This window comes from Stegodyphus dumicola, chromosome 7 (assembly GCF_044657685.1).
Source record: "Stegodyphus dumicola isolate Sdum_Otavi_A_Nest chromosome 7, ASM4465768v1".
NCBI classification, from domain to species: domain Eukaryota; kingdom Metazoa; phylum Arthropoda; class Arachnida; order Araneae; family Eresidae; genus Stegodyphus; species Stegodyphus dumicola.
The window spans coordinates 5,274,247-5,346,335 of NC_140774.1; positions in this window are offsets into that span (position 1 = coordinate 5,274,247).

The window sequence follows — 72,089 nt, forward strand, 5'->3', positions numbered from 1 at the left end:
AAATATAATAATTATATTATTTAAAGAAAATAATTATAAATAAAGAAAATAATTATAAATTATTAGGAAAGAACAAATTTCGGATATAATAAAAGTAAATTAAAATTTTTTTTCATAGAACTTCAGATAATAATGTAACTCCTCCATGAGATTAGCGCTTAAATTTTAAAAGCTTTTTTGAAAAAGAAGCATATAAATTTATGTGAGTGAATAGAAATCGAAATATTCTTGGAGCATAGATTTCATTTTAACGTCCGAAATAATTTCAAGCTAAAAAATTACGATAAGTTTGTTAGTTTAAGAATTACAGCGCTGAAACTAAACGCAGAGAACAAAGAATCTCACAAATAGTAAGGTGAGCTATTCAAGTTGCTAAATCAAGGGGGGAAAAAAAGAAAAAATCATCGAAGATTTTATAGTACGCCAAAGATGGGCGTTTCTGTTTCATTTACAGACATATACATGTTTCGAGAGCATAACGTCACATTGAGCTAAAAATATTTAAAAACAACATATCATTAGAACTTACAATAGACAGACTCCCTGCGCTGGAGATAAAAGTGTTTTATTCCCTGCAGCTTTGCCACGGCTCGCTTTTTAATAAAAATTCGTTAAAGTTTTCAAAAATATGAAATAGACAATAAAACAAATTCCAAATACACAATAACACAAATTAAATTCGGGCTTCCAGATGCCCATGTTCGGATGGAGGACTGTGTTATTCAGAATTTGATGATTCTAAGTATTGTTTTTTCACAGTGCGAGAAACATACATACATTCTTGTAGCTTCCTCATTACTTAGTTTTTTTACATATAATACAGGGTGATTATATTGGGTGGCAACAATTTGAAAAGTGATTCTAACATTTAAAGTGATTCGGCGCAAAATGCTGTTTCGAGATTGAAAGCTGTTCTTGGCTAAAGCCCATTTGGGCTAAAAATAAACTGTGATGCTAGTTTACTGCAAATGAATGTTATTATTATTTTATTTGTAGTAGTATTTATTATTATTTATTTTAACTATTATTTTATCTTAATTATTGTTTTAATAGTAGTAATGGAGGAAGACGATTGAAATAATCTGTTTAACTATGTTGACCACCAGGTGCCCTTATATTCCCTCACCTGCCACCTGTAAGTGAACATCCATGGAAGACATATGTACCTACGTATTAATAAAATGAAGTACTGTAAATATACTCATCTAATAAAATAGGTATTGCAGAGTCATTAGGCTATTTTAAAGTAGGAGATGTGAAAATTGAGCAATGCTCTCTCCGGGACTCGAACCACGGACCTCTTGAATACGCGACGAGCGTGCTGACCATTACACCACAAAGGTAAGAGAAATACCTTATAGCAAAAGTATATTAACAAAGAAAAGACGTAATTATTCAAAATGCATATTTTACGCCATCGTCTGCGCACGAAGCTTGCAATAAATATTTCTCTCAAATAGCAGTATTTTATATTTTGGCAGAACGCCAATTCCGGAAACTGCAAACTATAAGCACCTCAAACAGATTTATTTCCGTGCAGGTGTTTAATAAGTATGTACCCATCAGGAAAGGACGTGAAGAAAGTGATATTCTAATTGATCGTAATGAGGCTAGCTTTTTATTGTGTGTGTGTGGTAGCGGAATAAGCAGCGAAATTATGAGAAATAAATGTCAAATACACTCTTTTGCAAAAAAATCGAAGCACCAAGAAGGACTTTTGCGATCTTGACGAAATTTGGTATGCAAAAAACATCTGGATCGAACATTCAAATGATCAAAATTTCAAGGCAAATGAACAGGAACTGCGACCATAGCGCGCATTTCTAGTGCGCAATTCGAAAAGAATAAAACCAGTAATAGAGGCTGAAAATTTATCTCCGTAAAGAAGCAACTAAAGATATCATTACCACGATATCGAAGACCTTACAGACAACTAAACGACTTCGAAAGTGGTCGCATTGTAGGGCTGCGTGTAGCTGGATGGTCATACCGAACAATAGGCCGCCACCTGCAGCGTACAGCACTTCTGTGACAAATGCGAGGCAAAATAGGACGATTGTTCGCCAGGCCAGAACCGCCCCAGCGGTATCATTGTCGACTATTTAACGCACTATAGCCACGTCTATACCTCCCGTGGTACCTTCCACCATCTCACGGCGCTTGTCTGAGGTGATGTTACTCTCACAGAGGCCTTTAAGACGTTTGCCTTTGACCCCACAACATCGGTTGAGTCGTCTAGAGTGGTGTCGCAGCCGATCATCATGGCTATCATCTGACTGGCATCGTATACAGTTCAGCCAAGAATCCCGCTTAACTCTTAAAGCAGATGACCACTGTGTTCATGTCTAGAGAGGATGGGACCAGCGGTCCCAATCAGCCTTTGTTTTTACAAAGGCATACAGCTATAACCTCTGGTGTGATGGTTTGGGGCGCTGTTTCTTATGACAGTAAGTCATCTTTAGTTATCCTCCTCACATCTTTAACACTTAACGATATGTTGATACCATCCTGCGGCTGGTTGCATTTCCCTTCGTGGCACGTCATTCTGGGGCCATTTTCCAACAAGATAATGCCAGGCCACATACCGCTCGCATATCTCTGGACTGTCTCCGATCGGTTGATACTCTTCCTTAGCCAGCAAGGTCACCAGACCTTTCACCAGTCGAACATGTCTGGGACATGGTAGGTCGCCAGATTCTGGCACCACAAAATATCACAGATCTGGAGCGACAACTGATGAATGCCTGGCAGAATGTGTCGCAGGATGACATCAGGAACCTCTACCACTCCTTGCCTCAACGAATTCAAGCATGCATTGCCGCCAGGGTCGGTTCGACCAACTACTAATTTGAACACTCAATGGGAGATTGTGAGCCGTGAACAGGTACTATGACCTTGATTTTTGAATCATTTTATTATCTGTGTATGAGCTATACGCATATTCAATTTCATCAAAAACAACCACATTCTTCATGGTGCTTCAATTTTTTGGCAAAAGAATGGATTAAGTGGGCGGTAGTGTACCAGAAACGAAGCAATAAATGTGAAATAAATAATGTATAACTATATAAAAGTTGTACATAATATGTTTATTGAATGGTACATTTATAAAACAATCAGTTTCTGGAGGCTTACTCAGCAGTGGTATTCTAGCTCAAGATTGCTATCATTTAAGTGGATAGTATTTTAACTTACTGTGCTGTAAGTTTACAAATATTCTTCATCACATTGTCCCTTTAAAAAAAATGTTCATTCGGCATTAAAACTGTTCGCTTTCATTGACAAATAATCGAGGATGACTTTAAGTGACTTCGAGAAATGACTTTTCTTGAGATTAAGTGAAACCAGTAAAACACATGATAATTCGAAATTCAGTAATCTAGAGTATGAAATAAGATTATTTGAAAAGATACTTTTGTGCAAATACTAACAAAAAGGGGCGTAGAATCACTTTAACATAAAGTTAATCTTGCAATTTTATAATATTGTTGCGAATTGGCCAGCTACGGTAAGAAAGCTTTCCTGCAAAGCAGGGTTAGGGCTACTAGAAAGTGGTAAGGAAAGGCAGAGTTGCCAGACTTGGAGCGAAATGGTCAATTTGGCGATATGCCGTAGAAAGAACGATTCTAGACCGCATTCATAGCGGTTTTCTTAAGAAGGTTCTCGAAGGTAGGTCAAAGCTATATATATCCTGCCTATACGCGTAGTGAGAATATGTTGAGCTCAATAAGTGGCGTTTTGAGTTCAGAGATGAGCTTGAAAAACGACCAAACCGAGTCGGGAGCTGTACTTTAGTGGTTTGCCGTTAAGCTGTCTTCACCGTTGTAGCCTGAAGGCTGTGTTGCTGATTGTTTCAGCGTGTTTATTGTAGTATTTCGACGACTGTAAACGTGCCTTTAGAACTCTTCTGTTCAACACTACCGAATAAATTGTGTTTTGATTCTTCATCAAATTGTAGAGACATTTGATATTTTTTGAAAGCAGGAGAAATGGAAAATGAGCAAAACCCTCGTTGGGAATCGAACCACGGACCTCTCGATACGCGCCGAATATGCTGACCATTTACACCACGAAGGCATCTAAGAAGGCTGGAGAAATACCTTATAAAGTATTATTGCCAATTATTTCAAATCCCCCGAACTCGTAGAACGGAACAGTACAAATAAGTTCTATGGGGTTTAATAAACCATAACAGGAAAAAATTCAAAATTCGTAGACTTATTCTACATTCCAAGAAAAATCTTATATTCATGAAAGCTTAGAAACAGAAGTTCCACACTTATATGTTATTTCATTTGCATCGTAATTTGGAAATTAAAATCACATGAAAATATACACGAAAACAAAGTATGTAGAATATTCAGCGTAGTTTCGTTATGAACAAAAAATATGAACGCTGTGTAAATAGAAAACTCATGTATTCATTTAAAAAATAGAATCTAGGGATTAACTGAAAAGGAATGTTTGTTAACTTTTAAATTTAACGAAAATCAGAACACAAAAAGAAAAAAGGCATTTTACAAAATTCGAGTATCTAATAAATTTAGCATCTCGATAATATTTTCTGTGAATAAAAGAAAGCCTTAACTGAATCGTAATATTTTGGTTCAAGTTCCACTTCATATCTTTAATAATTCAAAAATTTATTCGAGCAACTTAACATAAAATAAAAATGCGAAACATGGAAAATTTGAATAGCTTCATCCTTCATGTCTTAAGAATTAAAATTTATTTTATTTTTTTAAATTTTAAATATTAGCTTATTCTTGATAATCTTCTTTTAATTCCTAAAATTGAACGTACATATTCAGTTTGAGAAATCAAAGCTGATATTCAAGGAACATTGTTTACATTTAGATGTCATTTATATTGAAGTCAAATAGTACATGCGATATTGGTTTTAAATTTCTATTCCTTTCACACAGAAAAATTAAGATTGCGAAACTAAGAGAAGGACTTTGAAATTCATTATTCATACTTTTAATTAAAAATTTGCTAATAATAAGTTTAATAAATATAATTGCTTATTAAATAATTCAGGTCAGATTCGTCATAAAATATGGCAGAGTTTGATTTCTAAATTTAAATTAAAAGTATTCAGACTCTATTCTGTTTAGCAAAACATCACGTTCTTCTGCAAAAATAGCATAGTTTAACAAGCATTGTTTTCAATCATTTTTCAATGCCAACATAAAATTTATGTCTTTAAAATATGAACTGTTAGGAACATTTTGAAATTAACACTGCGAAAGTTTGGAATCAAAACTATAATTTTATTTACATTTTCTGTCAAATTCTACCACTTTTGTTTCAAATGAAATATTGTGATATACCTATAATTTAAACTGGGAAACTTTTAATGGAGACTTGCGCAATTTTTATAAACAAAACTTGCCGGGCAGACGGTATAGTGGTTAGGGAAGCCAACTACAATACCAAAGGGTCGGGTTCGAATCCCGGAGAAGGCATGGTTGTAACTGTTCGTCCCTTCAAAGTGATAAGTGACGGAGGGCGTGGGCATTGTCCCTTAACCTTAATGGTTAATCAATACAGCACCACGTCCGCCATTATCCAGAGCTGCCGATGGGTTTCGCTGCCATCCAACTTCTCGGGTCAACGGTCCCTTTAAAGGAGGCAAACGTGGCCCACATATTCGGCGTCTCTATAATAAAGTGACCGCCACTTCTGGCTTTAGTAGTGGAAAAGCTGAAGTCGGCTGAGGGCCCGCCGCTGGGAAAAAAATGAGACTTATAAAGTTTTAAGTTTACTATTGCAACTTGTATCAACATTTTCGTAGAAGTTAAGAGACTTACTGCTAAGCTTAAAAGTAAGAATCACCAGAATCACAGAAATGCTCTAATTATCTATATTTCTTCCGCCTAATGAGAACTGGGAAGACGTCAAACGACACCGTTTTTGATCGTTTCCAGTTTGGTAGTAAATTATAATAGAACATTTTTAGTTCAAGTGCCAGTTGTATAAAACTGTTTGTATCTTACAGAAACTGACCGTGATCATGCCAGGGACCAGCGAGTTATCGAATGAAAGTGCTGACCATTATATGATAAGAAAACGGTAAGAGGAAGGTCTGCATTTATTACTATTTCAAATTGTGAAATTAATGCGAGAACGCATAAGAGTATGCAAGAATACCAGAATGACAACACTGTATGTGAGCATTTCATAATTACTGGTCATGCATACTTGTTAGATTATAATTCCCTTGCCTGTATTCCAAGTGGCATCAGTCTAAGTAGAGCGACTTGTCATCAGTACTGACTGGAACAATTCTATATAATTGTATAACATATTGAAAATATGAATGAAACAATTTTTTCTTGAAGAAAACTGCAGCCGAGACCATTGTTGAATACTGCAGGGGAAGGAGACAATTCTATATTTCCCGTTCTACTGGGCCGATTGACGAAATTCAGTTTGCGGTTTTCATGTCTCGAAAGCGCGACGTAGGATATGTATTAGACTTATATATGTCATTGTTCTAATGTAGGAATTTCGACACAAAAATCGAACTTTTTCTGAAATGACATGCCAATTTGTTTCCATATTTCGATTCTCTGACTCAAATTATGCCCAAACTGGCAAGTTTTGTAAAGATCGCCTGAGTAGTTTTTAAAAAATTTAGCTCTCAAAATTTTAGCTACTCAATGTTCATTAAATTTGATACACATTTATTAATTTCTATTTTTTTATTAAACTTGATTCTTCCTTTCCTATTTCGAAGTGAAGTTTAGGTTCATTCTAAATAAATATCCCCATTTTTATGACTTATTTTTAAACAATTTTTATAAATTTGTTGAAAAATTTATTCAAAATTCCCCAAGACATACGTGAATTTACATTTTGGCGCGATTTGAAATTTGGCGTATTTATTATAAGTGATAATAACGAAAATGTGTTTTATGCACTTTATTAAATTTATTTGAAAGTACGAACGTTAATTTTTTTACCGCTCGTGAACAATGAAAAAAAGGACAGGAAAATAGGTTGCTGTAAATTAAGAAGTTTGCCAAATGAATCATTCTTGGCGCAAATTGGAAAAAAATGAGCCAAGATAAATTTTCAACTTTCGCCGTTAATTTCTCACCAAAAATTTCAAAATTTAATATCTTCGCATAAGTTGACTTAGAATCGAAATAGGAAAAAATATTGGTATGTTATTTCAGAAAAAGTCCAATTTTGTGTCAAAATAGCCATGTTAGAGCAATGCTATATAATGCTATGATATATAATGTTAGAACTATGCTTGTATAAATGTAATATATATCCTAAGCCGCGCTTTGGAGACATGGAAAACGCAGTTTGAATTCCGTCAATCGGCCCAGTAGAACGGGGGATATAGAACTAACACCCCTTTTTTTTTTGCACACTGTACTTCGACAAATATTGAAACATGATAATACACTGCTCGACATTGAAAATGCAACACCAAGAAGGGGTGGTCAGAAATTTATGCAAATTTTAGAGTAGACGCATGTCACTGAGTTACGCGAATGATGAATGAATGAAATGCGCAGCTCTCCGACGCACATGAAGTAAGATATAAGGGAAGGATCTCGCAGAATGGGCAATATTAGTGTCGTTATTCCTGCCAGACGAATTATCGAAGAAAGTTGGTTTTTGTCCCGGAGGATACGTGTAATAGGAGAGAATATCAGGCCGCCGTCAACGAAGGCACTTCCAGGAGCTAGACGATTTTACGAGGGGATGATAATCGGACTGAGAAGGGCGAGCTAGTCCTTACGTCAAATCGCAGCTGATACCCACATGAATGCGAGCACGGTGCATCGGCTATGGCGAACATGGTTGAAACAAGGAAATGTGGGAAGAAGGAGGGGTGCAGGTGCAGCCAGAGTGACGTCACCACGCGTGGATCGACACATCCACCGACAAGCTGTGGCGGTCCCGCAAGTCACTTGTACCGCGATTTGCAGCATGTGCAAGATACCCTGGATATTCCCGTATCGACCAGAACCATTTCCTGTCGATGGGTTGAAAATGGCTTGTACTCACGGCGTCCGTTAAGAAGACTGCCATTGACCCCCCAGCATGGACGCCAACGTTTAGAATGGTGCCGGACTAGAGCGATGTGGATGACAGAGTGGCGAAACGTCGTGTTCTCAGATGAGTCACGCTTCTGTTTATGCAGTTTCCGTGTACGTGTGTTGCGTCGACGTGGAGACAAATCTAATCCGGTAGTAACTGTGGAACGCCCCACCGCGTGACTACGTGACATAATGATTTGGGGCGCTATTGCCTACGATTCCAGACAAGTTCTCTAGTTCGTATTCAGGGCACTATGACGGTCCAACGATACTTGGATAATGTACTGTGGCCAGTGGCAATCCCCTACCTTCAGGGGCTGCCTAATGCAATTTTTCAGTAGAATAACGCCCGACCACACAGTGCTCGCATCTGTCAACATGCTCTGCAAGGTATACAGATGCTTCCCTGACCACCGTACTTTCCTGACCTGTCACCAATCGAACATGTGTGGTATGTGATTGGACGCCGTTTGCAGACTCTCGTTCAGAAGACGAACTGCGGCAAATGGTTGAAAGGGAATGGATAGCCATCCTTCAGGACACCATCCGCACTCTTGTTGATTCTATGCCTAGACGTGTTTCTTCGTGCATCGCTGTCCGCGGTGGTCCTACATCCTAATCTGAATGCTTTCAGATTTTATCTATTTTTATTCACAGATTTAAGGATTTCTGTTCGTTTTGTGTCATGAACTTGTGAACATAGCACTGTTGTAAAGTTTAAATAAGCAATGATCTGTAGTTCAAAAACGGTTAATCGGATTTATATGAATTCCAATGAAGGAAAAAAAATTCGGTTTACGAAAATTTTGTATGAGAAAGGGCTTTTAAGATCTAAATTTAATCGTAAGCCGTGATTTCATTGCATATAGGAGGAAGGAACTTTTGATGCGTTATAACGCATTCAACCTTCGATGTACTTCAAGAAGGCATTTTAAATCTTCTGTGGTTTACTGTAATTAAACAACCAAATCATTTATTTATCAACGTGTGATAATATTCTGGTTGACAGATTTATTCTGGTTAATATTCTGTTGATATTCTAATTGTTGTTCTGTTGATATAATATTCTGTTGATAATCTAATTCTGTTGAATATTCTGTAATAATATTCTGTTAATATTTTGTTCATATTCTTGGTAATATTCTGTTAATAAATTATTTATTTCTAAACGTGTGATAATATCCCAACACAATTTATTAATTTCTATATTAAAAAGTCAGGCATTAACTTTTCTTTTTAATTTTTTAACTCTTTATGGTATGATAATATTACCTTAAGCCTTAACTGGAGGGTAATGGAGGATTTTGAAGAGCTAAAGGATTACTTGTAAATATTAGTTTATTAATTGTAAAAATATATATTTTATCAATACTGGATTCTTTCCTTTTACTAATGAAGGGCCAACTCTTTTCAAAAGTCTCAATTATAGCCCGAATTGAGTGAAGATTTTTATCTAATTTTCCTTACCTTTGGCCAGTATTTAGTTCAAGTTTTGAATAAACATGTAAAACTTCAATTTTAAATAATGCAGTCTGGTAGAAAAATATTTCTTACAATAATTCTCTATTATTTCAATTTGTGTTTTTAAAATTTTTTAAAAAAATTTAGTAGTTTGAAACATCTATTTTCACAAACAGTAGCAGTTCACAATTTTTACTTTTTTTACACAATGCCTCAAAGGTAGCAACATTTTTGGACACAAAACAAGCATTTCAAATTATTAACATTTACAGCGTAGGTTTTACAATAGCTCTCACAAGTAGCAGCTTTATAAGGTATTTCTCCCCCTTTCCTAGCGTGCCTTTGTGGTGTAGTGGTTCTGCACGCGCGGCCGGTATTCCAGAGGTCTGTGGTTCGATTCCCGGCGAAGGCGGTTGCTAATTTTTCATCTCTCCGGCTTTTCAAAAATTACCTAATGTCTCTACAGCTTAACACTCAACTTTACATTGTATTAGCGCCCTCTATTTATACAGTTAGCAGTAACAAACTACTCAGCTTCACCTAGTTTAGCAAATGCTAGTCCACAGTCAGGAATTCAGATATGTAGTTTTAAGTAAGTTAAATTAAAACTTGCTATTTACTTATTATTACTATTATTATTATGTTTTGATAGATTGTATATTGTTTATTTTAGGTTTACATGCATAATTCGTATAGGGAAAGTTTTCAATAGGCAAGAGTTTCTAAATTACTTTGGTTTTCTACTATTAATTGACATTTAATTAATATTTTATTTCCTAGTCATTTTACTTGCTAAATTTCTCAAAATTTCTACTAGTTTAAATTTCTTCTTTAGTAACTCATAACATTTGGATTTACTTTTAGTTTTGAATTTTACTTTTACCCTTGCCTATATGGATGACGAAAGACGAACTGAGTAATTGGAAGAGTTAGGTTTGGAGGCAACTTCCCCTTGATAAGTCTGTCTTCTGCCTGCTCAACAATTATTCACTTATGCAATTTAATTTGACCTTAAAAATTCCTTAAACAATTTTTGAGATTAATTTTATGGAATATTATATATTTTTCATGGTTTTAGATACATAAATATTTACATATGCTCTCAGAATTTAAATGATATTATAAATTAGTTAGTAATTAATTTTATTTTTATTTTTTTATTTTTGCCATTAAAATTTAATTAAATTTTAAATTTATATTAGCTTTGTACGAATAGAGAATATTTGTTAAAAACTGGTTTTTAATATACACAGCTATTACGAACATACCATAATGTCTCATACTTTTTGTCTCTACTTTAAATGTAACATACTATACAAAATATCCAGCTATCTGAAAATCATCAAATAAGCTTTAAGGCAATTCAAGTTGGTACACTTTTCTCCAAAGTAATTATTTTATGTTATTTCTTTTTTAATCGATACAAGAAACAAACATTACTTCCATGACAACCCAAGAATTAACAAGAATTCCTTAGGAAAGAAACCAGTCTCGTAGAAAGCAAATTTCCCACGGTTTATCGACTTTCAATCAGAAGTACTTTTGTTTAGTACTCAATCGATATATCCATTTCGATACCGGGACATATGTTACCCTGCCTTTCTTATAGTATTGGATTGAGTCACAAATCCCAAGTCCATAAATTCTACCACCTTTTAAGAGTGCAACGAGAGCCTTGATCCTATCGAATTTCGCTTCGTCTAAGCTACTTTTTATTGAAGCCTGCGAACCGTAGTCGAAGATCAGAAACCAAGTGTTTTTATATAAAATTGCTGTTTGTTTTATGTTTGAAAAATATCAAGATATTGAGAAGTTAGCCATTAAATCTGTTTTAAAAGGATTTTCTCAAAGTTTTCATCCTTTGGAATTTCCTTAAATATTTTAGAATCTTTGCAGTACCGCTGCACTTGAATTTGCAGTTCAACCACAATATTACAATCAGTAAACTCTAAATAAATCAGCTCAGTAAATATCAGTAATTTAGTTTAACCTTTTGACTACGAAATAAAACAGTATTTTTTTTACCTCGTTTTCTATTTAAGTGAACAAAATATGTCATAAATAAGGTAAATTTAGTGTCTGGGAGTTTTTTTTTTTTTTGACGAACGGATTTCAAGCCGAATGCTGGGATACATATGTCCAAGCCGTAGTTATATATCCCACACGTAGCGATCGACTTCCTATTATTCTGGAAAACTTTACTATATGAAATAGATTTACATCGTATGATACAGGGTAAAGCATTCTTTTCATAACCCAACATTAACACACTGGGCAACTCATATTTATTCTTTCCTCTATGTTCATTTGTGTACAACGAGCACAGCGGCATTTTGATTTTTCAGCTATTGGAAGATTATCCCCAACATTCAGGAGACTCTAAGTACTTTTCAAGCCAGCAGTAATTTTATAACTTTTAATGGGACTCTATGTGTCGTTAGTAGTCAAAGGGTTAACGTTAACTTCCCTGATCGATATATTGGTTAGTGCTCCTTACAATCGTCTTGTTGGCCTCAGGCTGAAATTCCAGAGAAGACTTGGTTGTTTGTAAATGCATGCTGTCTTTGTGGCATGGAGGCATGCAAAATATACGGTGAGCCGAAAGACCTCTCGAGTGATTTGTTGGTAGGACAGAGAGTGGGAGATCTTCGGATACGCCCTCCTCACCCGAAATTCTCCTTCAGAATTGGGATAGAACTGGGCAAAGTTACCTATAAGGTGTCCATGAGCCATACCAACGACATACGCAATTAAATGCTCTTTGCCAAGATAAAATTGTCGACTTGTCCTGATGTTATTGTCAGGCAAATCACAACAACATTAGTTTAAAGATAATCCTCTAACACCTGTTTATGTACAATAGATAAGCATTTATCAAAAATGAACTCATGTATATTAAAACCACTGCACATTAATAGAAAACAGTTAACATCCTCATACGTGTTTTGCAAATATATTATAATCTAAGAATGAAATAATTAAAATTTCAGACACTTTTGAGAAAAATAAATAAATATTTTTACACTTTTATTTAAGAAACTCTAATTGAATGCATTCATTTTCAGAGTTTGAATTAAAAATGGAAATCAAGAATCTCATTTTAAAGAAGAGTGATGGCCCTATCTTTTTTATCCCTTATTGTCAATTCTTCTCGATTCACCACAGATCACTTACTATCTTCGTAACAATTAGCAAGATTCCTAGGCGAATTGACGAGAAAGCTTATTTAAATTTAAGGCGGCGAGAAAGCTTGGTAAGTTTTGGTCCTTTTTTTTTTTTTTCATGTTTCTTTTAGAATACGTAACTTACGAAAAAGGAGATCACTAATTAATATTATTGTGTTATTGTTACCAATCTCACTAATCAGATAATGGTTAGCACGAGCTCAATACATTCACAGAGGCAATGAGTCAAATGTGTCTGTCATTGGCAAGAACACTGAGTTCCGTTTGGGACAGCCAGACTTCAGCTCATTTCCTTCCCCAATTTTGAGAGAGAGCACCGTATTGGGGGACGGTGTCGAGGATCTCCCCCCATCTTCCCTTACCAACAAACTCCCCAGAGGACTTTTGGCTCAGCGCATATTTAGAGTGCCCCCCCATACAGCACAGACACTGCACATTTACAAACAACCATGCCTTCTGCGGGATTTGAACCCGGGGCTTTCGGTACGACAGTCAGCGTAGCAAATCACTATCCCAGTTGGGAGCCAGTCCATATTTCTTATCTTTTTCAAAATGCTATTGTCAATTTCTGAGATAAAGCTAATTTCTTTTATTAAATTAATTAATGATTTGTTTACAAAATTAACTAACGAATGTTTACCAGTGAAGAATAACAATTTTAACTATTGAGATATTTAAAGAAACATGTTAAAAATCTATCAGAAATTCGGTTTCTTTATTGGTTATTTAAATAAAATTTAGTGAAATAAATTCTAAGATTATTTAGATGAAATTAGAATTAAAATAATTAAGCTTTAAAATAGCAGTTTAATATTATATTAATTATTTTAATTCAGTTTTAAAATAAAACCAATGAATTTAATTAAAAAAATAGTAAAGCTTTAAATTTAGTATTGTGTTGTTAGTAAAATATTTTGTGAATAATCTTAATTTTGAAAGAGCATATTTCCGTTTAAGAAGTTTTTTTATTTATGTGTAATGGAAAGTTTCTAAAGAAGATTCTATTGCAGCTTTCATTTTTGCTTTTTTCAGAACGAATAAACTAATACAGGGAATCCTGAATATAGGATTTTATTTCGTTCCTGAAGGATGTTTGCAGTGCAAAATGTTCGTACTAAAGCTTTTGTTTCACAGGAAATTCGTGCAAAATATATTAATCCGCTTCTATACCAAAAGTGATTGCTGATTTAAATTTTAAGAATGGTACTTTATGCACATTCTTATAGCACAAAACTAATTGAGATCGCCAAACAGAAAATGGAAATGATAAATGTAATAATATACAGATAAAATAAGCAAAAATTTAATTAAAATTATTTTCCATATATGAAGAAGAGTTGACGATATGCGTGGAAGGTGATGGGGAATGATATTATTGTTTGGATGAGCAAATCAACAGGTAACTGTCTTTTTGTAACATTTTCGTTAGTTCTTAGAGCCATTAAACTCTGAGATACACCTAACCTCTCTGGCTAAAAAATATATTCTCAGTGTGATTTCCTTTGTCTGTGATCTGATGCGTCCATATTGGAATTTAGGCATTGTCATTTAAAAGGCTTTTGCTGTGGCTTGTTATTCTTTATCAGAGTAAAACTACAAAACTTTGTATCTTACTACATTTGTCACAAATTTCATGGATGAAACACCAATGATAATTTTCCTTCCGTTCCGTTCCTAAAGGCATACCTCTGTCGTCGCCTTTTGTTTCTGCTACTGACGTCATCTAAGTGCTTCTATGATGAGATTATTTTTATGGTTCTGTAGTAAGTCCCCCATGTCTTCGTTATTAGCTTCCAGGCCCATGGTTTTGTTTAGATGAAAAAAAAAATAGATATCAGAAATATCCGTCAGGATCAAAGTCCTGAAAGTCTCTGGTTGCAATACATTACGGTTATAATTTTAAGCAGAATTCATGGTCCTATTAGTTACTTGCTGAGAGACTTTGTCAATGAAAACTACGAGTAAGCAACGGGCAACATGACGTGTCCGGAAATCTCTGAATAATAATTCTGCGTCGCAAGCTACATATCAAAATACCTTTGAAAGCCGTTTTACATGTTCATTACGCAAGAAATCCGAGACGTTTCTGTACAAGACAAACAAGGTTAATGCTCTTCCCAATGCTCGAGTTCGGTGACGTCACTTGACTTATAAAAGTGGTAAATACGAAAACACAAATAGAATTGGGATTAGTTGCTTATGAGTCAGTGATGTCAAACGCTCAAAGATTTCTGGACGGGAAGAGTAAACCTTTATTTTTTCTTAAATGGTATTTTTTTTTAAAATGCTTTGTTCGTGTTGTGTCGCTTTTGTAACCCAAGGTTCACTGTAGGTGGTAATTACGAAATCAAGAAGTAATTCATATGTTTTCTGCTTATAAGGATAAAAAATGGATGCCTAACCAGTTTGACTTTTGTATAGTAGTTAGATTATTGAGTTTACTAAAGCCTGAAAGGACACTAAGTGTCTTTTTCGCAGCGTGAAGCGCTTTCACAAAAACTTTATACTCTTTGAAATAGCGTTGAAAAGTTAACGGAAAACTTCCGCACTTTTCTGTGTTTATCGGATATTCCGTTTTATTTATTTCTGGTTCTTATAGTACACCATAAAAATTTTCTTTTCGGAAAAATAAAAGGAAAGTAAAAAACTTCTCTTAAGATTTTTTAGTAAAAGTAGGCATCTATAGTAGGAAGTCGAAGCTTGTAAACCATCCTTTTAAGTTGAAGTGATTGGAATTCTTCGGGACCAAAAAAGTATTAGATTGCTTTCAGGAAGTTCTGTCAGAACGAAGAAAAGGGGGGAGAAAAATTTCTGCTTTCTGAAATGATATAGCGTCCTGAACTTGGAAATATTTTTGGCGTATAAAGCTTTTGAATGACATCTCTTTTGTTGAAGGATAAAATCTGTTTTTATAGCTTGAATTAAACACATATTTCGGAACTGCAAACAGAAAATATCAGTATAATATCATTTCCCAATATATTTTCATCTGAACGTCGATTGAGAAATATTTATTAATTCTCCTATAAAAATTAAACAAGATTTTGTCATACTTCTTGTAGCAGACAAATTCTATTCTCAGTTTCAAGATTTGCAATGACATGCAATAAGCGTTTTAGTTTAACTTGAACCTAATTATCGTATTTGCTTTCGATTGCGAGCATGTAATAAAGTATCTAGTTAGCACGTTAAACCAGCAGCTGAAAAAGCCCTCGTTCAAAATTTTGCGAAAGCACAGTTAATATGCCACATTTTTTGACTTCGAATAAACCTAGTAGCTGGTACAAAACGTGGCGCCATTAATTCAAAAATCATCTAGATTTGCTTGTGGGGGGGAACAGAGTAAGAAATTATCACCCTCCCTGCGGACATGATGAAAATGATTATCAGGTCTAGCAATCTAGATTTCAGATATTGGATCTGAGATTCAAACCGAGCAGAGTTGATATTTCAAGTTTTCTTGCTCTAAAGAAAACCTAATATTCAATATAATTGCCGCCAAACTAAAATTACGGTCGATGATAGTTGGTTATTACCTGCATCTAACAGACTGCTTTCCAGACCTTTAAAGTTGAGAAAAATGTATTATTATTTCGTGGGTACTCTTGTGCCATTATAAGTGGTTAACTTTCCCATTTAAAAGTTAAAAGATCTGAGGTCTGAACCTCGGCGGGGGCATTGTTGATTTTTCATTCTTTCCCGGGCTTTCAAAAAACCTAATGATCTTGTATGATCTATCTGTACTTGCCCACATACACTAACGTACTCGTAGATCCTACAGTGAACCTGGCGAATTCTCGCACAGGCGTGAATTAAATATCAGCACAGAAGAAGGGTGCAAAATAACCCTTTATTAACTCAAACTAAAATAACAGACAGCACGGACTTCGGACATTACGAAAACACCGTTCACTTGCGGCAGTAACTAAACGTAGACTATAATAGAAATCAAATCTGAAAAATAAAACGAGTGCAAGAACGCATTTCAAAATTACTCCTAAGAGATGGACTCACAGAAATCTAACCGGCGTGATACTAAACTGATAAAGCCAAGAGGCTTACTAGAGTGACCGGGAAATAGCAACGAAACGTGCGGTAGGCTAGCGAAACACTCTTTGAATAAACTGAGATAATCACACGTTTAAATAGCACTTCACTTAACTTTAAATTTACATCCTGGCGAGAGAATGTGAGGGGAAGTTTGAGAAGTTGAAAATAGAAAAACTTAAAATAAATTTGTTATGCTAATTAAGAAAAACCCTATAATCTGTACAAAATAGCTAGCTATGTTTTAATTTCTTTTCTAGTTTTCTTTTTAATTCTTTTTCAATTCCCCAATCTACTAGAGTTTAATTTAGCTGGTATTTAAGAACTAACGTCAGGAGTGTAAACAACTGGGGTTAGGATGTATCAGCGTAACAGAAAATAATGGAAACTGCTTATTCAGTGAGTTCCTGTCAATACTTTATTTATTAATTTGTAATATTAAGTTTTCGTGAACTCAAATAACGCCGACTAAAATCGGATCGATTAAAATAGCCACAGTGCTAAATTTTAAAAGAGGCCAAAAAAAGAAAAAACAGTTTTAATTTATCTTAGGTTTTGGAATAAACTTATGGATTTAAAAACCGATCAAACAAAGGTCACTCTTCTTCAGGAGTAAAATAATAATAATAGTATTGTCGAGGCTAATAACCTGTGTAATAAGGGGGGATGAACCACTTCTTTTTTTATTTTTTATCGCTATACCTGGGAAATGTAGCCTGTCTTTACGAAATGGAAAAAAAAAAAAAAAAAAAAAAATGTCATTTAAAAATATACCTTCTGTTCGCGCATTGCACTTAAAGTTTAGAAAAATAACGAAATTTTGCTGTTTTTCGTCCTTATTTTATAATTAATAAACTTTCTACTATTGAAATGCAATTATTCCGAATGTAAATTTTGGAGCATGAGAAATACGAAAACTTAAAACCTGTAATTTCAAATTATTTAGTGGTTACACAAAAAGCTGAAAAAAACACAATTCCCCCCCCCCGCTAAAAATGGCAATATTTCGTAATTTCTAGTAATTTTACGTTTTCATTTTTAGTAAGCAAACGAGGAATATATTTGTTATTTTTAATTTTGTTATTCTAAAAAGTGCACCTTTTTTAAGTTAGTTTTTTAGCATAACACATCTTGATAGGAGGGTCGCCCAAATCAAGCCTTCTCTTGCCTCAGCATCACACGCCTTTTTACATATTCCGTTACAAGTCTGACACACCGTTCTGGAGCCTGTGGTTTGGGTTGGTTTATGTGATTATGGCAAAGTCTTGAGAGCTATAGGGATGCTTTTGTAGAGGGCTTTCTAAGGCAAAATTGCCTCGTATATATGTTACACACGGGGAAAACCACGGAAACCCCCATGCAGCTAGCCCGTTCGCGGGATTAGAACCTCGGACCGAACTACCAGTGTTCAGAGACTTTTACCGCTCGGCCGCTGGTGTTCCGCAGCCTAAGTGTGAAAGGGAAGCTTTGAAAATTCGGTTGTAGTGGTGTGCCAGTTTTTAATAGATTCTTTATCCGTAATGTTGGAATAATGGAGGAGGGAATAGATTGCAACTATTCCACCATATCATATTTACTTAATATATTGCTTAAAAATTGAGTTTCGGCATGGTGAAGATTCGAATAATCTTTCCCTTGTAAAGTGGTTAAGAGTTCAATAATCATCGCTGCTCTAGCTCTCTGGTATGTCTTTTTTCATCCACAATCATTGCAAGGAACAGATTTTTGTAATGAGCAAAGAAAGCATTCTCTTGAGTTACTGGGCTGATGACTTCCAGTAAAAATTTAAGTTAGATATTGGGATGTTCTAATGGCTTCAAAAGCTCAGGAACAAAGGACAAGCCTTTACGGAAATTTATGACTTAGAAAGAATTCAAAATTAAATTTAAGTACCAAAAGATTAATTTATCTGCAGGCTATTAGGCCAATTTTACTATACGCTACCACAAATTATCCATGGTTCGTTGGAACACAGTAATTAAAAAAAAAAAAAAAAAAAAAAAAAAAAACATCAAAATCAAACTCACAGACCGTGAAATTCTCAAACTATTTTATCAACGGTATGATAATCATTCATCTAACACAGTTAAAAACATTGGAAGCTATGACTTGCTAGTAGTTTAGCAGCATAAACGATCCAAAATGATTCACCATAATATAAATTGGTAATCGAGTATCATGTAAATAGTGTATATAGTTTATTACTTTATTATTTACTTCTAGCAAAGCAGGATTTAATGGACTTTCCACCCCTCAAAGCGGGTATAGATTTTGAGGTTTTGTTAAATTGTGTAAATGCGTAGTAACTTCTGATTGGTCAGTCGGAAGCCACCCCAGTTTCAGTGTTAGACATTGCAAAATATTGCACTAATATTTTGCTACGGTATCCAGAATTCATCCGTTAACCTACAAAAAGGTTTTAAAATGCCGTTGCTATATATTGTATGCGAGTGTTATCGAACCCTTACGAATGTGATAGAAAATGCCATATAATTGCTTACAAGTTATTTCACAATAAATCCAAAGTTATCGTTGAGCCACAGCACAGAAGTGCAGACGTCTCTCCATTTTTAGATTTCAAGATTATTTTTATATTAGTATTTCCTTACCCTTAGGGTAAAGGATAAAAATATACTGGTAAAGGCTTCAGTGGTCGCAGACCACTTATAAAGTGATGACCTAGGACCAAGGCCGAGAGGAGACTGGACAAACAGAAATGGCCATGTAAGAACGTGGTGAAAGACTCGAAATGGCTGGTTGGGAGTAATATCTCCAAATACCCCTTTTCTGCTAGACAACAACGGCAGTGGAATTCTCTTCTGAGAGATCCAAGATGGGTACTGAACCCTTTTGAAACGCCTATTTAACTAAGCGGAGAAAGCGATATGGACGGTCTAGTTAAGGGAAGTGGCAAACTGAGTGGACGTGGACACCATATGCCCCTCCTGGTTTAGCATCGAGCATCCAAGACTGCGTAGGAGTATTAGGTGCAATTTGCTTCTTCTCGCGACTTGGGTTAACAACACTGATGGACGAGGTGACTGTCATTGGTATAGAAAATGATGAAAACGAATACAGGAAAAAATCAGCTCGGACATCCATATCCCGGGAATAGGATCAGCATACTCTTTTATCAATGTCATTCATGCTGTTATCTTTTTACCTCGAACATTTTGGGCTATCAATTTTTTGGGGGATGAGCTCATTGCAGGTATGCCACTTTATATGCTTTGTTTTTATGCTTACTCATTGCTTTAAAATGATTTTGCTTAGTTGTTAAGTCAATTCGTATATCTTAAAAATAATATCTACCTTTTTATATTGGTTAAATGAGAAAAATAAATGAATGTTAAACCAATCAAATATGGTATTTAATTCGAAGTTCTACTAATGAGTTATTCGGATAATTTCAGATTAAATACACTTGTATTCATTCTGGTACAGTTGTGCTAACCACTATATGGAATTGTAATTAATCATTATTTAATTTAACTGAATTCAGTATTTTTTTAATTTAAAAGCTACAAAAGTTTAATAACAGTACTATAGCATTTTATTAATATTGGTGTTTCATTCCTGTTTACACCTCACTTTAATTTCGGTCCTTAATCTTATGCAGTCAAACTCTGATATAAGAAACTTTAAGGAGCCGAAAATTTGGTTTGTTAAATATTCGGCATATCTGATCTGGTAAGGATCATATGACGGTGATGAATTTTAAAATGACACATTAATGACAGATTTATTATAAGCATGTTGCTGGTTTTGAGACAGAGAAGGCAAATAACGAATTTAAATAGGAGATTTAAAGGGCTAGCACAAATTAATAACATTTCCTAATTTTATTCTTACATTTATATTCTTTACTCACAGGAAACTGCAGCTACAACTGCATCTATAGTGCCAACTAAAAATAGAAACTAACCTGGTAGGTATCATTATGTTAACGCTTTCTTAATCTTAGTCAAATTATATGAAAAACTCGTTCTTGAAAAACATCTAATATTTTACGAAAACTACAAACTCTTAAGCATTAAATTATTATAAATAATCATTCCAATATATTGACATTTTAATGTTAATGTTTAAAAATTTTCTCTTTTGAATAGTATGAAAAATTAACAAATGAGATTTGAATACTTAGTACAAGTTATTATCAATTTCATTTAAAATACATTTACATATTTGCTCTTTTAGGAGTTTGAGAAACGAAGTAGAGGATTTTCCATAAACTCAGTAAACGAAAAGTCATATTGGAATATATTTTCCGACTTATTCTTAAGGAGCTATCCACTTTCCTGTTTCTTTGATTTGAAGAAGTATGAAATGTTAGCTATCGCGCTTCAACGGAAGAAAAATACTTACGAAGGCCAAATATAGGTTTCTATTTCTATTTTCTTTGTTTGCCAACCCTTACTTGGAATGAAGGAGAAAAACAAAATTCCCCAGAAGAATTGGAATATAACTCCCTAGAAATTTGCCATTTGTCTGTAAAAATATCTACAGTTTGACATTAAAATCCATGAATAAAATAGTAATATATATATATACCATTTAAAAAAAAAAGAATACACTAGACTTGCTCTATCTAGAATTTTTTTTATTGCTTGGAAATGTATTTAAGTAACCATTTTTGAAAGAAAAATTTGAGATAGCAAATAAATATATTTCGGCTTATCTGCATTAGATAAGATCGATTTGTAATACAGTTAAAAGTTGTTTTCAATGATATTATGAAGAAAAACAAGCCTAAGTCCATTACACAAAGTTCGTGAAATTTTTCATGTATTTCCATAAATCAGAAAATATTGAAAGACAAAGAAAATTCTAAGAAACGATTTTTTGTACATTCCCATGTTTTAATCTTTTTACATTTATATGTTTCCAGTCAAGTCACGAGCATTAACATGCCTCTTGTGCTATCAAATATTAAAAAACCTGATGTGTACACCACGACTTCCTTGTACAGAATATTAAATTATACGCATTTTTTCTTGCATTTCATTTAAACTTATTGAATTAAATCTACTTCGCCGACAGCGCATAAACCACAATAGAATAAATGCATTCTTTAAAATTCACTCTATTTGTTTACCATAGCGACACTCTGGCGCTAGGTTCACTTAACAGTATTATATTTCGTTCATATTATAACTCAGAATGCACAAAATTTATATCATTTAAAGAATTATCTAATCGTTGCTACATGTTCTATTCAAATACTATAGTAAAGCTAGAACGATAAAAGAAATTAAGCAAACAAAACAAAAAAGAAACAGTTTTTTCACAGCACAGACGATTGAATATTTCTCATTCAATTAATTCAGTTCTCACTTCGCGACAAAGCAAAAATACATAAAACCTCAAAATATCTGTATTAAAAATTACTAAGTAAATATTAAACACTTACTTCCTCGAAAAAATTCCAGAAAATATTAAGCATAATTTAATTCGCAATAAGAAATTAAGGCGTTGTCTTTGTTGTTGCGAAGCTAAGTTTCTCTAGTTTGGCGACAAATCCACTGTTCTGCTGTTTCAAATGTAAACAAGCAATGACTGCCATGAAAAAAAGTATTAGGCTTAGCGGCACTTAAACAACTTTAAAATTGTTGATAATTCTAAAATATTGGATACAAATTTACTAAAGGCACACAAACCTTAACCGGAAGATAAGAACAACATAATTCAATCATTTTTAAAGAAAAAAAATTACAAACATATAAGAGTAAAGAAACTGAGATCACTGAGCCGGATAACAGAGTGGATACATATATAAATATATTTATATACGTTTCGTGCGGCCGATTGCAACCAAAATACGAGGCTCACATCTACATGTTATAGCACTCCTATATACAAAATTTCAACGTTCTGAGGCTACTAGTTTTTGAATTATGCGAGATACGTACGTACGTACATACATTCGTACAGATGCCACGAAAAATTCTCTTCAGAATTCATTTTAAAGTAGTGTCAAAATGGATATTTTCGTTGAAATATGCTGACTGAAACTTTTCGCGATTACTATACTTCTTGTTTTACTTCGTACAAGGAATTAAAAGTATATAATTAAAAATTTTATATAAAAACTTGTAGAACAGCTAATATTTTTGCTGAGCAAACAATGCGAAACATTAATCGTTCTCTCACCGATATTTGAAGGATATTTAAAAAAAAAATGTATGGAAAAAATCTGTAATCAAAATTCAGATAGGGATTATTATGTTACTCTGCAACAGAATTAAAAAAAAAATATGTTGAAATACCCGATTCAACTAAGCAAATATTTGCATTATACATGCCCTGAATTAAAGCTTTAACTGCGTTATTAAGATACGCATTATTGTCAGAACTTTAAAAAAGAAATTGGTAAAAGTTACTCTCTGGCGATTTTGGTGACTCTTTTTAGAAAGTTTGCTAAACGATCGATATACGAGTATATAGCAAGTCGACAAACGTTATCGAAAGAACATATATTTTAGCAATTTAAAATATCCATTTTAATTGTTAAATAAACTTCCTCTGTGCACAGGTTTTCTTCCCAAGTGCACAAGGATCTGTTTTCACTTGAAAATAAATCATAGAATTGAATAAAGTCGGAATCCCGCCCATCTCCTGCATTGCACATTTACATGTTTCAAGAGATCGTATATTTTTTCGCTGTTGTCCTTCGCATGTTAAGAGCAATTTTTTTTTCATTAAAAAAAATCAAAGAATTGCTCAAACTCGGCATCGTGCACATTTAGGGATTGCGCACCTGCTGGAATCACAATCGCCTAATAACAACTGAAATTTTAAGGTACACTTCAATGAAAGCCTTCCCCCAAAAAGGTAAGGAAAATAAAAGAGGGATTCTGCTTTCATCGTTTAGAAAAAAGCCGATTCAAAAACATGGAAACATGGCTTCAAATAGCAATAAAAAAACTGAGAACACTTGGTCTAGAAAGAAATATCCTACTATCCTAATGATTCGAGTTAGGGAAAAAGTAAAGGTGCTGGAGTTGCTCATTATCTAACAGCGAAAGTAAGATTACCAGAATAAAACCATTATTTAACAGCGAAACTAAGTTTACCACACTAAAATTATTATTTTATTGAAATTGCCAAGTTTAGTGTGCATTTGATACTTCGCTTTAGCTAAGAAATTGCAGTGTTTTATTTGAAAATTTATTTATTTATTTTTGCTAATGTAACAGCAATATTTTGTTTATGAAATACCCTCATGCACACTGTACCTATTGTTCAGTGCTACGTGCATGTGCGTCATAACCAGCAAATAGTTAAATATCGTACATTTTATTGTTATGCAATTCCTTAATTTCTGATACAGTTTCAAGACATTGAGAGAGATTTACTCTTTCAGGTGAAGCAAATTACTGAAATAATCAAGATTTTAATATTCGAATTCCAAGCTTGATAAATACGAAGACACGGCACTAATAATTGAATTACATTAATCTATGGTAGCAAGACATAATTAAGATGCATATGAATATTTCATAAACGAATTGGCAGAATGGCTATGAAATTTGTTCTCCTGTGAATTCAACACAAGGTCATGGCTTGCAATATTTGGTAATACATAAAAATAAAAAAGCAAATTACATTATATAACAAATATAACAGCAGAAAGTTAACAGAGCATCTAGTACATTGCGTTAGGTATCCAATTAAAAAGCAGCAAAACTTGATTTACGGTTTGAGTATATACAAGTGGACTAAAAAAATCTGAAAGGTTTCAGATTTTAAAAACTGCCGCCCAAAAGGGTGAGTTAAAGTTTTTTACACTCTCGCTGAGCTTGTAGTCTACCAGCCTGTTCTTGCACTGACTCCGGCGGTATATTTTTTTTTTTTTTTTTTTTTTTTTTTGTCTTTTTAGCTTTATTATTTCGCATCGTTTTCTTCGCACTTACGCCACACAGAATTCAACAACAAAATCACAAAATTTTTAAAAGCTGCTTAGCAGCGTATGTTTAGAATTCCCGATGCAGTGTTAAGTCTTGGTATAAATTTTTTTCATTCTTTTCTCAGTTCATTATGCCAGTGTTCAGTTTTCTTAATAAGATGGCTTACAAAATGTTTCGCTTTTTATTATTAAAAATGTTTTATTCCGTACAATGTTACCAATGCTCGCTTTCAGATCGTTGAGTTTGTTAATCAAAAATTCATTAAAGTTTTGCAAAACATGAACTAAATAATAAAACAAATTCCAAATTCGAGCTTCCAGTTTCAGATGTTCGGGCGGAGGACTACGTTATTCAAAATTTGATGGCTCCAAGTACGTCACTTTTTCACAATACGAGGAACATACATACCTGCAGATTTTTCATTATTTAATTTCTTTAAAAATAACGCAGGCTGTAGCCCTTTTGAGCTGAAAAAAAACCTGAAGCATTATTAATAAATTATTTATTTATTTACAAATGTCCAATTTATTTATTTATTACAATAATTTATTCATTTATTTATAAAATTTATTCATTTATTGACAAAATTTATTCATACATTTACAAAACAATGTATTCATTTATTTATATATTTATTTACAAATGCATTCATTTATTTACAAATATTTATAATTTATTTATATATTTACAAATTCCATAATCCAATAATATTATTATTAATAATGCATTCATTTATTTGTAATGTTTACAAACTTATTGGTTTTTAAGCCATCAACCGCGTTGCTTTCCAATACTTCAGGGTAGCAGACTTAAAACAATTTAGTGCAGTCTACATTTTTAAATGTTCATTATCCATAGTTTAGCCACTGGAGAATTCCTAAAGCTAATTCAAAAGAAATGAGCACTGTGGCAATCGTATCCATTCTGCTGTAGCTTTAGGAGAATCTGGACTATTATATTATTTTTTCAGGAGACATGGTCAAGGTTTCTTCTAGCATTTATGCACAGAACTGAATTATGAATCCTGCGAAATTCCATATTTATTTGTTTTTTAGCAGAATGAAAATTCACATTATTTCTGGGTTGTGGGAGGACAGCCATACACTTCTTTTCCAGGAAATATTCACTGTCATTTCTCTGTATTTCTTTTCCAGGAAATATTCACTGTCATTTCTCTGTATTTCTTTTCCAGGAAATATTCACTGTCATTTCTCTGTATTTCTTTTCCAGGAAATATTCACTGTCATTTCTCTGTATTTCTTTTCCAGGAAATATTCACTGTCATTTCTCTGTATTTCTTTTCCAGGAAATATTCACTGTCATTTCTCTGTATTTCTTTTCCAGGAAATATTCACTGTCATTTCTCTGTATTTCTTTTCCAGGAAATATTCACTGTCATTTCTCTGTATTTCTTTTCCAGGAAATATTCACTGTCATTTCTCTGTATTTCTTTTCCAGGAAATATTCACTGTCATTTCTCTGTATTTCTTTTCCAGGAAATATTCACTGTCATTTCTCTGTATTTCTTTTCCAGGAAATATTCACTGTCATTTCTCTGTATTTCTTTTCCAGGAAATATTCACTGTCATTTCTCTGTATTTCTTTTCCAGGAAATATTCACTGTCATTTCTCTGTATTTCTTTTCCAGGAAATATTCACTGTCATTTCTCTGTATTTCTTTTCCAGGAAATATTCACTGTCATTTCTCTGTATTTCTTTTCCAGGAAATATTCACTGTCATTTCTCTGTATTTCTTTTCCAGGAAATATTCACTGTCATTTCTCTGTATTTCTTTTCCAGGAAATATTCACTGTCATTTCTCTGTATTTCTTTTCCAGGAAATATTCACTGTCATTTCTCTGTATTTCTTTTCCAGGAAATATTCACTGTCATTTCTCTGTATTTCTTTTCCAGGAAATATTCACTGTCATTTCTCTGTATTTCTTTTCCAGGAAATATTCACTGTCATTTCTCTGTATTTCTTTTCCAGGAAATATTCACTGTCATTTCTCTGTATTTCTTTTCCAGGAAATATTCACTGTCATTTCTCTGTATTTCTTTTCCAGGAAATATTCACTGTCATTTCTCTGTATTTCTTTTCCAGGAAATATTCACTGTCATTTCTCTGTATTTCTTTTCCAGGAAATATTCACTGTCATTTCTCTGTATTTCTTTTCCAGGAAATATTCACTGTCATTTCTCTGTATTTCTTTTCCAGGAAATATTCACTGTCATTTCTCTGTATTTCTTTTCCAGGAAATATTCACTGTCATTTCTCTGTATTTCTTTTCCAGGAAATATTCACTGTCATTTCTCTGTATTCAAGAACATGCTAGCATCTACTGTAATGCAACTGAGTCGGTTCAAAAGAGTGTTCAAAAGATGACTGAATTCATAAATGAATTCTGAGCAACAATTTCTGCTACTGCAAGAATATCTGTTGCAGCAATTTTTTTTCAGTGATCTCTGCTGTAAGAATATGAAAGCTAGGTATAAATTACGAAACGATTATTGACAAAGCGATCTCACAACAGGAAAGATGACGTTAAGCATTATAAACTCCTTTCTATTAACCATAAAAACATTATTAATAATAGAAATAGCAGAATACTAAATTATTTAAGGAAAATCATAGTAATCTTTAGAATGGAGCTTTAGGGAGTTTTTTTTTTAATTAAAGAAACACAATAAGTTCCCCGTATGTACTACATAGTATCACATGGGGCTTACAGAAGTAAGTATGAAACACAATACAAAATAAACAGAAGAAAAAACTGAAATAAAATTAAGGATGATTACAAAGTTTCACAATAAATTGACAAAACGTGTTAAAAGCACTTCTCTCGGAAATAAATTGGTAAAATTCTGGAGGCCAGTCAATATTAAAGTTTTTCAGTTCCAGTTTCAAAACTTTTCTTTCGTTCTTATATTTAGAACATAAAAGAAGTACATGTTCAACATTCTTCTCTCCACCGAGGCTACAATCACGGACAGACTCGGAGCTTAACTTAAATCTATTCAAATAACTTTTGAAATTTCCATGGCCAGTAAGAAATGGGGTTAATTTATAGTCTGTGAAGAAGTGATGACATGACAATCTCATCTTGATAGAAGGGAAAAATCTCTTTGTTAAGCTCCCTTTATTTTAATTAATGAATTCGTGGTTCCACGACTCCACAGTACTTTCATGCATGACCTTCTTATAAAAGGAATTAGGGATATTGACAAAAGTATCAATTTACCGCTTAGTCGCAAGGAAATAGGCTCGTTCGTTCTCAACAACACCTGTATGTTCACGAACAAATAAAAATGCAACCGAAATATTTTTATCTTTTAAGATTAAATCTTTTTATTATCTTTATCTATATAAATCTTTTTATTATCTTTATCTTTTTTTTAGGTCTTTCAGTTATTTTTGAATCTCGATAATGATATTATTAGAAGTTGAAATGATGAATTTCTTCTTTTTGATGAATAATGTGCTGGCTGTTTCGGATTCATGTTCTTCGACAGCGCTGCCCATTCCTTGAGCTAGTTTTTGACCTTGAAGAAAATAATATACTTGCTGATCTGTCATGATAACACGAATTATCTTTCAAAAGACAAACCTTAGATCTACCACATTACTAAAACCTCAGGGCCGCTCCTAGTGGACAGCAAGATGGTGCACAGAACGCGGGAGGCCAAATTTAAAGGCGGCGAAATGATTATAAAACATATTGAACTTCTGTAAAAAAGGGCGGCCAGTTTTAATTTGCACGTGGATGGTTGATGGTCTAGGATCAGTACTGAGAAAATTTAACTAGAAGTTTCAAGTTTTCGTCTCTGTAAATCTGTAGAAGATGAAATTTTGTGCACTCATTCAATATGATGCTAAACTACAATGCAGATATCATCAGGAAAATGGACTGGTGTTTGGTTATAACTATATTCCACTGACATCAAACGCAGTTTTCTTCTTGATATTATTGAGTTCTGAGTCCTTTCTCCAGAGAAAATAATTCGACGATACTTATAATAATGCTATAATATAAAACATAATAATAATATAAATATAATATAAAACATGATAATAATATAAAAACAGCTACATAAAATTTTCAGAATAATAACTTGTGGCGTTTGCATATTGAATATGGATTTTTTAGCGATTTGTCAGTTTTGAATAAATATAGTGACCCACTGATGCAGATTTAGGTTTAGTGTTTCTGACTCATATGAATTTTCTCTTTATACTTTATACGAATAAACGGGACACAAACTGTTGAAAGTCTGGCGTAAGAACTAGTTGTCCTGAACGTGCGGCAAATATTATGTCTCGAAACTATTGCCTCTGAAAAGTTTGTATGTAGTACAGAAATTAATTTGTACTTCAGAATGTGAATTGATTGAACTAATCTATATTCCACAATGTAATCCACTGAAATGACAGTCATAGTCAAATGACAATACAAAGGTGTTTTTCTATGACTGTCATTCAGTTAATATAATATACCAGTTCTATGGAAGGTTTAAGACTCTAGGAAGACCCTGCACTGGTTAGCAATTAAACTTTTTTGTGTCTTTTAACCTTCTTTATCAAAAAAGTTGCCAACTAAACAACAATATTAGCACATTTCGCTTTGCCATGATGATATTTGCTCGTGATAAAAATTTAATCTATGAAAGAAGTGTATGTCTGCATTTAAAGAATTCTGTAATACAGAAAGAATGAGGATATATAAAAATGGAGTAAATAATGCGAGTATTTATCGGAAAATAACAAAGTACTCATATGCATTAGGAAAATATCGATCTATTTATATCAAACGCAAAAATTATGCAAAAAGTTTCCATTAATTACAAAAACAACTAAATAGTTGAACTTTTATACTGGAAAAGAAAACCCATTTATTCAACAAGACTTCACTATTATGTACAAGCCAAAAGGCAATTTCATGCATTTTAATTAACCTATATAAGATTACGTTGCGTACTGAAACTTTAGCATCAAGAAAAAGATTTTTGGTTCAAAGTCTTTTGAAATTTAAAGGGAGATTAAAAATATGAGCAAAAAAAGAGAAAAGATTAATCTTGCCATAAGGTATACTGAACTTGGGTTGGAGCGATTTTTAACAACGAAGGATTAGATAATAATATTAAAACAGCTACATATTATTTTTAGAATAATAACTTGTGGCGTTCCTTTTAACTATAAATAGGGGTTTCTTTAGCAATTAATGTTGAATAATCGTAAGAACTTTGTAGAAAAGAAAAAAAATAATAAAAAATGTGAAAGGTTTCAGATTTTGAATTACGTCCAAAGGGGCGTTTTTTTAACATTTTGTGTGTTACCTTTATTTGTTAAATATAATGTTCTTCGCACTTAAACCATAAAATTCAGTTCCAGAGCAATATCGTAAAATAACTTTAAAATGAGCATGTCTTGGAAATTTCCGATACACAATCTCGCGCCGCTGGGCATAAAAATGTTTTTTCTGTACAACGCTGCCATGCCTCGCTTTGAAATCCTTGAGTTTGTTAATCAAAAATTCGTTAAAGTTTTATAAAATGTGAAATAGAGAATAAAATAAATTCAAAATTCAAAATTAGGGCCACCAGATACCCATATTCGGTGAAAGAACCTTGCCATTTTTTGAATGAGTCGCTCACGCCAGTCTTCGTTTTTCCTAAATTCTAAGCCAGTTGGTAGAGATGGATTCGACGATTCATTTGAAGCCACACGTAAATGGTTAGTCGACAAAGTCCTAAGATATGAAATATTAGAACTTGTTATTGAGATTCCTCAGCCCACAGAACGTAGTGATAATGGAAAATATGATCCAGTTCTAAATGTGTATTTAATGAAAGAATGTCAGATGATTGGGTAATCATTTCGTCCAACATGCCCCTAATGTCGTCTATGTTCATTTGAGCCACGCAGTATCTAATATCTAATGATAAAACGTAAGTGAAAAAAATACTTCTGCCTTTGTATAGTTACTCATAAGCTTGACTTCATTTGCTATGCTTTATCAACTCATTCTAATTAACCATTTGAACAAACTTCCGAGTCACTATATACGTCTAGAAACCTTATAACATTTAATTTGATTGCTGTAGCTTTTATGTGGGTTTAATATAACACTGAAAATGCATCTCAAACAACTAACTTTCAATTATTTTTTAATTACTTTTGTAACAAATACATATCCGCATTATAAATTAGGGAACATAAAGTAAGAAATCTTCGTAAAGAAGAAAGAAAGACTTTTGTCACAGAATTTATAAATTACAACATGCAGCTGAGAATAAGTTATTTTACATCTATCAGTTCAACTATTTGCAAGAGAAGGTCAGAAAACATTCAATGTGATCTTCCTCAGGAGGACAGCTTTAGAACACCATTTGGAAAGTCGAGCTCGTAAAAATTCTATTCAATCACGAATTCAGTAGTAATGATCTAATATGGATTTCTAATTAAGAAAACCAATTTAGGGTGACATATCACCTTCTTCAGCAGCAATACTTGAAGATGACGAGGGCCATAGTGTTGAATCGCTGAAAGAGCTTCTGTTAAAATAACATGTACACTGCGGGCGAGGGGAGGGGAGACAGTTCTATATCTCCCGTTCTACTGGGTCAATTGACGAAATTCAACTTGCGTTTTTCATGCCTCGAAAGCGCGACTTAGGATATGCATTAGATTTATATATAGCATTGCTCAGATACGGGTATTTTGACACAAAATCAGACTTTTCCTGAAATGACATGCAAATGTTTTTCCATATTTCGATTTTACGACTCAAATTATGCCTAACTGCCAAGTTTTGTAAAAATCGCACTAACAGTTTTTAAAAAATTATCTCTTAACATTTTAGCTCCTCAATGTTAATTGAAATTGGTATATATTTATTAATATATCTTTTTTTCTAAAACTTACTTGATTCCTTTTTCCAGAATTCGAAATTTAGGCTTAATGCAAATATAATTCGCCCTTTTTTATGATTTATTTTTAAAATTTGTATTTTTAAGTATTTTTGATAAATTTTTCGAAAAACATTTTGTGTTATAACCTATAAAAGTTTTAACATCCTCTTAAAGCAAATGTATTTCTAGGCACACTTGCAAAAAAAAAAAAAAAAAAAAAAAAAAAAAAAAAAAAAAATAGAGTTTTTTTATTCAATTTTTTATTCAAATTTTTTAAGATACACCTGACATTACATATTGGCGCGTTTTGAAATTTGGCATCTTTTTTTGAGCTATAATAAAATCAAATGTGGTTTACGCACTTTGTTAAAATTATTTGAAAGTATGAACGATGACTATTTTCCGCTCGTCTGCAATTCTAAAAAGAAAAGGAAAATTAGGTTGCTATAAATTAAGAAGTTCGGCCAGGTAAATTATTCATGGTGAAAACTGAGAAAAATATATGCCAAGATAAATTTTTGAATTTCTTCGTAAATTTCCCACCAGATTTTACAAAATTTAATATTTAGGCATAATTTCAGTCGTAGAATTGAAATATGGAAAAAAATTGGCATGCCATTTCAGAAAAAGTGCGATTTTGTGACAAAATACCTATATTAGAACAATGCTATATATAAATCTAATACATATCCTAAGTCACACCTTCGAGACATGAAAATCGCAATTTGAATTTTGTCCATCGGCCCAGTAGAACGGGAGATATAGAACTGTCCCCCCTTTTTTTGGGGGGGCAGTGTACACCAGTTTGAGTTGGCTTTCTCACAGTCACCTTTATTTGGTCTGTCAGTTCAACCATGGATTCTTCTGAGAGGCAAAATAATAATTATATTATAATAAAATGCATTGTCCTGTAAGGGGCCAAAGGACCTGAGGTAGAGTTCCTCATGTTCTCAGAGGATCAACCGTTTCCTTATTTCTGTAAAAATATCTATACTCATTTCACCAAATTTATTAAAGCTGCTTGCTACGCTGATCATACTGCAATTCAAAACGCAAGTAACCACAAACGAGAATATAAACACGTTTTAAATGAGTCACTGAAACTTTAATGAACACTTTACTCACTTTAATGAGTCTTAGACTAGTTTGAAGCACTGTAACTAAAATTTGTACAAAACTATTATAATAGTCTTCTTCGTAGACAAAAATCATAGGAAAACATTTAACCCCAACTTTTATTATAGTGAAGTACCTTAAATGAAGCTAGGAAACTCATTAAATGCCTATGTATCATACTGAAAAATGAACTAAGTATCATACTGAAATCCTACCCAGATTTCGAGGCTAAAGCAGAGAAATAGACCCCAAAACACTAACGACCAAATGTGCGGCCCTCCTCAGAAGTATTGTCATGCGCAACGTAAATACGAACCAGTTTACCTTAAAATGTTTTCCACGAACAGATCCCATTCCTTAGGCAAATAGACCTCGCATGCTTTGTCCTATATCCGAATCCACAGTTTTATTATGGAATACGTAACGCCTGTCTGGGTACATGCACGTAAATCTACACTGGAAAGCTCAGCAGAGTCCACGTGTAAGCAGCTGAAATCTTCTGTTGCAAGAATCTTTCTCCTCTGAAAAAAAGAAAGTAATTAAAACGTGGAATTCATTCATTTGAAAGATTTGAAAGTCAAAAAGGAAAGTACTATATAATATAAATCGTCCATGAGATGAAAATTATAAGTCAGACTATATGGCGAACAGAATTATAAAAGTAAGAACATCTTTTTACTTCCATGTACGAAGTAAAAAGGAAGTATTGCAATCGCGAAAAGTTTCAGGCAGCATATTTCAACGAAAATATCCATTTTGACCGCTATCGAATGCAATTTAACGATGTTTTTGCGTGACATCTGTACGTAAGGACAGAATAAAAGACTCGTTTCCTCCAAAAATATATATATATATATATATATATAACTACTTTAAAATTAATTCTGAAGAGAATTTTTCGCGACGTCTGTATGAACGCATGTACGTACGTACGTACGTATCTCGCATAACTCGAAAACGAGTAGCCTCAGAACGTTGAAGTTTTCTATATAGGACTGCTATAACATGTAGATGTGCACCTCGTATTTTGGTTGCAATCGGCCGCACCAAACGTATATAAATATATTTATATATATATCCACTCTGTTACCCGGATCAGTGATCTCAGTTTCTTTACTTTTATATGCTTGTAAATTGTAAATTTTTTGCTTTAAAAATGATTGAATTATGTTCTTCTTACCTTCCGGTTAAGGTTTTTATACCTTTAGTAAATCTGTATCCAATATTTTTAGAATTTTGAACAATTTTAAAGTTGTTTAAATGCCGCTAAGTCTAATATTTTTTTTTATGGCGGCCATTGATTGTTTACATTTGAAACAGCAGACTAGTGGATTTGTTGCCAATCTAGAGAAACTTAGCTTCGCAACAACAAAGATAACGCCTTCATTTATTATTGCCAATTAAATCATGCTTCATCCTTTCTGGAATTTTTTCGAGGAAATAAGTGTTTAAGATTTACTTCGTAATTTTTAATATAGATATTTTTAGTTTTTATGTATTTTTGCCTTCTCGCGAAGTGAGAACTGAATTAATTGAATGAGAAATACTCAGTCGTCTGTGAAAAACTGTTTTTTGTTTTGTTTGCTTAATTTCATTTATACATCGTTCTAACTTTAGTATAGTATTTGAATAGAACATGTGGCAACGATTAAATAATTCTATTCTTCAAATGATATAAATTTTGTGCATTATGAGTTATAATATGAACGAAATATAATACTGTTAAGTGAATCTAGCGCCAGAGTGTCGCTATGGTAAACAAATACTAGAGTGAATTTTAAGGAATGCATTTATTCTACTGTGGTTTATGCGCTGTCGGCGAAGCAGATTTAATTCAATTCAATAAGTTTAAATGAAATGCAAGAAAAAATGCGTATAATTTAATATTCCGTACAAGGAAGCCATGTGGTGTACACATGAGATTTTTTAATATCATTATACTGAAAAGATATAATCGAAAATATGGTTAAGAAATCAAGCAACAAACCGCTCTCAAAAGCTGTGATATCACTACGTCTTCTCCAAACAATTTGACGAATATTCATCTAGTAAATATAGCCTCGAAGAAGTAAACAGCTATCGCGATTAAAACAATAGGGTTTAGGACAATCAAGTCTATTCCAAAAAGTATTTTAACTGCTGTAGATACTTTGTCAGTTGAAATCAGCCTTAAGAATGGAGCTAGCATACTAAACTATCAAATTAAGAAAGATTACAACGAAAAATTAGTGAGGACACATTTCTTTAAGCTGGGGATGTAAAAGTATTGTTACGTGCATAGGGGTTAGTAAAGAAGTGAATTGACAGAGAACTGATGATAGCTTGATAAAATTTATTTTCACAAAAGAAACACTTTGCAGTTCTGAAACTTTCCACAAAAGTACTCATACAGCTCCTCTCAATAGGGCAAAGCACAATCAGTAGATACCACTTCAAACATTAAACACAAAGCAATGTCAATCGCATCCAAAGAGCTAAGCTCTCACTGAGATCTCTCAATACCCTGAAGATAGCTCTGAACTAAAAACTGAGAACGAAGTACGAATAAAGTACTTTATTGCTGATCTGTTTAACGAAGCGCAATTTTACCAGCTCTATTGCAAGTTCGGAATTTTGGCTCTTGACGTTCAATGTTTCTTAAAAATACATTCCGTAGAAACGGAAGCTCGAATAGGTAAAAGAAGAGCTTGAAACTTTGTCACGGTGTATGTGGACCTGTAAGTGAGGAAAGGCCGGCTAAACTGAGAAAGGATACTTTTATAATTTTCCCGTGACCGACGAGAAATCTCTAGTACCTTCCATTCCTTGAAATTACTGGAAGACATATACGGTTAAAGTCAGATATTAGGGCCGGATACCGTTACATTTACGTATAAGGATCAATTACACTACCAATTGCAGTTAAACAGGGACCGGACTAAAATGTCGCCAACTGCTCGCCACGTCTGACGACTTTTGGCTATTTCTCGCCAAAGCCACAAAAATTAGTCGCCAAAACCATCGCCGACTGTGTGATATCTTGCCAGTTTAACGAGGTAGCCATTTATAGACTTGGCTCTGTAAATCTTATTTTTACGGCACAACTTCCTCTCTTTAGACTTTTCATGTTAGATTATGCTAAGGATACTGCATTTTGGCATATAATTTCACTAAAATTATTTAAATACGTACAAAATTTGTGTAACGTTATTTTTAGTACAATTTCATACAGAGCATAATGGTAGTACTGGTTTTATGAAAAGTGCAAAGTGTGTCGTAAAAAGGTAAAATTTCACCAAATTATCCTGTTATGAAATATCTGAAAGGAATGCCAGTTTTAAAATTTTACTCTGCTAGCATATTTCGTTCTCTTTGTATATTTTCAATAACCCTTGACATTATCAGTAGAGACAATTTAACTTCTATATTTAATTTTTATTTCCTATGATGTGACTGTTTAGGTTTCTCATTTAATATCTTAGGAAGTCATCATCAGGATTATTTAACAGCAGTTTCAGAAACAGTTACCATTCACTTACTGTAAACCTCACACAATTTTATGGTTCTCACGTACCATAAAACCATAAAGGAATATTTAAAATTTCTATTATCCAGGTACAATAATATTTTCCCTAGAAAAATTTGATATTTGTTAGAAATTTAGTAACTAAACCATTTTGCAAGAATTGAATTTATCCTTGCCTCATTTTCTGTTTCCTTTGTTGATTAAATTAATCTTGTTATCACAAAGTTTTCATGCGTATCTTCTACATATTGTGTGTGGTATTCCTATTGATGGCATCAAGCATTTGGTTGCTGCAATGAAAGTTATGTAATTAATGGGCGAATGAGTAGAGTGTAAAATGATTGAAAGGAACTGAAAATCCAATAATTGTAATCTAGCAGCAGACTCGTATATAAAATTCAAACAACAATTCATTAAGTTTCTCACGAATCTTTAATGGATTTTTGGAAAAGTTTCAGTGGTTAGAGAAATGTATTTAATTTCATTCATTTTCACGGAAGAATACTTATATTAGATAATGCTTTACACATGCAGTATTTTAAGAGCGAAACAAATATTTTAAAGTATCGTTTTTAAAACCTACTCTAATATGGATTGGATACTCAGTGAGATGAGGTGTATGGAGTTCGAAATAAAATTTTCAATATTTATTTAAAGTCGCTTGCGTTGCTTTGCTTAGTTCGATCTTTTGTTTTAAATATCGTACAGATCCATTTATATAAATGAGATGAAACCTGATGGTAATCAGAAATTTATAAATATACCAGAACTGAGATATAAAGATACAGTGCTCTTCATGTTTGTCATAAAATGAGTACATATAATAAAAAATAATGCGTTTTCCGAATGTATTGCGAAACAAAAGCTTTAAAAGGCATCATATTTAGAGCACAGTATGAAAAGACATTAGCCATTTTTGGAAGCAGGTAAGATGAATAATTAGCAACCGCCTTCCCCGAGAATCGAACCACGGACCTCTGGAAGACCAGCACAGCGTCCAAAACCACTATACCACAAAAGCACGCTAAGAAGGTGAGAGAAATATCTTATATACTCCCCTTTTAGGATGACTGGGGTATTTAGGGGACCCAATCGCCATATCCTGGGTGTGGAGAATCCTCATCCAACACCCTTTTAGTTCAGGCGCCAGTGTAGAGATATTAGGTATATTTTTTCGAAGACAGAGAGATGAAAATCAGCAACCGCCTTTTCTGGGAATCGAATCCTGAACCTCTGGAATACCGGCCCAGCGTACAGAACCACTACACCACGAAATCACGCTAAGAAGGTTGGAGAAATACCTTATAAGTACACAAATAATAAGAGTAAAACGAATAGTTCTCTTTCATGTGTACCTGAGTCATATAGTTACGACTATCATCTTTCTAAAATGCCATCTTCCATCTCAGAAATATTGTCTTGTACATCTTCAATACGGACGTCTGGTTCATGAAAAAAGGAGAGTGTTACAGCTTCTATTCGTCAAGAGCCATGGAACACCAAAAGGTAGGCTGACTCAGCTCCGACTTCGCCTACCAGTTTTAGCTGCGCTAAGAAAATTGGCCTTCACGCCTAGGGTGGCCCTACCAGAAGAAACTCCCGACGTACTTCACCCATTCCACCCATTGTCACCCCTCGCTACGTTGAGACAACTAGACCTACCTTCGTATTGGAAATACTGACGTCTCATGAATCTGGTCTAGCCTAATGGATAACCAGTTAGGATCAGGAATAACAAGAACAATCTTAAATATGTCATTACCATGATGTAATTACTATCCATGTTTTCTTAAAAAATTGACCATAAAAGAATATCTTTCAATATAACAATGGTACTATTTGGGATTTCATTGTTTGATTTAACATATATTGCGTTAGTGCAAATGAAATGCCTGATAGGCATAGGTCAATTTCAAACGTCCACACACTTGTGTCAGCCCTCTGCCATCAAACGGATCTGTCTGACGTCAGCAAATTATTTACCGCTAAAAAGCAGACAATATAGTAGGGTAGGTGATAGTTAGAGGAAAATGAATCATGTAAATAAGATGAGATTTCACTAAACGATTACACAGTGTTTTGAGCGATATGTGGGGCATCATCATGTAATCTAATGAAATCATATAGCATCATGTAACGTCTGTTGATAGCTTTCGGATGTTGGTGAACAACGTGGTGTTGTATTTCGTGAAATGTAGTGTTATGTCGATTCGTTGTAATAGATTATTCACGACGGAGGAAAACGCTATGATTCTCTTAAACACATAAAAGAAGTCATAACTTATGTGGGCTATTTGGAACGACTCTTTTGTTTGGTCTTTGTTCATGAACCACCTATTTGTTGATCGTTTATGATTGTTACAATATATCATATGTGACAATTAAATGTAAAATTTCTTCCTACTTATTCTTTAAAGAAAGGAATCGGTCCAGTTTTACATCTTCGGCCACAAGTAAGAGGTTCTACAGTAATGTATATACTTGAATATAATTTTATACTTCAGCGATTGTTTCATGTATGCAACATATGCAAATGACACAAATAAATACCCAGTTCAGGAATATGTTAGTTAAATTTGGCTGGGTGTGGGTACCGTTGTTTTTTTCATAATGCGAGGAACATACATGCATACATAAAGAAGATTCTTCAGTGCTTCTTTAAAAATAGTAAATTTCTTTAAAATCACAGAGATAATATTTGGTGACAACAATTTAAAAAGTGATACGTCATTTATAGTAAACCAACGCAAAAATTCCATTTCGAGGACTAATAACCCCGTTTGGCGAATGGCGAATGGTAAAAACGTAAAAAAATTAAACAAATCTCAAGTTTGGATTTTAACCGTCTCGCTGAAAATCTCTCTTAAAGTTTAAACTAGTTGATGAATATTATATTATCCATTGAGAGAACAGATAAATGTACATTTAGACTAATAGGGAAACGTTATATATATAACGTTATATATGTTTTAAGTTAAAAATATACAATTTCAAAATATTTAATAACATAAAAATTAATAAATAACATTTAATAACATAAATTAAAAATATTTAATGTTTTTAATAAATCATGAATTAAATGCATTTTCATTTAAATCAATTAGAATAAACAAAAAAAAAATACTATTCTCAAAAACTTAATCTATTGCTTTTAAATAACAGTAGTTTGTTAATCAAAAGGTCGATTTAATTTGAAAAGATAAATATTTTATATTTTTCCTAATGGCAACAACAGACTCGAATGAAAAGCGAAACAACTCAAAATCGTGTTTCGAGACTAATAACCCTTTAAGGCTGATAAGTAAAATAAATTGAACAAAAACGCAAAAAATATCATGCATCATCATAAAATGAAAATAACGAGAAAATATTTTATGCATTTTAAATGCTGGGATTTACTAAAAACTTAACATCGAACTTTTTTTAGTAGTATCCATATTACACAGGTTTATCTGTTTTAAATATATGGATATATATTTTAGATTAAAATATATGGATTTATTTAAATATATGGATATATGGCATTTTTTTCTCATGAAATGAAGTTCGATTTATTTTATTACTAATATTATTTTGTGAAAATCAGTATAAATTATATTTATGTAGAATATAAGCTTACATAACTTTTCGAGTCTTTACTTCAATGCCTTAAAACTGGATAATATGAAAGTAACCTTGAAGAAGTTTAATTAATTTAAATCAAACGAAACTGACAGACACAGGCAATCTTCCGGAAGCAAAAAAATATTTTTCATGCTGTCAGCACATGGTTTTTTCTTCCTACTCTGCTTAATGAAAAGGTCAGAGGTTAGGGGATTTAATTTTCTTTGATATAAATGAAATGGAAATGACAAGATGCAAAACAAAAGTATGAGTTCATGTTAATATTTTCCTTGCAGCCAATTCTAATACAGAGGAAATAATTTAGATTTTGTTTTATAAATTTTAAGTAGCTGCAATAGGATTGAATTTGAAATTGAAAATATTTAATGAACGCTGTGTTTACATTTTACAGTTCTAAGTAATATTTTAATCCCACAAAAAGGTATTTTTATGATGAAATAAAAGGATTTCAATCTAAATAATTCAAATTTAAAATAAAATATAGATTTAAGTTCGAATTGTTAAATTTTACTATACAACAGTCATGGAACATTCTACACAAAAACACAGACACACAAAAAAAGGAGGGACAATTCTACATCTCCCGTTCTATTGGGCCGAAAGCGCGAATTAGGATATATAATAAATAGATTTATATATAGCATTGTTCTAGCATGAATATTTTGAAACAAAATCGAACTTTTCTGAATATATTTGTGGTATAGCGACCCTACAACTCAGATTAAACTCCTTTTTCTGAGCTTGCGCCAAGAATAGTTCACTTGGCGAGATTTTTAATTTAAGGTTTCCTATTTTTCTTTCTTTTTCATAGTGCACAATCTGGAAAAAAAGTGGATCATTCATTTGTTTTTTAAATAATTTTAACAAAGTGCATAAATTGCGTTTGGCATTATTATGGCTTATAATATGTATACCAAATTTCAAAACTCGCCAGTTAAATTCACGTATATGTTGAGGAAATTTGAACAAAAACTCAACTTTTTTGCAGGTATTCCTAAAAATACATCTACTTTAATTTGATGGCAAAAATTGTAGATGTTATAGTTTTAAAATGTTTTAAAATAACTTAAAAGTGACAAATTTTGAAAATAAACCTGAAAGTGTCCGTAAATTCTATTTGGACTGATCATAAATTTCCAAATGTGAAAGAAGGAAGCAAGTAAGTTTAATAAAAAATGAGATATTAAAAAATATATACCAAATTCAATTAACATGGAGAAGCTAAAAGTTTGAGAGTTAATCTTTTAAACACTTCTCATGCGGGTTTTACAAGACATAAAAATTCGAATAATGGCATAATTTGAATCTTAGAATAAGAAATGTGTGTGTTGCCTTTATTTATTAAATATCATGTTCCTCGCACTTAAGCCATAAAATTCAATTTAACAGCAATATCGCAAAATAATTTTAAAATGAACATATCTTTAGAATTTCCGAAACACAGTTTCGCTCGCTAGAGATAATTTTTTTTCCCGTACAGTGTTGCTTTTTTTGAAATCGTTGAGTTTGTTAACCAAAAATTCGTTAAAGTGTTACAGAATATGAAATCCATAATAAAACAAATTCCAAATGCCCATATTCAGTGGATGATTACGTTATTCAAAATTGGAGGGCTCTAGGTAACGTTGTTTTATCACAATGCGAGAGACTTACATACGTTGATGCAGATTCTTCGTTATTTAGTTTTTTTAAATATGATATAGGGCGATAATATTTGATAGCAACTATTTGAAAAGTGAAACGAACTTTTAAGGTTTTCGACGCAAAATGCGAAAACGAAATTTATAGCCTTTCTGGGTAACGCCTTTCAGGCTAAAAATAATTTTAAAAAATCTGAATGGTTTCAGATTTTATATTACGCCCAAAGGGGCGTTTTTTTAAATGTTTTGTGCGTTATTTTTATTTATTAAATATGATGTCCTTCGTCCTTAAACTATAAAATTCAATCCAACAGTAATATGGCAAAATATTTAAAAGAGCATATTTTTAGAATTTCCAATACACAGTCTCTCATGCTGGAGATAATTTTTTTTCCGTACAGTGCCGCCATTGCTCGCTTTGAAAACGTCGAGTTTCTTAAGGGAAAACTCAGAAATACTTTACAAAATCGGATATAGGTAATAGAAGAAATTCCAAATTTGGGCTTCCTGATGGCCATATTCGGGTAAAGACGTACGTTATTCAAAATTTGATGGCTCTAGGTACCGTTGCTCATGCATTTATCATTATTTCTTTAAATATAATACAGGGCTTTAATATTTAGTGGCAACGGGTTGGAAAGTGTACCGACATTTATAGTGAACCAAGGCAAAATGCCAAACCGAAATTAATAATCCTTCTGGGCAAACTGCTCCTTTGGACGAAAAAAAAAAAAAAGGTGCGTCATTTTAGAAAAAGGGTCCAATTTTATGTCAAAATACTTATGTTAGGACAATGTTATATATAAATCTAATATATATCCAGAGCCGCGTTTTCGAGACACGAAAGATGCAAATTAAATTTCGTGAAGTGAGCCAGCGTAACAAACCTTTTTTCTTATGCAGAGTGCACATGTGCATTATCATACTTAAAGTTCAACGTGCTGTAAGATCTCAAATAGTGGTTGCAATAGCGAACAAAAAAGGTTCTTATAGAGGATATAGTCCTCTATTATGGTGTGGAAAGATGGCACTGCGATGACATTAACCACCTGCAACAAAGACCTAAATGGGCAATTTTCTAAAGATAATATTTCTCCTGGCGTTCTCGCATTGTCGAAGGAAGATAATTTACTTCCCCACAAGCGACCTCTCTGTCGAATAGGAGACGGCAAAAGCCGATCAGTATGGTAAAATTCGTGCATTGATCGTACCTTTAAAAGGTGCTTTTAAAATTGGTACCTTTAAAGGATGTATTTCAAAAATGTGTTTGACTACCCAATGATACACTGTTGTTTCATTTACTCTTTAGTTTATTATAACTACTTATTAACTCTAAGAATATAATTGCATATGTTTGTTATACTGTTTAGAAACTGTTGACAAACATATGCAATAATGCAAATAATTGCATTATCAATGAAAAAATTGTCAAGTGGTTTAATTTTGTTTTGCCTTTTTGCTTACTGAAATAACTAATTTAAATAAAAGCAGGTGCACGGAGCACCAGAGACTTCATTATGGAACCGAATCTTGCCCGAATACAAGAGTTTGAAAAACCGGAATTTCTCCTAAGGGACACTGGAGTTATATATCGGAGTTGTTACTCTTAAACATAAGAAGATAATAACATAAAATTGGGCAAAGTTACATAACATAACACAAACTGTTAAGTATACTCATTACAATGTTGGATTACGTAAATACAGCAAAGCTAATATTTTAGAGATCATTGCACAGGTATTTTTTCACTTTTATGTAAGTAGATACACATATGGCATTTTGATTTTGCTAACATATTGGAAAGTCTGATTCTTGTTATGTGAAGAATCTTGTTATGTGAATTCGTGTTATGTGAATTCTTGTTATGTGAATGTTATGTGAATTATAGGTTAGAGGTAAGGCTGTATTGAGCTCAGATCTTTAAACCCATAGTTCGTAAGTAAAGTTCATGGGCTCAGCTGAGCACGTTTGGTGTTTTGAAGCATTATGGAAGTTGTTCATGTTGTTCTGAATCAATTATTGGGGTGTAGCCTAGTCACTACTCCTTCCACTTTTTCATTTTAGGTCCTAAGGCGTGTTTGGCATAGATAATCCTAGAACACTGAGCGTTTGGTGCACTTTCCTGATTTTTGAGTATAGGTGGCTATAAAATATCACCAATCTTTTGAAGTTATGGTCTAGACCAGCGATTCTCAAGCGGTGGTATGCGTACCACTGGTGGTACAGAAGAGAAAAATATGTATTTTAAGCTATTAAATTCAAAACTCTCGTGGAGAAAAAGAACAATTGATAGAAATTTCCTGTGTTCGAACTCTAACTGAAGATTTCAAAAATAACACACTCGTTAACTTTTGGCTGAACGGAAAAAATAATTTAAAGGCGTTTCAAGTAAAGCTGTTAAATTTTTATTGCCTTTTTGCACAATCTATTTGTGTGAACAAGAATTTTCTACCATGTTTTATTTGAAAAATAAATACAGAAGAAAATGAAAAGCGGATCCTAATTTACGGTTAAAGCTAAGTGAAATAAGACCAGACATAAAGAAACTGATCTGCCTTAAATAGGCGCAAATTTCACACAGAATTTTAGAAGAATTAATTTTATTTTAACTTAATTTATTATAATTATTTAATTTATTATAACTTAATTTTGATAATTATAATGTTAACCAATTTTTAATATAATATTTAATACATTAATAATAATAAGCCAATAGGTTGTGCAAATGGAAAAATATATTTTTTGTTTTAAATTTGAGGTTTGCTGTTGAGAAACTGAAAACTAATTATTGTAAAATGTAGTAGTGGTACTAAAGTTTTTCAAGTTTTGTTTAGATGGTACTGCATCTCCTTTGATTTCACAGCCGCAGTTATTGCTATTACAGAGGTTCATTTTAACAAAGTAATCCGAATATAGGCCCGACCGGTAAAGGTATAAGTTAGGAAGGACTTGGAGTTTCTGTGCGGAATTTTGGGAAGAATCGGTAGATTGCGCAGGCCTGTTGTGGCATTATTCCACTCTTCTTGCCACTGGTGGCTTAGATGTTCGTTTAGGATTGGTCGTAGCTGCTATTTTGGAAGCTTGATGTTGAGGAACTTGGCTTCTAAGGAAAGAGATGCTTTCTTTGCTAGGTTGTCGGCGACTTTGTTACCACATTTGCCGCTGTTCCTTTTAATCTATGTTATGGTTATTTCAGTACTGAAATCTCGCCCAAATGATATGGTGGTTAGGGAAGGGTACTGCGGTATCGAAAGGCCTGGGTTTGAATCCCAGAGAAGGTATGGATGTTTGTAAATTACGGCGTCTTTGCGGCATGGGGGTACTCTAAATATTTGGCGAGACGAAAGTGCTCTCGTGTGGATTGGTGATATAGGAGTTGGGTGGAAGACCCTCGGACCACCGCCCAGGGTGCTTTCCATCAAAACTGGGGTAGAAATAGAAGTCCAACCTCCTTGACGCTCTGGCAACCATTCTTCCACAGAATTCATCGACAAGACAACAACAACACTGGCATCTTTAGAACTTTAATTAATTTCATGGACCAGGGAAGAATGGTTGTTTTTTTATGTTCAGAAAAATTTTACAGTCGAAATGAATGTAAATTTTCTCGCTGTAAATACTAAGCAGCGCATATATCTCTCTAAACAAAATTTCTTCATGGTGTTCTGTCCTATAAGAGAGAAGGTCCAAAAATTTACTCTGCGTCGCTTAATTTTGATGCCTGAAGTTCAGTTCCTTACCTGAATTTTAAGAGACTAATACAAAATTTTTATTCATCACAACGAATTTTATGAAGTTAACGTAAAAAAATCTATAAATTTACTATATGTCGTTGTGAGAAATATTTCAGAATAGCTGCGCTAAAAAGTGTTGAAACTTTTACGAAGGAGAATTAATATTATACATCCTAATACGTTTTTCTTCGTCCTAGATGCCAAAAAATAACAGCCGAATAGAAGTTCTTAAAGAAAAAGAGTCTTCGCTGTATTTGTAGGTCACTACAAACTTTTTTCACCTTTTGATGCGTTTTATATTACTTTTTTCTCGATCATCTGAGATCACATATATGAAAGTTTTATGACCAAACCAACTCTATGATGCTCCTTCGATAAAAATAGCGTTACTTCACTAGCTGTGGCACTTTTTTATCTTTCTTCACCCTTTAGCTTGGTAAAGTTCAAACCTTTGAGGCTTCTGCAAAGTAAAGAAATGGAAAACTTAAATTTACTTTTTTCTTATAGTAAACGCTTACGTAGCCAGACACTTAAAATAGAAAAATAACAAAAGATATATAATAGTTTTAATGAGTTAAATTTTAATGTTATTTCGTTGAATCCAGCCAGGTTAAGTTTGTAAAAATAATTAATTATTTAGTAGTAGGCGAAATGTATTGCTGTTTTATCTACACTAATTTAACCACTCTTTTAAGTCCAATGATTCTAGAATTTAGTTGCAGCTGAAAATATGCAATGTGTCATAACTTCCTTATTAAGACAAATTTTAATTATGCTCCGAAATGGCCTGGAAGCTTCTCAGCGATCGAGTCTATGAACACTGGTAGTTAGATCTGGGTTCTATTCGACGAAAAAAACGAATAAACAAAGAAAATATTTGGAATGAATATTTACTATTATCTTATGAAAAAAGTCATATCAAATGATGTGGACACCACGCGACTTCCTTATACGGCTTATTATATTATACACATTTTTTACCGAACTTCATTTAAATGTATTTTGTCAATTTTCATTAGAGGTATGTTTCTTATTCAGTCAATTCAGTTCTCATTTCGCGGCAAGGCAAAAATATATAAAAACTCAAAACATCTTCATCAAAAATCGTAAAATAGAGGAAAACCTAAAACACCAAATACAGTTCAAAACAGAGTAAAAAACAATTTTTGGAACTAAAAATAGAGTTCCTAAGGAAGAACAAGCAATTCGGCCGACGGGCAGGAAAATAAAATTTTATATTCACAAAAATTTAATCTTTTCGTATAACTGAGCAAAACGACAGTGAGGTTGGTGCACCAACTGCCTTAATTCATTATACTACTCAGAGTTTCAAATATAAACAAATAGCAATCATCTTAGGCCTAGCGCCACTTACACTTTTTAAACTGTACTTTTAAATTTTTGATAACTCTACAACTATTGCATGCAGATTAACTAAAGGAAATAAAACCTTAACCGGTATATAAGAGTAATATAATTCAATCACTTTTAAAACAAAATATGCAGTTTACCGACATATAAGAACATGAAACAGAGCTTATCAAGCCGGGTAACAGAAAGAGAATATATATATATTTATATATGACTGATGCAGTCGACTGCAACTGAGCTGGCTATATATATATACGTTTGGTGTGGCCGATTGCTACGAAGAAGGGAGGTGTACAAGTAGGCGTTATACTCAAAATAAAAACAAAATTTCGATTTCTACGATCAATCGTTTTTGAGTTATGCAAGATATATTCACTTCCAAAAGTTAAGCTCGGAAAGGAAAATGTCAATTTCCGGAAGCAATCAGAATTGAAGAGGATGGAATTCGCTGCAGAGATAGATGGAAGTATGCAAATATGTTAGGTAACAGCCAATCGCACTTTCATGTCAAGAAATATGCAAAAAAGGATAAGAAGCCAGCTTTATGAAGGGTTAGAGAAGTTGATTGTAAGTGCTGATAGAAAGGTAAAGGTAAAAGTATGGGGGACACCAGCAATGTACCATAGGTCAACTGGTAATGCCTTCCCATACTAACTCTTTGAGAGAGAAAAAAAAAAAAAAGAAAAAAAGAGGGGGGGGGGTATTTGCAAGTTTTATAAGAATTTGCATAGACTGAAGCTTTTCAAAAGGTCTAAAGTTTGCCTATTATGGTACATCGTGCAATTCCACAGTACTCCCCGCATCCAGTATTTATTAAAAATAATGGTGTAGGGCATAAGTAGATTACAAAATAGTAGGAATACAATTTGAGATTCACAAGCTAAACTGAACATCTGATTTGGTGCAACAAAAATAGGAGATAAACATAATTAATAAACAAATAAACATAATGAGATAATTATAATTAGTACTGGCAACACAATGTTAAATGAATTGTTATAATAATGCTAAAGAGGTAGATGTCCATGGGTTATTTCAGATATATTGGTTTATTGCAGTTTATAAAGTTCACGAGCGGATCCATTTTGTCCATAATCACAGCATGTAAAAGTTCACTAAGTTTAAACTGTATGTGGACTTACACTTGACAGAGATCTAGGCCGTAGGAAGAGAGTCGTTGCATAATTTTCGGAAACTTTGGCTATTGATGTTTATCTTTAATTAAAAAATCTTTGGAATGCCAGGAGGTCAGTTCTTGGGGATTTTATGTGAATATCCTCAGTTCAGGGGCATGAGAAACCGTAGTGATCAGGAGTTCCCTGTTCCCCACATATGCAGATGTCAGAATTTGCCAAATTTCTTGCGTTCGTGCTGATAGAAAGTGTTAAAACTTTCGTACAATTTGTTTTCAAGACATACGTGTTTCTATGACTTCCAGAAGACGAATGGAAGATTCTGAGAGCTGGCGCGCTGTGGGGCGCATTGAAGCAGGACAGTCACAGATGTTGCTCTTTTCTTCGGCGTTCATCATTCTGTAATTTCACGTTTATGGAAACAATTCCAAACCACACAGACAGTTGTCTGAAGGCCCGTAGCCGGTCGCCCAAGGGTTACAACCCCCCGCGGAAGATCGATATATTGCTATTGTAGCCAAGCGGAATCGCAGAGCGACCTCCCCACCTGTGACATCTATGGTTACAGCGTCCATTGGTAAGGCGATATCTGCAGCTACTTTACGCCGAAGATTACATATGAGTGGACTGTACGCTCGGGTACCTCGAATTTGTGTACCGCACCGACCTGCACATCTTAAAACGGGGTTATTTGACGACTGACGAGATGAAGTCCTAGAACCCATTGTAAGATTGTACATTGCAGCAGTTGGCCCTACTTTTCTTTTAATGGACGATAACGCACGTCCCAATAAAGCTGACATCGTCGATGACTACCTGGAGAGTGAGGGAATTGCGCGTATGGCATGGCCAGCATATTCACCCGACCTTAATCCCATTGAAAATCTTTGGGATGCTCTCGGCCGTGCTGTATCTTCACGTTTCCCACCTCCAGCCACTCTTATTGAGGTGAAAGCTGCTCTACAAGAAGAATGGCGATTGCTTAATTCTGTGGTGGTTGACCACCTAATTGACCTCTATCAGATTTTTTTCTTTTTTCTTCTTTTCCAATTTTTTAAACAAGCATAAAGTATGGTCACAAGGTGTAAGCTTTGTATACAGATGGGGAGGGGGGATCACGTACCCTATTAATGTCCTTTTTATCATTTTATGCTATTTATTTTCCCTTTATTTTCCCTTTATACATAATTCTGTTTAAGTCTACAGTATGTCATTATCTGATAACTTACAAAAATTTAATATTGTTTTCATTTCTGTATATAATTATTGATTTTGCTTTATGCAAAAATATATATGCTACTTTTCTGCCGAAGTTTGTGTCAATCAAAGCAGTATTTGTTGATTTTTTTCATTTTACATCTTCGTGCTTAACTTTTCGAAGTGAGTGTATATGCGTAATTAAAAAATGATTGGTCGTAGAACATTCAACTTTTGACGTACAGACGTCAGGAAAAAAAATCCCCTGTAAATCGATACAATAGGTTTTGGAAAAACGAGTACTCTTATTCTGTACAGATATCACGTCAAAAAATCGTTGAAATGGATTCGAGAACGGTAAAAATGAAAATTTACGTTGAAATATGATAACCGAAAATTTTCGCAATTTTACTACTTCCTTTACTTCGAACTAGGAATTAGAAAAGAAGTCTACAGAGAAAATGTCATGGGTATTTAGAAAATATTTGAATATAACATTAAGAGATAGATGCAAATAACAGTAAATCGTACATAAAATCTGCATTTACCTAATTTTGATGCTTACAGATCAATTACATTATTTACAAATATATAACTATTGTCATAAAGTATGTATTTACAAAGATTGTTCTGATAACACTAATTTTCATTTTTCTGTCTCCTTAAATCTTTTATCTGCCATTTCTTGTGTAAAAATATATTAGCTCATATTTTTACGTCCATTGGTCGTGACTCTTGAACATTCACGCTTATAAATTACTCTTGTAATCTTTAACCACCCATAAAGGACCGAACGGTAAGATCGTTGAATGCGGGCTAGTTCGACTTACGTTCAAATCTCAGCGAACGTGATAGCTGCATGAACGTTTTCGGGGATTTAACTATGTGCAACGTGAATATGAGCCAAATTTTCCTAGAAAGTTCTCCATGAGGACGTCCCTTCCTTAGGTAGATAGTCGCAATCAAATGAGCCAAACTGAAAATGCCTGAAATGAAGAAAACTGTTTTTTAAAACATTTTATTTAGTGCAAAAATGTACCTTTAATAAATATATATGGGAAATAAAAAAATTCGAAAGTTTCAGATTTTAAATTAGGTCCAAAGAGGTTTTTTCTAATGTTTTGTGTGTTACCTTTATTTATTAAATATCATGTTCTTTGCGCTTAAACCATGAAATTCAGTTCAACAGCAATGTCGCAAAATAATTTTAAAAAAGAGCACATCTTTCGAATTTCCGATACACAGTTCCTGAAGATAATTTTTCCCTGTAGAGTTTTGCCATTGGTCGCTTTTAAATCGTTGAGTTTGTTAATAAAAAATTCGTTAAATGTTTACAAAATATGAAATCGATAATAAAACAAATTCCAAATTTCAAATCTGGGCTTTCAGATTCGCATATTCGCAGTAGGATTACGTCATTCAAAATTGGATGGCTCTAGGTACCGTTGTTTGATCACAATGCGAGAAACATACATACATTTATGCAGATTCTTCATTATTTAATTTCTTCAAATATAATAAATGGCGATAGTATTTAGTGGCAACGATTTGAAAAGTGATACAGCCTTTTAAAGTTTTCAGTGCAAAATCGCAAAACGAAAACAATATTCCTCCAGGGACAAAGAGCCTTTGGACTAATAAGTAATGATCACCTTATTTATTTCATTCAGATTTTCTCAACTCTCTCTATATATATTCATTATGCGTTGTATGTCTTAGTATATATTTGTAATACTGATATTAGCTCAACTGCCAATTATTTAGTCGTTTATTCCCCACCTTTTTGTTATTGAAGGATTTGACGAAAGGAAACACAATTGTCTTCATCATGTGCATTATTTGAAGTCGAGATGTTCGGGAGTTTTTCTCTATATCCCCGTTGAATTGCTTCTCTGTTTAGCAGCAGCCCATAGATAAAAAGCATATTGGTGCGTTCGCATTCGTATAATGATGCAAACCGTTAGAAACCGCCCGGGAGATGACGAGTTACTCCAGCGAGTACTTTTATCTACCACTCTGCAGCGATTTGCACCATCTGTAGCGATTTGCACTCATATGTTTTGTACAAAAATCTGCTTATTTCTGTCCCTTCTTTCTGAGCCTACATTTTTGCTATATATTTTTGAATCAATGTATATATATAGGTTCCGGTCTATTCGAGAATTTTTCCAACTTTTTGTTGTTCAAATTTTTGTTCCAACTTTTCCAACTTTTTGTTTGTTCCAACTTTTTGTTGTCATGCCAACTGGCATGTTTGCCTTTTTTTAATCGATCCTCCTCAGAAATCATTGGTTTCGTTTACAGAAATTTGTTTGCAGGCTGCAGATTGCACATTTATACAAAATCATGCTGGCTGATTTTTAACAATTAAAGCAAATTTTAAAACTTGTGTTCTTGGAACAGTGTTTTTGTTTCACTTTAAGATTTAATTTTATATAATTTAATTTCCCATTCGCGGCGATTTTTTTAACCAGAGACAAATGCCTCACTCTTCACACTATTGGCAATGTTTCACGTTTGTATAGATTTAAGACTATTGCCAAAAATGCTATAAATTTTGATTTTTTATGAAGATAATTTACACAGATAATTTATCAATGCTATTTTAAAAGACATTAAAAAATAAAGTTTCAATTTGTGTAGCGACCTTGGAGTATAGGGGCAAAAAAATAAATAAATAAAATAAAATAAAATAAAAAGACTGGAGAACAAATAAGCTCAAGAAATCTTTGACGCATACAGACAGAAATGAGCATCTTCTTTCTGCTCGTGAATCCGGTATCAGGAAACCCGGATAACAAGCATCCTTCTTGCTTGTTATCTCGGCCATACCAAAAGCCTATTTTATCATGATTTGTTCACAGGCTAAATCCGCACTGATATTCAGTTTGCCGTTAGGCATTCTTCTTGGCTACCTTTATGTGTGAAAGAAAAATAAATATCAAGTATATAGTCAACAAGAGATGTGAAATTCAAGAAAAAAGCTTTAAATTAATTAAGAATAAATTAGAAAAGTCTCTACAATACATAAGAAGTAATATATATCTATATATATGGCTTTTAAATTTATTATATTTGAATTGCTTCGAGGTGTTCCTTGTCTAGAACTAATAAATAATGAAGAGTGAAGTAAATTATGTTTCTTTGCGGTTCATGTGCAGCAGTGTTCATAAAGTTGCGGAAATTCATATGAATACTTTTTCTAAATCTGTCATGTATGTGTATACGTAAATCTATCACATCTTAAATTTACCTCAAGTCGAGAAATTTTACCAAAAGTCTTTACTTCTGAAATTTGGGGACCGGCTTATATAAAAGTTCAAAACTATTTACAAATAATTCAATGGTATTATAGGCTAATAAAATGAAAAAATATTTTTATTTTATTTGATCGTAGTACACATTAATCAAATTTCGTGACATCGGTATCAGAGTTGAAAATTTTTAGCAATTTTCAGAAGTTTCTTTTCTTCTAAACAGAAAATGTGCGTGATCCTGGTTCATTTCATCCTTCTCGTAGAAGATATCATCTTACGTAGAAGATATCATATACGTAGAAGATATCATCTTCCATTTGCAACACTCTTAAACAAAAGAGGAAATTTTTAGTTCAGAACTAGGAGAAATTTATATTCCGTTATATAGCTGAATAAGGACTGGTAAAAGCAAAAGCACAACTAGAAATCTGTGCGCTTGCGAAACGAAAATAAATCTTGCCCTTGCTTGAAAATGGTTTCCATATTTGAGAATGAATGCAAATTTCCTTACGCTATTGCAATATGCTACGCATCCGAAAGCATTCATAGAACGTAGAAACTATTAAAGCCAAAAGCACCAAAAGTTCAACTTTTCTAATAGAATATGATTTAATCTTTAGTTCGTTTGGATAGGTAGAGTTGGACGATCTGCTCCGAACTGATTCAAAGAACCAGCTCATTTTACTGAGCGAATTTACTCGGATTCTAGGAAACGGAATTGTAGCTCTTTTACAGTTCACAGACAACTTTTGTTGGAAGCGTGTCAATAACAGAGATTTGCTATTTGTTCATGATCTGATTTGCTTTACTGAGCGAGTGAACGCCTGATTGGCGAAAGAAGAGTGGATGGAAGTAGGAAGAATGCCAGCTTCTGTCTTAGGGGACATTCCATTGTTAAAAATGAATTTAAATTTTATCATTCACCAATTTAAAAAAAAATATTGTAGAACTCTATTGCTAATTCAGAAGTCAAAGAACAAAAATCAGCGTTACATTTTCAAATTTTCACAGGACTAATTTCGATAGTTTTACCGAACCACTATCCTCAGCTGCAGAAACGCAAATGAACGAGATAGGATATAATGATCAGATAAGACAAGAAAGCCTGGACAGAAAATAAGCTAGTGGCGCCATCTGTTAGTGAAACCAGAACTAAAACATAATTTCTTTAAAGGTCAAAGGCAAAGATGGATTGGAATTAGGATTGTTAACTAGAACAGAAAGATTTTTTGAATGTGAAATATCTCTAGAAAATCCAGTTCTCCAATGGAAGATGTTTTTTGAATAATTTTGGCAGCAGAAAAATTGAAAGTGTGATTTTCGGACCAACAATGTTGGGCAACAGAAGACTTCTGTGTTTCCTTTTTTCTAACATATGCCTCACGTTCCTTGACGCGAAATTTTAAGGTTCTCTTAGTTTGGCCAATGTAAATTAAACCACACTGGCAAGGAATCCTATAAATACCCCAGGAATTCATATTCGGAATGGGGTCCTTGAGTATGGAACTCGGAATTTTATTGATGGGAGAATAAACGACCCGAAAGTTAAATTTCTGCAAAATATGTGCAACTTTATAGCTAATTGATGGAAAGAAGGGAATGACGACAGAATTTTTATAATTTCCTAAAACAAGAGTGTGCCTTTTAATCTGTTGAGATGAGACTTTTTTAACTGCTTGATTAATAATGTTGTGTGAAAAGCCCCTGTCAATAGCTATTGCTTTTAAATAATTTAGTTCTTCATCAAGGGATAATTTGGAGGAGCAAACTTGAAGAGCACAGAAAACATAGGAATGAAATGAAGCTAACTTTTGTTTAGTCGGATGACATGCTTTAAAGTGTGGTGGAAGACAGACCGATGAAGGTTTACGGTAAACCGTAGTACTGAAGTTGGATGTGTTACGTGTGACCAGAATTTCGAAGAAGGGAAGAGAATTGCAAGTCTCAAGTTCGAAAGTGAACTGAATAGCAGGATCAATAGAATTCATTGTTAAAAGAACTTTATTTAAATCATCTTTATTACCTTCAAACAGGGTAAAAGTATCGTCTACGTTGCGGAACCATACCGGGAAGTTTAATGAGGATGGTGGTTCGGTAAAACCATCGAAACTAGTCCTGTGAAAATTTGAAAATATAACGCTGATTTTTGTTGTTTGACTTCTGAATTAGTATTTGTTCGGCGTGTTATTGTGTCTTAACTGTAGAAAAGGTTTTAGCGTATCTCAAATTACAGTTGAAGGAAATTGATTCTACCAAGGCATGCTAAGAAGGAGGGAGAAATATTTTATACACTATATTAAAAAATTATTATATAGGGAACATTGAATGGAATACGAAAATAAGCTTTAGTTGATATGATCCGAAATTTCACGTTAAGCGTCTAGGCGATACTCGAGTTCGATCCACACAGGCTTTACTAACGGCCATAAATGCATTAGAAATGCGATTGGTAATGCATTTGTAATACGGATTTGAACCTTAGTCGAATTATAATTGCTCGATGGTTTTATCCACTCAGCCATTAGTGGGTGCGAGACGAATTAAATTGGAATGAAGCAGTCTTAACTACTCAGCCATCGGTGAGCAAGTGTTATAACGATATTTCGTTGCACTTAATTCATCAGATTGGTAAACCACTTCCCCTTGCCTAGCATAAATATGCAAACGTTATAACATACTTTTATTCACAATTGAGGGAGAACTGTAGAAATGAAACTCTGTTTACTTATTCGTATCGAGGAAAGTTATTTATTACAGATATTCCTTTCACTAAAGTAACAAAGCTAATGAGCATTTATGAAAAATTTTTATTTTGTTCATTGTTTGCTAGCTAGCTACCGACTTATCGATAGGTTTTTCTGCTGAGTTTTTCGGTATTTCCCAGTGACGACAACGCTGGGATTTTAACATCATCCAAATCTATTTTTCAAGAAAATTCTATTGATTTGCGGTATTTAAAGATCTTGTTTATTTTACGAGGTACTGCTACTTGTTTCCTAAACTAATTTCTCACTTTTTAAAAGCGTGGATGCTCTAGTAAATGATGAAGTTACTGTCTAATTTGTAGTTTATAAAATAATTCTTGGATAAAAGTTATTTGAAGTACGAAAAATTATCTGGATAAAGCATATTTAGTACACCTCTTCTATTAAGAAAGTCAAGTAAATTGCTATGTGAATTTATTAAACTTTTGAATTTTGAATTTGTTTGATACAGGCATGTAATGAACATACATTGATAATAAGTACAAGAAACATTTACATTAATAACTCTGAAACATTAGAAAAGAAGTTTTGAATATACTAAGCGAGCCTACAAGTTATTGTGAGAGTTTAGAAACTTAGAGATGAAGAGACCATCCGGTTTGTTTTCAAAGCAGGAAGGGGATGAACGCAACTGTGTCCTCTCCGGCATTCGAATCACAAATTTTCAATTTTCTCAATTATATGTGCTTACCACATCACCACGAGTGCTCGAATAAAAAAATACCTTATTCCACCTTTATTAAAGACTTAACGTTCTACGTATTTTACCTTCACTAAGGATTTAACATAGCACATATTGTACGTTAATTACAGATTTAACATTCTTCCTAAATTAAAGAGAAGGCCCACCAGCGGCCGAGCGGTAAAGTCGCTGAACACTAGTAGTTCAGTCTGAGGTTCGAATCCCGCGAACGGGCTGGCTGCATGGGCGTTTTCGTGGTTTTCCCCATGTGTAACGAGTATACGAGCCAGTTTCCCTTAGAAAGTCCTCCACGAAGGCATCCCTCCCCTTAGGCAGATAGCCCTAGTGGGCTTTTACATAATTAAATAAACCAAACCAAACCAACCTAAATTAAAGAGGGACTTTAAAGCTCGACTTCAAAATCAACCAAATCCTGGTCTTGAAAATTTATTACCACTACATTTCAATTCGGGTACCTTTTTTTATAGTATATCTTCCGGAGGAGGAAATAAAATAAAACAAATCAACTATACCATCGTCGGTATTTGAATCCGGATCTTTCAGTTGCTTCTAAACCTCGCAACTCAGAGTGATTAGGAATTAAAATGCCACCAGGGGTGGCCCTGACTTTAAATTTTTCAAGGAAAGTTTAATAGTGTAATGTCATCCTGGGAGATGCTATCCACTATAACAGCCCTGATAAAGCATGGGTATTTGTAAGTGCATATCTGTACGGCAAGGGGATGTACAAAATACACAGCGGGCCGAAAATTCACTCGAGTGATTTGATTGTAGAAGAAGATGGATTTGAGTGTTTCTCATTAAATTTGTACAGAGCTCTATAGTAAAGGGACTAAAATCCTGAAATCCGCTGAGTTGGCTTCCGTCTCAGAGTATTACATAATCTATACAGAATTGGTTACCAACTCAGCAGTTTAAGGTCCTTGAAGATATTAAAGCACTGTGTTTCTTAGGAAGCCGAATCTCACACCCATCGTACATAATACATGCATACTTACCACTACATAATACAAATATAAAATATAGGTTCAAATATGTGGAGCAATTATATAATACAAATACACAGCACATTCTTGATTAAATGCTAATACATTCTTAAATAAGTACTAAAACATAACTGAGTTAAAAACATTATACAAATAATTATTACATCTTATGAAACTACTTTTATGCTTCCAATACCTGCACTTTATACCTATACACTAAATAATTACTTACAAAAAACACAAACAAAAAACTACTAAATAATTACTTATACAATAGCTAAAATGTTAAATGAACCTTACAAATGCCAATACTAATGTGCAATTTCCAAAATATAATACAATTACTGATATATTACCAATATATAATACAATTACTGATATATTACAAGGCATGTTAAATTCCAAATACATTATGCAGTGTATTGTACCAGAGCACAGTACAAATCTACTGCTATAGACATGGAGCATTCTAATTTTCTATAATCTTCGTACAATTATAAATGGGCATATTCATTTACAGTATTCCCTTAATGAACTGATTATGCTAAGATTGCTTGCCTATGCTAAGAGTACTTATCTGCCACACCAGTCAATAATGTTTTTGAGTCGGGTGGTTGCATATTTATTATATTGGAAGCTTTTGTGCCACATGGTCTCTAAGTAGATCTCTAAGTAGATTGCAGCTGAATGCAAAATGTTCCGGGCTGCCTTCTTCGCTACATTCACAAAATGCATTATCTCTAATCTTAAAGCGGTAGAGATAAGAAGGAAAGGGGCTGTGGCCTGTCAAAAAGTGAGTGGTATAGTAAGGTGGAATATGTCTGTCCAGGGAGACCTTAGGGATGTATTTATAAACTCTTCGTCCTGTGGAGCTTCTATTCCACTCGTCTTGCCATTTAGTCATAAGTTTGGACATAGTTTGTTGCTTGAGAAAAGAGACCGGTTTGAGAGTCGGTATTTCTGGGAGTGTGGTAGAACATGCCGCCTCTTTGGCAATATGGTCAGCCATTTCATTGCCATATATGCCAACATGTGCGGGGATCCAGTGCAAATGAGGCCTATTGCCTGAATGGAATACTTGTAGCAGCAGATGTCTAAGATTAGATGCCAGACGGGCTTCCGACAGATAAATTATGGCTGCTCTAATCGCTAGTAACTCTGCCTGATAAACTGAGTTAAAAGTACCCAGTTTCCTTTGCCACTGGTAAGTAACTCTATTGTTTTCGATGTAACAGAGGCCACTGCCTGTTCCCTCTAAGGATTTAAAACCGTCTATATACTATATTCCATCTGCACTATTGAGGTCATTTGGTTTCATAAGTGAGATGTGTTCCTCTAGGTTATATGCCGCTGGATGGCAGGGATTTTCTGGGCTATGATGTTCGTAATTTGACGTATTCTTGTCCCCCATAGATTAACTGTGATTCCAAGTCGGGAAACATTCACTATCATAGCTTCTCACTTCAACTAAGTCAAGAGGAAGACGTTCCGGCTATTACTTGCAGTGCCGCTGTCGGAGATGTGCGATATGCCCTGCAGACCATAAGGAGTTACTGTCGCTGGACAGAATTAAGCATACGTCTCATGTGTAATGTGACATGTGTACCCCAGATCGCCGCTCCATATAAGACGATCCTTTCGGCCACAGTTGTGTACCAGATTTTAAGAAGCTTGCCTGGGATTTCCCGTTGTAGTGAGGTAGTCATTTTCATGCTATTAGTCAATGCAGTAATTCGTTGTTTTACGTGTTTTAGATGCGGTAACCACGACAGCTTGGAATCGACGATCACTCCTAGATATTTTAACTCTTTTACAAATTTAATAGAAGACCCTTCAAGTCTAAGGCACGGGTTCCTTCGTAACGGGCTTTTCCTTCCAATGATTAAGGCATTTGTTTTATTTGCAGAAATTTGAAGCATGTGCTTTCTCTTGGGTTCTCCGTTCTCTGGATTCTCAAGTCACTTCGTCCTGACACAATGAGGAGAAAGTCATCCGCATATGCGAGTAAGCAAAGTCCTTCTTTGCCGTCATAGAGTTGGAATACAGAATTCGCAACAAGATTCCATAATGTCGGACCCAGACACGATCTCTGCGGGCAGCCTCTTTTAAGGGATTTCATAGCCCTTCCTCCATCTAAGGTGACCTGTACATATCTATCCTCCAAGTAACTTCTTGTAAGATTCATTAAGGTGCCTGGACAGCCAGTTAGTTCGAGGCTGTCAATAATGTCAGGCCACCAGAGGGAATCAAAAGCACCTTTCACATCTAGTTATGGCTATTGCCTTGCGCAACTATTGCCGTGTGTCGATCTTCTCTTCTGTTAGGCATAATGATTCTTAACAAGTGCTGTAATGCGTGTTCTGTAGAAAAACTCGCTTTGAAGCCCTATCGTTGAATATGGATGCCCTGGATCCTATTGAGGTGAAACTGGAAGTGGGCCAAGATGATCCTTTCTAAGAGTTTGCCAAATGATGGAAGAAGGCAAACTGGTCGATATGAGAATGGGGACGGTGGATCCCTTCCTTGTTTTAAGAACACAGCTACTTCTGCTACCTTTGTATCCCGGGGAGAGCTACGAATTTTCCAGCAAGCTATGACAGCTGACATAAGAAGCTCCGGTATTTTGTCATAAATGATCCTGATGAGAGTGTTATCCACCTCATCAGGACATGGCGCTTTGTTAGTGTTCAGGGCCTTGACAATACGTCCTACCTCCAGAGCAGTTCGGGTGGGTTCATTATCAAAATGTCTTCTATTATAGTAATTATCCAAGTTATTTCTAATGAGCTTATGTAATTCATTATCATGAGCAGGATTATCTTCCTGAAAAATGTTATCAAGTAGATGCTTAAGTACTTCCACCTGTGATAACGCTGTTGGTAGCATGTCGCGTGGAATAGTCGATGGACTAAATACTTCATTCGATGCAATTTTAAATGCTTGTCCGTAAGCTTTCGTTGTCTGCGCGCAATAAGTACGCCAAGAGGAAAGCTTAGCATTGTAGTGAGGTAAATATGAAAGTGCTCTAGCCTTTTTAAATTCTGTCATACGTGATAGTCTTAATTCCTGCTCGCTAGTCGCTTGAGCTCTTCTACGCAAAGCACGAACTCTACTTCGCTCCGATCTAAGTTCTTGAGTCCACCAATGTGTCTTAGTATTGCTGCGATAAAGCTTAGTTTTGTATGCATATTTGCATGCATCTTCTATGTTCTCCAGAAACCGTTGGTAAGCTTCATCCAGCATTTGTTTATTCGTGCTCTTTTCAAATAAAGGAATTACGTTGTGAGAATGCTGAAGTAAGTGGTCCAGAAACCGCTTATGCCCACCATATCTAGTTTTATAACTTTGCCTAACTAAGAAATTGGTAGGTAGGCCTAGTTCAAAAGTTATCAAGCGGTGATCGCTAGCAACGAATTCTTCTGCAACTCTCCAGTTTTGAATAAAAGGTGCAGTATATGCTAGAACTAAGGTCAAGTCTGGCCATACTTCTACTCGTGAGGTCCAGAACGTCGGTGGAGAATCAGGGGGGTTTATGATGATATAGTTATTCGCTGAAGCGAAGTCTATAACCGTTGAAGCTCTCGAATTATCCCTTTTTACTCCCCATAAAGAGCTGGTGGCACTGAAGTCTCCCCCGATGATATTATGTGTTGCTGAAAACGGAAGACATAGTTTTATCTCCCTGATAACAAGATCTAAATTTGCACTAGGAGGAAAGTAAGCTGAGGTAATTATAAGTTTTTGCCGTAAGGTTTCAAAGATGATGGAAACCGTGTGATCTGTACTCCTCAGTAGAACTGGAGTAAGTGGACCATCATAGACTAAACCAGCCAGCTTATTACCTGACAGGCAAAGTTTACTGGTGGCCGGTAAATCTATAAGTCTATTCTGTTTGATGTAGGGTTCTTGCATTAGAAGAAAATCGGCTCTAAGATTATTTTTGAGTTGCAAGACGTTGATTGTTGCCGCTCTTGAGCGTTGTAAATTACACTGCATAAATTTCAATCCTTGCAAGTCTTGAATGCTGTTATGTTTCTGGGCACGAAGTAGCTCTTGAAATGTTGGGCAATTCCTACTGCTTGCAGAATGATCTACCGGATGAGACTTATCTTCTGATTGGTTAGCGCGTGTACAATTAACGCAGCCCTGTGTTTCTGACTTATAGTCTGATGATTTATCCTTAAGTCTGCAGTGGGCACAGGCTGTCTCGTACCTACAATATCTGCTCAGATGCCCAAATTGTTGACAATGGAAACACCTCAGAATTCTTATGTACTTCTTCAAAGGGCAGGAAGAAAAGCCAATGTAAATTCTTCAAATGGAGGTTAATGTTTCTTCCAATGCAGGATCTACTTCTACAATCCAGTTGACCTGATGAGGATCACGGGATCTTGTGAAATGACTTCGTCGAAAGGACTCTGGGGAGTGCTCTGGTACATGTCCCGATAAAGCAGCAGAAATGTGTTCAGGCTGAGAGTCTGCTGGAACTCCAAAAATGATAATCCTGCTTTTCCTGGAACGAGGCAGGCGCAACAACAGAGTGTCCTTGAGAAGTGGTATTTCTTCAATCGCTTTCCGTATTTTATGGATATCAGTGTCCGTACGACACCGGATTAAAAGCTCTTGACTTCTAGTAGGACGAATTTGAATAATAGGTGCCCCCAACTGATGCGTACTTAATTCCGAAGCAAGCTGATTCCGTATACTTTCGGGAGTCTTATTCGAGGCCCTGGAGCTGACCAGGAGAACGTGATCCGGAAAAGGAGGATTTGATGAATTTTGATTTGCTTGACGAACCGAATTGATTTCCGCCTGTGTTCTAGCTGGTGCTTCTAGCATTTTGGGTTTCCTCCGTCTAACGACTTCTGTGAATTGTACTTCAATGACCACTTCACGGTGTAATACGTCTTCTTCACTAGCGCGATGAGGTTTATGAAGGTAGGCTGAAGAATGTGCGTTTTTTTCTTGTAAGGCCTTTTTGCTTATCAGGTTAATCTGAGTTCTCTGCTTTTGCAGAGTTAGACTGCATAGATACTAAGTTGCTTAGCTCTTTAATAACTCCCTCCTGCCTAGCAATGGTAGCTTCTTGCTCTGATAGTTGTACCCGAATCTCAGTAAGATATTTACTGAATACCAAAATCTCAGTATCAGTCAGCTTGTGACTTCCCCTGTTAGGTTCGATATGTGATAGAATGTTATCAATCAATCGATTTACTTTTTCTACTCTCGTAAGCGGAGAAGCCTCTTTAAATGGTAACTGATGATCGGGAGAGAAAAACAGCTGATGGGAAACAGGCGATGTCGAAAACGACCTGGAAGAAGAGGGTGACGTCGGTGTAGAGAGAACAGAAGATACGTTACAATCCAGCTGCTTCCTAGCAGTTGGAGAGGAAGGAGGGGTGCTATATGTTGCCTCAGTGAATTCTCCAGTATTTGCAGTGTCCACTTGAGAAATGAGCTTATTAGCGGTGTCTACAATGTTATTTGAGTGTAGTGCTGAAAAATCTTTAGATGCCATGAGTACTCAGTGTATGCATATAAGCTGTTTCAAATAAGTAATCTTGAATACGATAATGTCAATTGAAAGCGGGAATACTGATGTTGAACTGAGAATAAATTGTGACAAATTTTGATACTGAAATTACGTATAAAGCCACCAGGACTTCTTCACTTTTGCATAATTAGTAAATTAATTATAAATTTTAGTTAGTAATAATTATGCAGACAAAATCAAAACAGGCTAGGTGGCTATTGTCTGATTTTTTAAACACGAGGTAATACAAATCAGAGTAAGTCTTATCAATGAGAATAATTGCAGGTTCGAAGTTATGGGGAAAAGCTGGGGTAGGGGGCTCGAGTCCGAGTCGATGGGGCTGTGCAAGTGTTAACTATAAATTGAGTATCTAGTGAGAGCTAAATCTAGGGGGGATGGGGAAAAATTAGTTAGGGGATTGACACGGCTATTAGGTGAGGATAAACAAGAGAAATAAATGTCTAATTAAATCCAATTAAAAGTAATTAAAATGCAAATGATGCCGAAATTATTGCGGCTAGTGCTATAGGAATTAGTGGTTTGGTAATAGGAAGTTAAAGAGAACCTATATATAAAATTTCGATGCTCAAGTGTGAATTAAATAAAAAAAAGGGGTTTAACGAAGCAAATTATATTAAGTGATTTTAAATCAAACGCACGCACTTACATAGAAAATTCGCCTTTATGAGGAGGGCTGGGACCTAGAAACTTTTATCAATTGGAGCCACCTACTCTGTATGAACATGTGTCAGTACTGATCCATGCAATTTACAGTTTCAAAATAATACAATTAATAATAAGCGTCAAATGACATCACATAAAATACACAGTAAGCTTATTATTGCTTATTATTCAGTAAAAACACCTAATGAAAGCAAAAGAAATAAATTATGCGAAACAACGAAATAACCGATATACATATAACAATACAGGGAACTGTTGCATAATCATATTACTGATAATGTTAATAAAATAAGTCCAAAATATAAACAGTTCTGTATGGAGAGAGATTACAAATTAATCCTGTAGGTAGCACTGTTAAACGCGCATGCGCTCTAAGAGAAGACCAGGCCTTACACTCAAAGTACAGACCGGATGAAGCTGCAGGGAGATAAACGCTATAAATTATAGAGCCTTTTTTTAGGGGGGTGGTAACTCGCGCTTAGAAACTAGACTGGAATTGTCGGACAGGGAGAAAAGTGAAGGTTATATATAAAATCACACACTTAAAACTTAATACCTTAAGAACTACAGTCACAGGGCTACACTCAAGTTCTAAGATAATCAAATTGCCTACCTTGGCAATGGTGAGTGTAGATTACAATCCAACTAGAAGAGGAGATATTAACGAGAACCTTTATTTCTTACAGCGTACAGGTGCTCCCGCACTTCGAGATACAGAGACCAATACTTTTGGTCTAAAACGCAGAAAATAAGAAATAGCTACTTAATAACTATCTTAACTAAATAAGATTTAAATTCTTTACAGAGACGATTAACGCGAAAATTGGCCTTTGACACTACGTATGTAGTGAGCGAATTGCAAAATACTACAATACCCCCCGTATATCAGCAGAAACTAAGTTCTGGCCATAGAGGCAGACATGAACTGATGAAAAGCACGAGCGTAGCAGGGCAGCAACAGGGCTTTTCTCTCTCTCGTATGTGTGTGTGATTATGGCAAAGCCTCGAGGCCTATCTGCCTAAGGGGAGGGATGCCTTCACTGAGGATTTTCCAAGAGAAAATGGCTCGTATCCACGTTACACATGGGGAAAACCACGAAATCGCCCATGCAGCCAGCCCGTTCGCGGGACTCGAACCTCGGACCGAACTGCCAGTGTTCAGCGACTTTATCGCTCGGCCGCTGGTGGGCTTTCTCTCTCTCGACTAGAAGCCACTTCTTAAATGCCTATACAGTTTTGCAATCTCATTAACATAAAAATCCTCCTCACGCTTATTCTGGCCGGAAATGGAAAATAAAAGAGGATAGCAAAGTTTAAAATAAAATAAACGTTAGTAAAACTTAAAATCCTTATAATAATTTCTACGATTTTGCATCAATAACCTTCTCCTAGGCTGCTTATGACAGATTTGGAATTTTTATATTACATCCAAATCTATCATATGTAACCTGGCATACTAAGATTATTATAGTTTATTAGGAGTATTTGCTTTAGAGAAGGGATGCCTTCGTGGAGGTCTTTCGAACGGTACCTGGTTCGTATTCATATTTCACATGGGATTAAGGGAGAGCTCGTGAGAGCTATAAGATATAAGCATAAGAATATAGATGCCATCATGGAGGAAATTGTGATGGTAATTTGCTTCTATTCACGTCACGCATGTGAAGAGCCATAAAAACCGTACAATCAGTCCGTTTCCAAGGGTCAGAGGCTCGATCGAACTATCTATGTTCAGAGGTTTTATCGTTTGGCTGTTGTTAAGCACTGCTTACAAAAGAAGCGTTAATACCTTAGAAATAGAAGTAGTAGGAATTATATTTTTTCTAAACTATTTATCCGTATATTTACTGCATACTCATTCACTGTTAATTGACCTTCTACGTATATCCTAGATTATTTAAGTATTTAGTATAATATAATAATATTATAACTCAATCCTTCCTTAGTCACTGAATGCGCTCATTATTTTGCATACTAATCTTCTAAAAAGGCTTTTCCTCATTATTTAGTCTCACACACAGGATTTATATCTAAACACTTTTTTTAAATGAACGTCATCAAGTTTGCTCTTTGCTTCTTTTACATATTTTAAAATCATAAGATACACATTTTCCCTCATTATATCGGGTTTATCTCTAAGCTTTCAACGATCAATATCATTATGGTTACGTTTTTGAATTCATTATTGTAATTTTTGACTCAACAAGTGGACATTTCGTAGGGCAGTCTTACTAGCTAATTATATAGATATTTGAAAATGTATTGAAATACTTATAAAAGAAAGTGTATGAATGTATCATAAGTTAAAAAAGAACTATTCATGAAAAGCTTCCATTTTAATTTAATTTGTAATTTTGCGCTAAATTTGCTTTAGTTAGCATTTGCTAATGAAGACATATTTATAAGATATATAAAAATATGTCATATATTATGTAATGTATATACATATATATATCTACCTACTACTATTATATATATATATGATGAGGATTTCTGCAATGATGTGGTATTTTGGGAGTTTTGCTAACGATTTCTTAACTTTAATTAATATAATAAAATATTAATTAAGATTCAGTTAAGAGTGCTTTTTTTTTTACTTATTAGGTACTCTGCCTTTAGGCACTATACTAAAAGGAAGGGATGGTCCGTGGAGGTTTCTTTAAGGAAAACACGTATCCACGTTACACATGCGGGAAACCACGGAACCACCCATGCAGCCAGCTCATTCGCAGGTACTCAAACCCCAAAACTAAATATATATGCATCCACTCACCATATATATCCACACTCGAACCATATATATATATATATATATATATATAAATTGTAGTAAGCTCGCCTAAAAGTTACCAAGAGCTGCTGCTCCAAAAGGTTCAACACGTTTTAAAAAAATTAATACATATGAAAATCAAACCATTAGACATGTAAAACATTAAAACACAGAAACAGATAAAAAGTAAGCGGAAAATGGTAAATTAGCCCAATTCGACTTCCAAACTGGCTTTTCAAGGGAAATTTCATTTATTTGAACGTCGAATCAAGCTAACCCCATTACGCGTTTCGCCGAAACAGACAATTGAGCAAAACCGTCGTATTTTTTATATTTTACATCTCTCTCTCTATATATATATAGATATAAAATTTCATTGATTTTTTGAATTGCGATATTGCTTGCTTGAAGAGTTTTGATATTAAAATTTTTTTGCATTTATAGGATTATTTGAAATTAATTACTTATGAATTTCAATTTTAGGCATTTGTGAAAAATTAGTTCTAAATTTCTTACTTTATGTTTTTATTGATAATTTTTCAGCAGCTTAATGCGTGAAAATACTAGGCATAATAATATTTTGTTTCAAAAAATTGTTTTGTAATTATATACATATACTACATAAGGGTCGTTCAAATGAAAGATGCACTACAGTCGGTTTGAGAAATGGTTTAATGATATTAATATAAATTAGCATGCAAAAGAAAGAAGTAATACAGACGTAACAGATAGCCTAGACTAAATCACCTTGTTGGTTGCACAAATGTCCCAGTGGTCAACGAGACGATGGATACCCTGGATAAAGAAGCTTCGGGGTTGTTTATGGAACCAATTTTTCAACGGCAACTTGGATCTCATTATTGTTGGCAAATCACCGTACTTTCAGAGATTTCTTGAGCGGACCGAAGATGTGGTAGTCACACAGCGAGAGTGCAAGATTCGGACTGTAAGAGGATGTTCGAGAACCTCCCAGCGGAATTTCCATAACAATTTTTGGCACGCGACAGCAATATGAGGACGAGCATTATCATGCAAGAGGATGATAATGATCGTCCCTGCGTGGCAGCATGCCACATTGGCGGCTCTTGATATTCTATCTTAGTGTCTGCAATGTGGCACGGTACGTGGCAACAGTGACAGTCGTGCCTGTAGGTAGCTATTCCAGCAGTAGTGGGTCATCGACGTCTGAAGCACGTTAACATGATTTTACCAATTCTATGGGACGTGTGAGCCTTCTTTTGGGAGTCGGGATGAAGTGTCACCATTCCATGCTCATGCTTTTGGTGGCTGGATCAAAGTGATGGCCCCATGTTTCATCACAGGCAATCATCCTTGAAAGGAATTTGTTTCCCATTTCATGATACCGCATAAGGTGTTGCATGGAAACAGACATGCGTGAATCTTCTGTTCCTCAGTCAAATGTTAATATTTGCAATGTTTTGGCCCCCATTGCGCACAAACCTTGCAGTATCGCAACCTTTCACGCAGTATTGTGTGCACACTTCCTACGCTCATAGACATTTCCTCTGCCATTTCTGTAGTGGTGATACCCTTTGTCAAGATCTTAAACTAACCATAGTGGAAAATAAATCAAAAGTCCTCCTAGTGCCTAACAAAGTAGGATCGCTGGCACATCGTCCGACGATCTGTCTACAAGGCAATAGCCTCAAAATGGTTACGCAACTTAAATATTTAGGACTCACATTTGACCAAAAACTGAATTGAATGCCCCATATTTTAGAAATCAAGAAGCGTACTAGTGATGTTGCAATTAAACTACGTCAAATGCAAGAACAGCATTGGGGACTGAATCCACATATCCGAAAGGCCCTTTTTCATATAGTTATTGAAAAGAATGTCACATATTGTGCAGCCATATGGGCATATCCAATGCAGGGACGAAGAATTAAACATCTTCTGAGTATACAAAGACCATTTGCTTTAAATATAACTAAAGCCTTTCGAACGACATCTTCAAATGCAATAAATGTCCTGGCCGGTTTTTTACCACTCCATATCAGTACAGAGCTAGGAGCCACAATGCAGCAAGTAAAACTACTGCGCCACGTAGCTACTTTAAATGATACACAGTTATCCCCATATGTTTATGAACGACAGACAAATCACCTAGAAACTCATCCATCAATACATGGATTAGGAATTCGGGTTAAAAAAGTAATAATTACCTTCTTTCTGCTACAGAATATGAGATTTATACTGATAGATCTAAAATGAATGAGAATGTTGGATGCGCTTTCGTGACACTTCATAATGACATCATAATTCACTAATGGAAGGATCATCTTCACAAAAATAATAGTGTATTCCAAGCCGAGGCGATGGCAATAAGTAAAGCAATAAAATACGTTACAGAACTTTGCAGACATAAACATCTGACAGCCTTTCCACACTCTACGCAATTCAAAATAACTCTAGAATGGATAAAAGGTCATCCCGGAATATACGGCAATGAAATAGTGGACCAACTATCTAAAGAGGCTGTTATAGGCTAAGATGCATAATTTAGAGATATCCCATAGCCAATCTCTCATCTAGAAAGGCATCTTATAGCAATTGCCATATCAAAATGCCAAGACGAATGGAATAACAGTGAAACGGATAAAAGAACACATCAACACTTTGCCAAGGTAAACGCACAGCGGCTAATTGCAAACCCACAATTAATGCGTTTTGTTTCAAGCCACGGACCTTTCCCCGAATATTTCGAAAGGTTTGGCATTTCAAACGCGAGTACCTGTATTTGTGGCCAGCTGGGAACGCCCGAACATTACATTACTAACTGCCCACTCACTAAAGATTTTCGTATTTAATTCCAACAACAAATACTGTAAAGGGCCTTATTTTCGCGAGCTTTTAAATTTCGCGAGCTCGTCATAATAGTGAAATTTGAAGCCTCGCGAAATACTTTTTTCCGCCACAAATAATAATAAAAAAATCAGAAATTTTTCACTTACCCAAAATTTAATGATTTATTGCATAGTTACAAGCTTTTTCTTGACAACGTTCTTTCTTATAACTATTTTTTGAATAATATACAACTATATTTCTCGAATATAAAACAATAAAATTAATAGAAGGCAGCTCATTTACTTAAAATACTATTTATACCAGCTTCTTTGAAGCCATTCAAAATTATCTCATGTTTGGCTTCAATACCGTTAAATACGCGCACAAGCCAAGAAAAGCGTGAATCGGTTTTAGTCGTAATATTCGCAAGTCCACAGATTCTTTTTCCTCTAGAAAATAAAGCTCATTCGAATACCATTCAGTATAAACTCACTCTTAAGCAAACGCTTGAACTCGCCATTTACAGTCAAGTCCAAAGGTTGGAGCTCTCCTGTGCAGGAAGCGGGCACAAAAACTGGAATAAATTCCTCTTCTCTAGTTCAGTCAGAAAAAGAGGATCTTGGTGTGCCTTAAAAAAGTCGAACAATTCAATCGAATTTTTTATTTTTCTCAACTTTACTTAGGTACTTCTGAAATTTTTCAACTTTCGGTTCTGTTAATATAAAATTCGCGAAATTTTCAGCTCGCGAAATCACCGACATAATTCATTTTCGAGAAAATTACGGCCCGCGAAAATAAGCGCCTTACAGTATTCAAGCTTTTAGTAAATTCTTAGTAAAACAAATATAGACAGCGCAAAAAATCACAAAAACAATGGACATCCTAACAAAATTGCGCACAGATTTATGTCAAGTAATATAATTTCATATAACAAGTTATAATAAAGATGTAATAGTACAATAAATAAAGAAGTGAAATCTATAATCGAGTAAAGCAAATAACATCAGTGCTCATAATTTGAAAAAGTGATTAATTTCTAGCAAAAAGTATCTATCATACATATTATATTTAAAATGTACATGCATTTAATATTTACATGCATTCAAATTACGATAAATAAATACTGACTTTTCGCGATTAGGAAGACATGACACATTGGTAGTTAAATTATCATAAAGATATTATAAACTTGAAAATCAAGTTATAACGTTGCGCGCCTCTAACTAGCACGCAACCAAGAGGTGACTGTGAAAGCTTGTATAAACCACAGAGTCTTATAAAGGGTTTAAGTCCCTTTTTATTCAACGTACTAATTTACAATTGCGTCCTCTTGACGCTTACAAACTTTGCCAACTAGGCAGTCAAAATAAAATAATAACCTGAAAAGAAAAAAAAGACAAGATTCTAACTACGAGGCTCTCTAAAATAACTAACTCACCGCGTTTTACAAATACCGCAGCTAATTCAGCAGACTTGAAGCTCACTGGAACAATTGCAACTACTTCCCGCCAAGCACATAGGCCGCAACGCGGGGTTCTTTAGTTCTCGATTTCTACCTCCGCGCTCGCGAAGTAAGAATAACTAGCTCTCTCCGAACTTGTTTCCTTCTATTTAAATCATACTACTTCCGCTGATAATTTGAATGCTTGCGCGTTCTACTCAAATTTACATATTCTGGCATTGGCAGTTCCAGGGGAAAGTAAGGCTTGACAGGAAAGATAGTTTAAACTTAAAATAAATGTTAGTTAAAATAAATATAAACCCTACATTTGCCGCTGCCAGAATTTGGAAAACTTGGAAGCAGGTCCTACAAACGACCTGTTGTAAGTTTATCTAATTCTGAACTAACTGGCGAAAGCCTCGTTTACACAAAAAAATCTTATGTAACAATTAAAATTCTGTTAGTCGTTACAGAGTTTTCTTCTTACAGCAACTTTTCCTGGACTTCATCAATCAATCTTGGTCTTTCCTTCCAGCACTTGGAAGGAATAAGTATCAGTATCTTTCTACATACATTATAATTTACACTTTCTTGACACAATAAATTTTTGTTTTTAACGATTCGTTTTTCTTAGTTATTGCTTACTTCACATTCATTCAATTTTTCAAGCATTAATTTAACTTTACCCTGGCTCTCCACCATGTGTGGTGTCAAACGGGAATATTCGTGTTTTAGTCTTACAACACTTCCCCTAACCACCATGATTTGTTAGAAATCAACGACCAAATAGACACACCTTACTCGACATTCTACAACTCAATGAGCTACTTTAATATTCTTAAAAATTCAAATGTAGGTGGAGAACCCTACAAAACGCATTCATTCTAACTTCCCCCTCATTCATCTTTAAACATGCAGGCTTTCGCTCTAAAGCATGACTTTACAGTTTAATACTTAAATTTTGACTTCATTGCTTTTAAGCATTCACTTTTAGCATCTACAATTTTATGCTTCTAGACTAAATTCTACTTTCACATAACATGCAAGTATTTACATACATTTACAAAAGTTTACTACATATGCTTTTTACAATTTACCATAAAATGAATAAGAGAAAATAAATTTTTACTTTACTCATTCTTCGCGAAGCTGGCGGCACTGGAACTAAAATTCTTATTAGTACAAGAATACGAAGTTATTTTTATCTCCGGCCAAATTTTGGCTTTAACATAACAGAATTAGTCTTTCGACCAACAGAAAATGCTTGTTTTTAGCTTTTACACTTAAAGAAAATAATACTTTTGCCTTAGCTAAATAAAGTAAAACAAAACTAAGTCTCAACCGAGACATATTGACTTTCGTCAAAACATAGAACTTCGTACTTATGCATAACATTTCGGAACAAAAGAGAAAAAAAATTTATAGAAGGTTTTAACTTAGCTTTGAGTTTTCGATGCTTGAAACTCCGTCATCCGTTTTTGACAAAACTGATCCCAAGTTAGAGGTGTCATGGATGTCAATCTTCTCCTTGTTGATCTCCGCGTGTCGTCCCCGTTGATCTTTCTTTTGCGTCCTCTACATGCTGGCCTCTTGACGGAGTAATCGTCTGGTTGTTGTCCTTTGCGTTTCTGCCTGGGACGGCTGGTCTTGACGTCCTCCGGTCTGGAGTCCTTCTTGAATTTCTTCTGTTCGTCGTATTTTTGTGCCTCCTGTTGGCGTTTCCGTTTCCGGAACGGCGGCCTTGCTGGCACCTGACTCTGTGGCCGTGTGCGCGCTCTCCTTGATGTGTAATTTCTCCTGCCATCTTTTGTAGGTGGTGTTTTCGTCTTTACTACGGTTTCTTTACCCGGTTCATCTGTATTTTTGTTTTTCTTAAACGCCGGAGTTTGAAAATCCTTTTTTTTTTTTGATGCCGACGTCCGGGTTGTAGAAGTGCTAGGTCTCTCTTCAGTCCTCCGTTTCTTGGGTGGTGGAATAGTTGTTGCAGTCTCTGGCCCTTCTATTTCGTTTAGACTTGAGTCCTGCAAGAAACTTTTAAGGATTTCAAAATCATTTGGATTATAGTATTTTTTCACCTGGTCGGGACTTGCTTTACAGATTTCCCCTCTCTCGTTTTCAAGATATAAGACTACTCCTTTGATTTCCTGAATTACATAGGGGCCTTCAAACTTTGGAGCTAGCTTTGCCATAAAATTGTCTGGGGCACTTGATAAAGAAAATTTCCGTTTCAATACTTTATTCCCAACTTTA